The sequence below is a fragment of the Bacillus rossius genome, chromosome 17 (genome assembly GCF_032445375.1).
Source record: "Bacillus rossius redtenbacheri isolate Brsri chromosome 17, Brsri_v3, whole genome shotgun sequence".
Lineage (NCBI taxonomy): Eukaryota > Metazoa > Arthropoda > Insecta > Phasmatodea > Bacillidae > Bacillus > Bacillus rossius.
Genome location: NC_086344.1, coordinates 30,820,972 through 30,891,672, shown reverse-complemented (window position 1 = coordinate 30,891,672; position 70,701 = coordinate 30,820,972). Strand labels below are relative to the sequence as shown.

The window sequence follows — 70,701 nt, the reverse complement described above, 5'->3', positions numbered from 1 at the left end:
GATAGATAGATACTAGTAGGACCCAGGATACATTGTCCTGCCATTATTTATTTACATCTATGTATCTAAAATGAATGGTCAGTATGTAATCTAGAATCTGTAAAGCATTTTATAAAAATATAAGATTACTCATATTGATCAGAGGATATTATTTAATCGGAATAAAAAGATGATATATTAAAACATTTTTATTAATTATTTACGTGAATGAACAATATTTTTGACTATTCCAATCGCCATATCATCGAACCAAACTAAATTGATTCAAACTAATAATAATAATATCTAGTCTAACACAGAAGAATAAACAATAGGTATTTTTTTGAAAATATTCTCAGTGTTCAAATATCTATGTATACCGATTTTCATGACAATTTGTTAAACGGTTTAGAAGTTTATGCGCTGCAATGCCATCTAGCGGCGAGTTACAAGAAAATGGATATCATAAAAACCTTCTCCATGGAAAAAAAAAAAACAACAAAAAAACAACACTTTGATGTGTCAACTTTCATGGCGATCGCTCAAGCGATGTCGGAGTTCATCATCGTCATACATACCAACATTCAATATTATATATATATATATATATATATATATATATATATATATAACCAGCTATAATTTTTATATACATATAACCAGCTATAATTTTTACTAGATTTTTACCTGCACAGGTGTGACATAAATATAAAAAAACACGCTCGCATTCGAATACATAGTTGTGACCAAAATTTCAAAGCAATCGGTGAATAACTTTCTGAGATTTAAGATTTTTAACGAAAAACATTTACATTTTTATTTATATAGGAATGCTTCAGCAATACTGATGTATTGTGTTTGTTGACAGGAACCCATCTCTCAGACAGCAGGTGAATTGGACTCGGACAAACCTATCCAACCACACATACCTGCAAATAGACCTGGAGTCGAGCCTCAGGCACAACTTCCTAGAGGACCGCATGGCATTCTGGGACGGGGTCTATGCCAAGTACCTGAACTGAACTGAACTGAAGAAAATCAGTAGTTATGAAGAACGTTTGTTTGCTGCACAACGTGTACGTATGTGCTAAAGAATAAAAGAGCTAGTTGTGGTAGCCATCGTTGACGAATTAAGATTTTTTATTTCATCGCAAAGAAATTCCCATGCATTCAGCTGCATCTCTATGGAAACTTAAATTGGTACTGTTTCTGTTTTTCTCAGTGTAAGCCAAGGACTTTATTTCTTAATTTTTATTAATTAATTTCATATCCTTTGACCACATTTCTGGAGTATGATACATGTCAAGTACATATACAAATTACAAAAACAAAATGTAATTTTGTTATTAATTTTTTTATTCTAGGTGCATAATAAAAGGTAATTCTGCATTTTATCATATTGTTTATTATAATTTTTTTAATTAAAATTTTTTTAACAATAATATCTAACTACTTGTGCCCTCCCACCCAGCCACCACCAGGACCAAATGGACACTAATCATACAAATATCGGTCTTCTTGAAGCCAAGGATCAACCAATGGTGGATAACTTTTGTACAGACAAATCCAGTTGTTCCTCGGGCAGCAAATACAATGTCCTATCCGACGATGATGAAGACGGTTTATTCATGGATTCTGTCTCTGATCGGGGTGCATATTCCTAGTTGACAGTGCAGTCACCTGGTCTCTGTAGAAGGCCCGGGAAGTACCTGACGGGCTCTACGGGCGTCGCGGTGCTGCTGTTGTCCAGGGGGGGAGGGCCTGGATAGTGGGACACTAGGCTGTTGATGATGGGTCACAGGTACTCTGCCCCCACTTGCCCCACCAGGTATGCGGCTGGAAATCTACCCGGAAACTCCCGACTTGGCTGTGAGGCCGCTCGGCCGTGTGGAGGACGGAATGGTGCGGAATAATCGTAGACGACACAGTTTATATTAAATTGGCTTTAATCCACGGACTTCTCCGGTGGTACGCGTGGGTACGCTGTACTCCCTACACATACACTACGCGGTGACAGAACCGCTATAAAAGCTATGGTAATGCGCTATGTGGCATCTGAGCCATTCTACAATTACACTAACACACACTGATTACAAAACAAAACACGACAGTAACATAACACTGTGAATTTGCCGCGGCAGTCTCACGGGGACGTGATTACTAGTTCGCAGGAGACGGCCAGCGCCAAAAGTTAATTGTCTTAGGAGGGCTCAATGAGCGTGATCCTGAATTCTATTCTACACTTACATGAGGTTGTAGCCAGCAGGCTAATGTGTGGCGATCTTAAAGAAAACGAGTTGGCTGGAGTCGGCCAGTGCCGTAAATTGCATGGTCCACGACATGGTGCAGAATCACCAAGGAAACGGTCGAGATAATCCCGGGTCCGCGAAATACAGTCCGAGTCTACGTGAGCAGCAGTGAATTAGAAAGGTTTGGTTATTAAATCAAGTGCAGAGTGAACGATCGGTGGAACAAAATTGAAGGCTGCTCACGGACACATGTCTTGACCCAGCGCGGAGTGGTTGGAGACTGCCGAACATGGCCTCCTCGCAAGGGAGGGAAACTTTCACCTCCTCTGTGAGTCGGCGCCAAAAACTTGACGACAGTCGTCGTACCCTCCTAGATGCAGAGGTCGTACCTGCCCGCCGACGTGGGCCTAAGGGAGGTATGTTTCCCCCAGTGCAACCTAAGTGCAGTGCTACGAGCAGGGACGCACCCGCGTGAGCCCTGGTACGTCAGCAGACGTCAGGGGTGTTGTAAATAGTTATGTTTTATATACACATTTTAAATAACCATGAGCCTCCACAATTATATATAACTCTCACATCTGGACTAGTGTATGTAAATGTTGTGTAAATACTTTGTTTGTCTGTAACCCTTCTTCCTCCTTAATTGGAAGAGGGGTTGCGTCCCCGACTCACTCTGGGCGCGAAGGGAAAAAATAAATATTAAAACCAGGCATAAAAAAGCTAAACAATATAAATTCCCCACACCACTGCCCAGGGGTCAGGCCAAAAAATTTAAAGGATATAATAGCAGAGTAACCATTAAACAAACAAGAGGCAAGACTTTGGACGTATGTTATTAAAAAATAGAAATTTGCAAAAATAATTTTTACTATACATAACCATACAAGCTTAGTTACAAAAGCTGACGTTAATAATGGCAGCATCTTATCCCCATTTGCGATACTAACAATAACCTTTAAAAAATCGTAAAAATATAAATACTGATAACAACAAGTATAAAAATATATAAGGGCGTGAGGCGTGGCCACTATAAAATATCAAAATTTACTGACTGCCCTAATACCAAAAATCAAACAAGACAATCAATACAAATATATAAAAATATAAAAAAATATTACAATAATAAAACTGAAGTACAAAAAAATTTATTTAAATAAAGTTCTTAAACTCTCAATCAACGGTTTAGTCTTTCTTCAGATGTTCGTTGCTAAAGACTTGCCAAAAAAACAAAGTTAATATCCTAGGCGTGCGCTGGCTTCCTGACCTTCCTCACCAACTCCAGAGTCTAATGCCACGCCGGGCCATAGGTACGAATTCACAAAGGCGTGAACGATGACCAAAAAAAAATTATCTTATTTTTTTTTTTTTTTAAGGGAAATGTAGCAAAAACTCTTCACGTAACATAACTATGTTACCACCGAAGTTTTTATCATATACTTCAAACAAAGTCTTACTTCTTTATTAACTTGCCAATGATTTCATAAAAACGTAGAATGGCCGCACCAACCAACATCAGGCTGCGCATGTAGTCCAATACCGATCACATACTTTTAATAATACTGCACAAGCTGATATATTAGCTAAATGCAACTTTAAGTATGCCAATTCCGAAGACAAACTCTCAAAAACAAATTGCAAAATGTTCGTTTCTTCCAAACTTATACTTTTATTACAACTACAGGCAAACGGGCGACCTTATTAAAAAATCCCACACTGGAACAACGTGTGAAACAAATGGGCCTCTTCACCAAACAGGCTAATAAAAGTTCCGTCCAAATAAAATTTAGTATGGGAAAATACACAGTTCACTAGGTTTGCCAAAAACCAGTGCAGCACCACGAGGGTAAAAATCAAAATCGCGGCCTCTCTTTACCTTGATTTCTTCTGTACCACAGGGCAATCCATTTGCCCTGTCACCCATCGTGGAGCCTCCAACCCAATACTCTTCGTCGCCCGTTGCCGTCCGGCATACCAGTCCGCGCCGTCACATGGCTCTGTCCTCGACGGTCGCTCGGCACAAACTCTCTGCTGATTTTTTCTTCCCGGCAAGCCGAATGTCTGACGTCATCAGCCAACCGCCGGGCGCTCGCCAAGTGGTATTTACGTGAAACACAATCGATGTTCTTAAACTCATAATCGATAGCTACCAAACGGCGTATAACTAATTAACAGAAATAAATATAATTAAAAAAATGTACAGATAAATTAACATTAATTAAAAAAGGCGTAAAAATACGTGAAATAAAAAACCATATAAAACTAGAGACCAGCAACAAAAATAAATTACAAGTAAAAATGTGGCCCTGCCGGCCACAACCTCCGCCTTGAACAAAAAAAAAATTTAAACAGCAAAGAAAATTTTAAAAATAACCACAACTACAAATTATAAAAAAAAAAACATACCAGAGTAAGTTCCAAATAAAATAAAAATAAAAATATTTAGCCATATTCACCCTAAAAGGGTCATCCACATTCATTTTAGGAACTCCGCCTTACAAACATTTTCAAATGACTAACATGGGCCTTTTTTACCTTATTATTTCTTTCAACTTCTTCCAACAAGACAGTAACCGGCCCTAAAATCTTTACAATCTTATACGGTCCATCATACTTATTCTCTAACTTAGAGCTCTGATACCCTACTTTGTCACTCAAAACAAATTGCCTGCATAGCACTTCATCACCAATTTTAAATACATTATCCACTCGCCCCTTATTATAAAACTTACTCATTTTCTTTCTAACCTTTTGCAGATTTTCGGCTGCTTCTTCCCACATTTTTTCCAACAAACGGGGGCTTCGGGTTTCCAAAAGGGCTGGACGCAAACCCCAACAATTTAGTAAAGGATGGGGTACATTTCTTCCCAAAAAAATTTCCGATGGTGTGAATTTAGTACCACTGTGTATGGTCATGTTAAAAGCTAAATTTAATACGTGGATAACACTGTCCCACTTCCGTTGGTTACGTTGATGAAAAATCGTGAGGGCCACTTTGACATTTTTATTCACCCTTTCAACCAAATTAGGGTTGGGATAATAGGGGCTGGTAGTAATATGTTTTATACCCCAATCTAAACACATCACTTCAAAACACTTACTCTTAAAATATGTAGCATTATCTGATACTACTTGCTCCGGGCTACCAAACAAACCCCACACTTTAGTTTCTAAAGCCTTAATAATATTCTCGCTTTTCATATTACGCAAAGGCAAAAAAAAACAAAATTTAGAAAAACCATCTACCGCTATAAGTAAGCAATTATTCCCCCCTAATGATCTAGGTAGGGGCCCAAAAATGTCCAAATAAACCCTTTCCCAAGGTCTAGTCAGAGCTTCAACAGAGTATTTACCTATCTTACTATGTCTAGATTGCTTAGCGCGCTGGCAATCTTCACAGCTTAAAACATGATCTTTTACGTCTTTTTTCAAACCTGGCCAAAAAAATTCTTTAGAGATTTTATCTATAGTTTTTTCGATTCCGCCATGCGCGCCTATATTAGAATCATGGTAATACCGCATTATCATTTTCCTTACCCCCTTAGGAACAAAAACTTTATGTTCTCCATCTTTCATCCAACACAAAAGCCCGTCTTTCATTCCTAAGTCTATAGTAGTATCCTGTCCCAAACGCGTTATTAAATCTTTAGTCTCAGGATCCTCTTTTTGTATTTCGCGCAAATCAATAAATCCTTGAGGGAATTCCCTCAGGATGTTACATTCTTCCTTGTCTTCAGTTCTCATTTCGTCTTTACACTGAAACTCATGTTCATCAAACATGCGCGATAAGGCATCGGCCACTACATTATCCTGTCCTTTCATATGTTTGAGGTCAAAACGAAAACGCGTCAACCGCATGATCCACCGCCCTATTTTCCCTAGTTGCCGCGGGTGGGAAAAAAGCCATGTCAAAGCCTGGTTGTCAGTCCATAATTCAAATTTCTCATGTTCAAGAAAACTCTCAAATCTCTCCAACGCAAATATGCACGCTAATGCTTCCTTCTCATATACACTGTATTTTAACTCGTGCTTATTTAGGGATTTACTAGCATACATAACCGGTTTTAAACCTCCCTCACGTTCTTGCAACAAAACCGCCCCCAGACCTACTCCCGAAGCGTCCACTTGCACAATAAATTTTTGCTCAAAATCCGGAAGTATTAAAATGGGGGGTTGAGCTATGGCTTTCTTTAAATTCCTAAAGGCCTGTTCTTCCTCTTCCCCCCATACAAACTTAACATCTTTCCTTTTCAAATTATTTAAAGGCGCGCATAGGTTAGCGTAATTCGGTATAAAACGGGAAAAATAACCAAGCATTCCTAAAAAGCGCATCACTCCCTTAACATTACGGGGGGCCGGGAAATTAACTATGGGGTTTATCTTATCTTGGTCCATGACCAATTCACCTTCTCGGATTATGTATCCTAAAAATTTTATCTCGCTACGGGCCCAAACTATTTTTTCCGGATTTACGGTAAAGCCGGCTCCCTTTAGTTTCTCAAGTACTTTTCTTATATGTTCTATATGTTCTTCAAAACTATTTGAAAAAACACAAATATCATCCAAGAAACTTATTACAAATTTATACTGATATTCTTGTAATATGTGCCCTAAAATTCGTGACAAACATTGGGCCCCAAAATTCACCCCAAAAGGCACTCTAGTCCATTCAAAGTGCCCCCAAGGAGTGACAAACCCGGTAAATTTCTGACTACTTGCTTCTAATTCACATTGATGAAACGCCGAGTTCAAATCAAGCACCGTAAAAAACTTGGCTTTTCCCAAATATTGCAAAACAATTTCAACTTTAGGCATGGGAAACGGATCTAGTTTTACCCTGTCATTAAGGAGGCGATAGTCAAGGACCAAACGATATTTGCCCTTATTTTTCTTATCTACTAAAAAGGCAGGTGAGGCAAAATTGGATTTAGAAGGGACTATTACCTTATTATCAAGTAAATCATTAATAATTTCTCGAAAGGCTTTCATTTTAGGCGGGGCACATTGATACGGCACACATTTAATAGGGGTTTCATCTACCAGCACGATCTTGTATGGCATTAGCGTACATTTGCCAATTTTAGTAGTGATAACATCCTTATATTCCTCGCTTAATTGCTGTATCTGCAATTTTTCCTTCTCATCCAACCTTTGCTCTAACCCTTCGATACCACCACAAACCACCTTTCTTTTTTTTTTATTCTCCCACAATTTTATCTTAATTTTATCATTAAAATCGAACCTCATTACTTTCTCGCCGCACACTATTATAGCCTTACTATCATTTAAAAAATCCATTCCCAAAACTACTTCATGGATCAAATCGGGCATTACCCAGAATTCACGTGTCCAAGATAAATGTTCCAATTTAAAATGTAAAAATACTTTTACCTTTACCTGAACCTTTTGCCCGTCCGCCATGGCCACATTAATGCCTTGACTACTTACGATCTTAGTTTTCAAAAATTTATGATCGCGCACCAAATTACTCAAAAATTTCTGCTGGATGAAACTACAACTAGCCCCCGTATCAAGTAAAGCTTCTATCTCACGATCATACAACCAAACTTTGACACATAAACCTCTTTTTGCCTGAATGACCGCCAAACTATGCTTATTGTTAAATCGATATTTCTTAACTTCCTTACGGAAATTACATTTCCCGCTATTATGACCATCTTTATTACAAAAACCACAAACTAATTTTTTCTTGCGATTACATTTTTTTATCAAATGGTCCATGCTGCTACACCTAAAACATGTCTTGTGTCTTTCCTGCTCCGGTTTCTTTTTAAAGCAAAATTTTTCTAAATGACCATATTTGCCACAAAAACCACAAACAAATTTATTAACCTCCGAAACCGAGCAATCCTTAGCAAAATGCCCTACCTTATTACACTTAAAACAAGTCTTATCAATTATTTCATTACCCGGCGTTTTAAAACAAACCGGTTTAAAATTGATTTTGCCTTTACACTTATCGAATTCACATTTAGCGTAAAAAATATTATCTACCTGGATAGCCCAAGTGTTGAGTTCCTCCACACTATTAGGTCTGCCAATAAATGCGCATTCGTGTCTGATGGCAGGATTTAGATTTTCCAAAATAATAGCTACAAAACGGTGATCATCTAACTGCAGACCAAATACATTAACGTGATTTCTAATATCCTGTATAAATTCTAAGGTGCTTTCATTTTCCCGTTGAAAACGGAAAATCAATTCCTTAATTAGATCGTCCTTCACCCTCTTAGGGCACAAATATTCCCACAAATTCTCTTTCACTACCGACCATCCAACAGACTTATTTATACCTGACGTAATCACGTCTCTAGCGATCCCGCTACATTTAGTCGAAATACACCTTAACAATTCTTGCTCATTTTGTAAACAACAATTAGTTTTCAAACTATCTACTCCCAAGCAAAACTTTATTAAATCTCTTGGCCCACCGGAACATAAAGATGGCAACCTATCCAGTTCTTTGAAAAGTAATTTACTTTGCATAGCAGTATTCAATGAATTTACTTGGCTGATCTCCGAATTCTCCACATTTTCCTCAACAGGTTTTTTCCTCCCTTCTTTAATGTGGGTACTTAATTTCCTGCGTAAGGTATCAATGTCATCCTCCAGACCACTCTCTACTCCCGCTGCTTGCAAATTAGCGTAAACCTGTTCTTTGGGAAGTTTATAAATCCAAGAAACTGCCATTATTAAAAAAATCAAAAAGGTCAGCAAAATCGCAAAAGTCCAAAGTCTCTGCCGAGCAGAGTGGCGCAGGTTGTAACCCTTCTTCCTCCTTAATTGGAAGAGGGGTTGCGTCCCCGACTCACTCTGGGCGCGAAGGGAAAAAATAAATATTAAAACCAGGCATAAAAAAGCTAAACAATATAAATTCCCCACACCACTGCCCAGGGGTCAGGCCAAAAAATTTAAAGGATATAATAGCAGAGTAACCATTAAACAAACAAGAGGCAAGACTTTGGACGTATGTTATTAAAAAATAGAAATTTGCAAAAATAATTTTTACTATACATAACCATACAAGCTTAGTTACAAAAGCTGACGTTAATAATGGCAGCATCTTATCCCCATTTGCGATACTAACAATAACCTTTAAAAAATCGTAAAAATATAAATACTGATAACAACAAGTATAAAAATATATAAGGGCGTGAGGCGTGGCCACTATAAAATATCAAAATTTACTGACTGCCCTAATACCAAAAATCAAACAAGACAATCAATACAAATATATAAAAATATAAAAAAAATATTACAATAATAAAACTGAAGTACAAAAAAATTTATTTAAATAAAGTTCTTAAACTCTCAATCAACGGTTTAGTCTTTCTTCAGATGTTCGTTGCTAAAGACTTGCCAAAAAAACAAAGTTAATATCCTAGGCGTGCGCTGGCTTCCTGACCTTCCTCACCAACTCCAGAGTCTAATGCCACGCCGGGCCATAGGTACGAATTCACAAAGGCGTGAACGATGACCAAAAAAAAATTATCTTATTTTTTTTTTTTTTTTAAGGGAAATGTAGCAAAAACTCTTCACGTAACATAACTATGTTACCACCGAAGTTTTTATCATATACTTCAAACAAAGTCTTACTTCTTTATTAACTTGCCAATGATTTCATAAAAACGTAGAATGGCCGCACCAACCAACATCAGGCTGCGCATGTAGTCCAATACCGATCACATACTTTTAATAATACTGCACAAGCTGATATATTAGCTAAATGCAACTTTAAGTATGCCAATTCCGAAGACAAACTCTCAAAAACAAATTGCAAAATGTTCGTTTCTTCCAAACTTATACTTTTATTACAACTACAGGCAAACGGGCGACCTTATTCAAAAATCCCACACTGGAACAACGTGTGAAACAAATGGGCCTCTTCACCAAACAGGCTAATAAAAGTTCCGTCCAAATAAAATTTAGTATGGGAAAATACACAGTTCACTAGGTTTGCCAAAAACCAGTGCAGCACCACGAGGGTAAAAATCAAAATCGCGGCCTCTCTTTACCTTGATTTCTTCTGTACCACAGGGCAATCCATTTGCCCTGTCACCCATCGTGGAGCCTCCAACCCAATACTCTTCGTCGCCCGTTGCCGTCCGGCATACCAGTCCGCGCCGTCACATGGCTCTGTCCTCGACGGTCGCTCGGCACAAACTCTCTGCTGATTTTTTCTTCCCGGCAAGCCGAATGTCTGACGTCATCAGCCAACCGCCGGGCGCTCGCCAAGTGGTATTTACGTGAAACACAATCGATGTTCTTAAACTCATAATCGATAGCTACCAAACGGCGTATAACTAATTAACAGAAATAAATATAATTAAAAAAATGTACAGATAAATTAACATTAATTAAAAAAGGCGTAAAAATACGTGAAATAAAAAACCATATAAAACTAGAGACCAGCAACAAAAATAAATTACAAGTAAAAATGTGGCCCTGCCGGCCACATGTCTTTAATCTGTAACTTATTAATGAATTCATTTGTGTTTGCATTTCATCAACTAATGACTTTTTATATCGTTGTAATAATTCTTTAATTCATTCGAGTGTTATGTTAGTCATGTAATCGCAGCGTGGCGCACCGCGAGGCAGGCCTCTCCCACGCCGGCCGATTTCCCCTCCCCTCCTCCACGGCCCGCGGGCCTCGGCTCGCTAGCGGGCGGAGGAGGGCAGTGGCGAACCAGACGCGGAGACGAGCAGACGTGCGCTCCGCTCCGCTCCGCTCGGGAGACGCGTTTCTTAGCTCTGAGTTCGCAGTCAGTGAAAACATCACGGGACTATCTCTGCAGCCGAGCTGCTCTACATCAGTATTCGTTATACCGCTGGACTTTTCTCAGTCTTTACATATCTTTTCGGGACTTAAGTTGCATACGTCATAGGCCGTGTATGTGCCTCTTCGAACCGCTGAACTATCTCGGTCAGCACGTGTATTTACTTGACCTTTTCCGCTTACGTGACGGGTCGCGTACGTGCTGTGCAGCACTACTGAACTTTCGTAACCGGTACGATTCGCTACGGAGTTACCTTCTCCGTCCTTTCGGGTCGCATCTTGAGGCCGAGACTTATTTCCGGGAGTCCGGGTCGCGGCGGGGAGGACGCTCGTTCCGCGACTTGCCGGCCATGCTGCGGCAGGATTTCTTTACGAAATAAAAGGGGCTCGTGAAAACGGACATCATCGCTTTATCCTTGGTACCACCTACCATTCCTCCTAACGACGTAACGTTTCCTCCAGGTCCCGTATTTTTTGGTCCCGGCCACGTTGGCCTGAACTCACTTTCTCACCGACGAGAGCTACATGGGCAAATCAGGACAGTTCACCACAGGAAATTAGGGACCATAGGCCGAGGGACGTCAAACTTATATCAACTTAATTTGCTTTATTATAAGCTAAAAACACGTTCCAGGTGCTCAATTAAAGGGTAGCACCTGGTAATTGGGTGCTTAAGGCTTAACAACTGTTTTATAGTATTTAATTATTTGAATTGTTGCATCAAGTTGCCGTCGTCCGGGGTCTCGGGCTCGAGTCCCGGTGCGGTTCCTAGCGGGAGTGGCTGTTGCAAATGTAATGAGTCCGGGTGGGCGCCAGACTAGCTCTGGTGCTAGTCGGTAGTTGGGTCGTGGGGTCGATTGCCCTGCGTGGCCCACTAGGACCGTCGGCGGTGTTGCGTGGGTTTGAGGAATTCCCTACTCGGCGGTGGTTGGGAATAGCAGGTTTAAAGAAGCGTACGCTGAAGTGAGGTAATAAATGACGTGCGTCATTTATTCAGTCGACAGTGGCTCTGGTGTAACGTTGTTGGTTAAACGCCACGTCGTACAATAGGTGACGTTACAAGATACAAATTACACAATTACACGCAACTGAGTCTGAGAGTTACTGAATTACCGTAGCACAAGTTTACAAAAGGAATGTTACACGAGGTTGCGTTATACAAGTTTACGAATGTTACGTGGAGAGATGCATCGCACAAGTTTACAAAAGAAATGTTACACGAGGTTGCGTTGCACAAGTTTACAAAAGAAAATGTTACACGAGGGTGCATCGCACAAGGTTACAAAGAAATGTTACAAAGTCACTAATTATTCCGTATTATCGTGTCCCTAGGTGTTTCTGAGCCTGGCTGCTCAACGAGGGGTGAGGGTGATTGGAGGCGGCCAATCCCGTAAATCTGCGTACTGAGGCGGTGTTCGCGTCCACGGCAGTGGAGCGCGGACCGCAGCTAAATTCGCTCAAAAGTTCCCTTACGGGGAGTGTCAGCGCCGGAGCGACTGAGATTAACAAAAGTTCTGTCCTCGGGAGTCGGCCCGTACCGAATAATGCACCTACCCCGCGGACCAAGTGTGGTGCAGGGGGGGGGGGGTGATATTTATGCGGCCGGATTAGGTCCTGGACCGAAAAGTTGGACCGGGTACACACGGAGAGATTATTAAAAGGGTTTGAAGAATGACTATATTTACCAGAAGTGAACTCGGTGTGGACAAAGGATGATGTCTCTCCGTGGGACGTGCGTCCGCCCCGGTCCACGAGTCGCGTTGAACTGGCGTCATGTCATGGCGTCCGGCCGAGGCTCGGTGGCCCTCGCGCCAGGGTTGACCTCATTACATTAATTTCTGATCTGATAAGTTAATAAGAGAATTTAATGATGTTAAATTCTTATATTAATTATAAAGGCTGAATCAAGGTCATTCGTCCCTTCTACGAATTGAAAGTTATTATATTTAAGAATTATTATGTTTGAATTTTTACGTCACACCAGCGACTGTTCGTCTCTTGTCAGATTGCTCTGGTGAGGTTAATGACGCAACACAAGGTTTGAATAATTATGTCATAAGGTCTGATTGATTGATTCAGGCAGAAGGCCGCCAGGGGAACACTCACACGCGTATTGCTGTAGTTACACACGTGAGTGCCCGGGCACTCCTATGTCGCACTTTCGTTGACCAACTTCAAATAATTACGTAACACTGTTTAATAATCTATGCTTGTTTTTTAATGAGGTTGGTTATAATGACGGTCTGTTTATTTGGGGGGGGCCGGGTTCTACCTTGGTTGCTGGTGGCTCGCCTGACTCGGGTGGGTCATGGCTAGGGGCGCGTTCCGTTAGCGGGGTTGAATACTGGCGGTTGCAGGTCGGGCTTTAGGGTGGCCTTCGGTCGGACGACGTCAAAGTTTCCGACTGTAAATTTATTAACATATTGTCTCACTGTGAACTGTTTTAGTTGGATTTCTCCTAATCTGACTCGATCATTGTCACGGGCACTTTAATTAAGGCCAGTGGCCGTGGTGACTGGTAATGAGGTTCGTTGTCTACTCTGTGCGTGCGGTGCTCGCACGTAGTAGCTACGACGTACTTGTTTAATGCCTGTGAATTAATAATTGTGTCCTAATGTCTTGTTCCTTAATGGTTTTATGGGGTCGAGCCCCCGGGGTTTTGTGCCCTGAAGTTTATTTGAGTCTAGTGGGTTCACGCCCGAGGCACTCGCCTGACTCATTCCCGCTGGGTTAGGGGTGCGCTTCGAAAACAGGATCTGGTACTAGTGGTGCGGAGCACGGGTTTAGAGGCCATGGTTGGGACGACGTCAACAGGTGCAGACAATTTACATGCTAGACATATTAAGATTAATAGAATGGGAAATTAATGCCACGAATATTTGTTTACAGACAGGTAAAAAAATTATTATTTCCAAAGAAGTTTTTAAATTTATTTATTTAGCCAATTTTTTTTAGTTAAAATGCATCAAGTTCAGTTTATAGTCATGAAACATATGACGCTCGTTTAATAATTGCCTTCTTTAAATTAAATTAAAACTTTTTAGACATAAAATATTACAAGATCGAGCATTCAAAGTGCACACGCCATCGGTGTAGTTGAAGTTTAAACTCACTTGGCGCGCTGCTAACACCGATTCGGTTGTAAACAGGGAAGATTCCTTGCTTTATACTCTCTCTATTCTATGGCATTATATAGGCGTGACTTTTGTCACGTGTGCGTAAATGTTGGTAAATAAAAGATAAATAAAATATATTTTGAGTATTGAATGAATATGGGACAGTCTACCAGTGTTGACGGTAGTTCCCCAGTTCCGAATACTTTGGGGTATTTACAAGAAGTTGTGCGTCACACGCGATTTTTAACAGAAATAGCTGGTCTTAGTTACGAAGAATTTCAGCAAAATTTGAATGATTTAAACAAGTTGTAAGTAAAAGCTTGCCAATTTGAATGTTTACTAATGTGGCTACATACCTGCAAAACAGTTTTTTATATATATTTTTTACGCCACGTGTTAAATACGTATTATTAATGTAGCTTGCGTGCCAACATTTCACAATTTGGTGATTTCACAAGAAAAATTCCGAAAATGGTGTTTTTGATTTCTACTTTTTCCAAAAAAAAAAAAACGGTAAATATTTACTTGGGCGGTATTTCCGAAAAAAAATGTTAAAAATCCGAAAATACCTTTATTATATGCTCTTCAACTTCCTCTTTTCATTAAAAGCGGCGGAGATTAGAAATTCCAAATACTTTAGGAGATATCGAATTTTTAAATTTCAGCACAAAACCAGCGCATTCCTGTGGCGTGCGTGCACCATTGTTTCTTGTTTACGTACGAGTATTTTTTTTTATTGGATAATGATGTCACGTGATTGTTCGTGATAGGCCAGAATTCAAATTAACTAATACGTGATTATTTATTTTTAACATTTTTTTTCGGAAATACCGCCCAAGTAAATATTTACCCTTTCATACTATTGTAGAGCATTTTAAATGTATATAACATAGCCTAAACGGCTGTTCAAAACTGTAAAATACCATTGGCAATTATCGGACGTCGCAGCTTTTTGGAACGAAAAAAATAATCGGAAAACATCGTTTTCACACACTACACACGTCTCTAAATTTACCCTGAAGGGATGGTTTCTTAATTCTTAATAGCTTGTAAGCTTCCATTGTCGCTGGCAGGGAGTGTCTGTGGAAGGTTTAGTAGTCTCCTGGCCGTTTTCATGGGAGTGTTTGTGAGGTTATGTTCCTGTATGTATAATTTATTTACATTATGTAATGATTTAAAATAATTAACTATAATAAACATTCAGCATATTTATTGATTTTAATTAGTAATTTAAATTTATATATCTTATATTACTGGTTAAAATAATTAATTTCATACACTTGTTCTTTATTTCAATACCGAATATTGAATATTTATGTAATTTTTTTTTCATTTTATTGAATTTATACTTTATTAACCATATTTGTAATGTCATTCCAATACGTTTATTATTTAATTTTTATTAATTATTAGCATGCAAAATTAAAGTTAGTGTTTTTGTTACGCCAAGTAAGTAGCTATAACTTCTAACGCCTGTATAGAAGTACACACACTTTTTTTTTTTTTTTTTTTTCAGGGTTTGTTTGAAACAAAGAAAGTGGAGAACTAGGTGTGTAGTGGGGAGGTTGGAAGCGGGATTTTTTTTTTTTTATTTCTTTCAGAAAATTGCAAAAAAGGTGAATCATTTGAAACGAATCTGTCGTGGAAGTTTGCAATTTGTGGAATTTGTAATTTTGTGTGGACACCCTGTTGATTGATTGATTGATTGATTGATTGATTGATTGATCGATCGATCGATCAATCGTTTTTCTGCAGTTAAGCCCAGTGGCAAGCAGACATCCCTATCTCTTTTTTTAACACTCCTGAAGAAATGTTCCATCTCCCCGAGTGTTCTCGTTGTTCGTTCTCGTAACCAGCGAGAGTTTCAACACTCTTTCTGTTCTCCTTCACTCTGTACACCTTTCTGAAGTTCTCCCTCCTGCTTTTAGGTTTCCCTCCCTCTCTCTTTCTCTATGCCATTCCCCAGCGTTAGAGTTGGCGGGAATCTTACTGCAGATCGGCGCGGGTGTTCTCCCGGAGGCGTGGTTGGTTCTTCGTTGCAGGACGCGGCAGTGCGTCAGCGCGGACGGCAAGCAGCTCCTGTTCGCAGTGAAGAAAGGCACGGACGCGAGCGTGCTGTGGAAGGGCACCGTCAGGGTGGCGTGCGTCAAGGTGGACCCCGGGACGAGGGCTGTCGAGTCGTTCCGGCTGCTCAGCCTCAGGGAGTTCCTCCGCGTAAGTCGCACCCCCTGCGGGGTGTCCGCTGGCCCTCGAAGTTGTGGTCGATTTACCCCTGTCACTCGGTGGCGAGTCAGGGTTGTCCACTTTGCTTCGCAAACACGTTTAACTTCTTACCTTATTTTGATATTTTACATTAAAATACAATTGGATACCTATGTTATGTGGAACAATTTCTCCTGGGAAAAAAATGTTCCTCAAAGTTGTATACGCATTTTCAAATTCAAATATTATTTTGGTAATCATACAGCTTTGCATCAGAAACGCAACCAATTCCTTTCTTTATTTTAATATTTTGTTTTAAAATTATTAAACCAGATGCGCTATAAGGAACAATTACCATAATTTTGTACTACTATCAGGGTAAATTCATCATGCTTTAAGAAAAATTCTATAAACTCAACTGGGCCCCACTGGTGCTAGGGCCCCGAAAATTTGCTTCCCCCTCTCTCCCCAACTTTTAATTTTTAGCTTGAAAATAACTAGGGATGGGCCTAATCAAATCCTTAGTACATATTCGAAGGATTCAATAGTCTACGAGAAAAAATATTCTTACAAAAATGTTTATAAAAGTTGTTTTTTTTTCTGCTAATCAATTCCTTATTCAATGGTTTTTATGAACTTGATGGTCTTCTCGTTTATCAGTCCTAGCATGAAATCACGTGGTAGTATACCGTTTATGGTTATTCGTATGTAGCCTTTATCTGGTATTAATTTATTGTTAGTACTTCATTCATTAAATAAATAAAAATTAGAAGTTGCCAAACCATAGAAACAGTTTATTCAGTATTTCGAAGAGAAAAAAAAGAAAAAAAAAACTTAATTTCTTAATTTTATTGATTCAGTGAATGATAAAATAAATTCAAAACTAAGGCCACAATACGAACGGTTACTCCAAAACTGTACACCACATGACAATGCATGGTAGGACTGGCATTTATATTTTGCCTTTTAAGTTCATAAAAAAACTGTTAAGTAAGGACTTGTTTATAAACAATTAAATGTGGTTACATTACAAAGTCATTTAAAATAACAAAGCAAAAACATGAGGCAAATTAAGTAGCTTGGCTTCTGGGTTGTAGCTGCGTCCTTGGCGGATAATTCACCGACGTTTCGGTCGACATTGCAGTCGCCATCATCAGGGAACAGTTACTGTAGGTAGGTAGGTAACTGTTCCCTGATGATGGCGACTCCAGAAGTGATGACAACTCCGGAGGGGGCTAAGGGAGCATCCCAACTTTCTGGTCAGCCGAGCGGGGTAGGGGGGGCCGCAGGTGGTACACATGCTGGGATGGGTAGCCCCAGCCACTTTGTACAGCCGAAAGCTCTAGCGCCCTTTCCCTGTTGCGTGTGCGGCGTGATCCGCATCCACGCCCGTGGGTGGGGGGGGGGGGGGGGGGGGGGGCCGGGGCGGTAGGGCCTTCAGGCTAAGAGCGCTGGGTCACAAAAGAAAAGAGGAGGGAGAGGGGAAACCCCCTTGCACGGCGTAATGACGATGGCGACTGCAATGTCGACCGGAAACGTCGGTGGATTGTCCGCCGAGGACGCGGCCAACACCCGGAAGCCGAGCTGCTCCGGGCGACGGCCCGTGAAAGGCCTGCGGACACGCCCCTCTGAGGCGCGCCGGCCCGCAGGTGTCGAAGACCCTCCGGTCGCAGCTGCTGGCGGCCGCCCAGGGCGCCGAAGACCGGCCACCGGCCTTCTCCGTGTCGGCGCTGCTCCGGGAGATGGAGCTGGGCGAGGACTCCGACCTGGACCGGCTGAGCGAGTGCTGCATCTGCCTGGAGCGCAGGCCGGAGGTGATGCTGCCCTGCGCCCACAGCTACTGCCTGCCGTGCATCGAGCAGTGGTGAGTCTTCCGTGCCGTCTTCCCCCACTCCCCTCTCCCTTTCCCCGCCCCGCAGAGGTCCTGAACCGCTGGTTGCTCAGACGTACAGTTCCAAAACTCGTTGCCGTTTTAATTGTTACAAGAAAGAAAAAAAAGTAAACGAGGCGTCACATCTTCGTGTGGTTCGACCGATACGCATCTTATTATTTCGTTGATAGGAAATTGATGTAATTTCTCAGATTCGGTGTCTTTCTTATGTATATCGACCGAAGCGTTCACCAGACTCCCGAGTATTATTTGCGAGTACGAAATATTGATTGTAATTGGACAAGATTGAATACGCGTTTGGTAGATTGCATTTTGCGTTGCAAAGGACGCGGCTTTGCTCAGTTTTTTTTTTCTGGTTTTTTTTTTCTTTTTTTTTTTTTTTTTTTTTTTTTTTTTTTTTTTAGAAATAATGTTTTTAAATACGAATTACATACTGATGAAATATGAATAATATTTTTCGATCTTACCGACATAATAATAATTAAAAAATGTATTTAAATAAAAAATAAATAGTGCAATTAGTTTAATATTTATTAGAAACAAAATATTACTCGCCAATAGATGTCAAGAAGGGTCATTTATGTTTAAGTTGACTATTGAAAACATGGATAAAACGACATTTTCTAAAAATGAATCCTGACTAGATCGATAAATAAATTCAAAACTAAGGCTACATACGATGCTTGGATGCGTGATAAAGAATAATTATCCAATTTTATAATTACTTCAACTGTCTCTAGTTGTCCAGAGACCTTAATGATGGTGTTGGAATATCACATTTGGTTGGAGAACGAAGTCAGTCAACACCTAAAGGGAATTTTTCCTCACTCTTTCGCTTAACCACGCAATTGAATGAATGTCAGTTTTAAACAAATCACATTCAAAATCTTCAAAAAAACGTCACCATACGTTTTATTTTAATTCCTACACAAATAAGACCTAATGTCCTTAAAATATACATAATTAAATGTGAATTTAGCTGTGAAAGGAAAGAAATGTAATATCTTGAATTTAATTTACGTCAGTAAACCCGGCTGAAACTTTATAAGTATTCTAACGTACAGCTTCTATTCCCTGCTGTGGACTGGATGATTTTGTGGATGGTGGTCATGAAAGTCCCGAAAGTAAGGAAACCGAGGGTTTGTCGCAAAAGTCACGAAAAGATGTCTAAATAAACAGTAAAGCTGCGGAACTTCACAAGCTTTAATTTCCAGCAATATTTTTTTGCTAGCTTGCATTTAGTTTCTCAGCACCTCACTTCAATTTACAGTCGTACGTAAAAATACAAATAGGTGGTGACTGTTCGCTTAAATCATGTGAAATTATCTGTTAATAGGTTCGAAAGTCAGTAGTTCATGCAAAATGTAGAAATATCTGTTAGACTTGTTTTTATTTTCTTATTTTTTTATTTTATTTGTCGTAAAAACAAGACCAGGAGCAAGCCTGCGAAGTCTAGGACCACTGCAGAACAAGATGGCTACCGTGTAAATTTCTTCATGTGAAAGTCTCTGTTATTTCTATTTTTCCGAGTCCATCCCGTGGTCCCACAGACATATACCAGTAGAACCCTGTTATAATGTTTTCCTGCTTATAATGTCATATTTTTAAAGTCCCAATATTTCCCCCATAAGTACAATGTATTTATTTCCTGCATATAACGTTCATAAATAGTGTAATTTCCTGCTTATAATGTTTGCTTTCTAACATTCAATAAATGGGGAAAAAAATGTTTTAAAACCAAATTATTCCAACACTTATGATCAAAAGTTTCCTTTATGTATGTTTATGTTTACAATCACTGCCATTTGCCATACAATACATGAAGTTTGATGAAATACAATTTTATGCAATATACTGAAGATACACAATGTTCATAGTTACGTGTCAGTTGGCACCCTTAGTCAACTCTTCTCTTCCTTGCCATTCCAGTGGGTATTCAGATGCACGTACATAGTCCTACGATATTTAAGTTGCCAACCATTGAGCGAGGGCATAACTAAAAGTGTTTTCTATTGCTTACAAATAATTTTTTTTTTTCATTCATATGTAGGAATCCCAAAATTAAACATTTTCAGGTGGTGAAGGAGTAGACGTTCTCACTCTTAATGTTGTCATCATGAATCGTGAGACAATTTTACAAAAAATGTGGCAGTGTATCTTTAAAGACAAACAAAATTTTACCAGGGAACAAGACGAAGTTGAAAAATTGTTGGCTTGTTTCGGAAAATTCATGTATCTTTGGTTTTAACATTAAAGTTGTTTACATAGCTTGGTGAGTCCATTGGTACAAAGCTCGAACATTGTTAAGTGCTAAATTGAGATTTCCTGCTTATAACATTTTCCTGCCTATAATGTTTTTTTCTTGTGCTCCCTTGAAAAACATTATAACAGGGTTCTACTGTAATAACGTTTTTGTGTCACCAATAAGAATTGTAGGAAAATTTTACTGGAGAGTCTGAAAGAGTCCCAAAAGTGGTTAACCAGGTATTTGAAGACACCCTGAAAGTAGACTAGCTGGGGTTCCTGCAGACAGGGAAGATCTGTAAAACAGTCAAAAACTCTGGGTATTTAAAAGGTGTCGTACAAACTTGGAAAACTCTCTTAAATCAACAAAACCTTGTTTTCAGAATAGCAGCTGTCACCAATTTCACATATTGTGTAGTATATTAGTGTCTTAAACCTGATTTTTATTTTGACCTGTTTTAATCATGAATTGTGAGCTGTTAGTAATTCATAATACTTGAAAATAATGAAACGTTAGGGGTATAAACAATGGTGTATTAATTTAAAACACAATAAACTATCCAAGTTAGATAAATCTAAATATGCTCGTATTTTTCAGACTAGTATTGTTGGTTACGCAAAAAAAAATAACAGTGAAAACTGTGTATTGTAATACATATAGCTGTTGTCTTGCCGGTTGCCTCAGGCGGGGAACTACGTGTCGATTTTCATTTTCATTGATTTATGATGAACGAATCTTGTTTAAACATTACTTTTAAAATATCTTCGAAACATTAAAAAAAAAAAATTAATCCAGTTCTTTTGTTAATTGAATTTGGTATTTGTATCCGAGCACAGGGTCGCCCACCGGGATATATGGTGTGAGTGGTGCCATTGAGAAAAATTTGGAGGTAATTGAAAAAAAAGCACAAACTTAATATTTAAGTGTTGGATTTGTATTAAAACACAGTTTTGATAAAAATGTTTTCATGGGATGTTAGTCCCTGTACCACTTGGTCTGACACTATCAAATTCGAAGACAGAAGACATAAGTAGGGATGGGGGGGTGGGGGGTTGGAATGTGCCATCATCTTTGGTGAGGGGGGTTTGGACACCCCTGTTTGAGAGTGTATGTCTTTACATACGTATTGAAGGAGCAAGGTCTCAGCCTGTGCTTATCTTGCCCAATATCAGGTTTGGAGAAAGCCCTAACCTATGACGAATGGCCCAATAATGGATTAGGAGCAAAATCTACACTTAGCTGTAGGAACAAGGCTTTCCCTTGTGCCGGAAGGTGCTATATCATTTTAGGAGCAAGCCATACTATGTGCAAGGCGAACTCATTTTGGGTGTAGTACAAGCCCTACTCTCTGCAGGGCATACCCATATCGGGTTAGTAGCTAACCCTACCCTGTGCTGTTTAGCTAAAATAATCGAGGTTAGGAGTACGACCTACATTTTTATAGGAGCCCGCTTATCGTTTTAGATGTAAGCGTTGCTGTGAGCAAAGTGACCCAATTTCGGTTTACGAGATCGGGGCTTTCCTGCCGCGGGGTCGGAGGGGCAGAGTGGATCGGCTTACCCTGTCCCTTGTCCCGCCCGCAGGAAGGTGAACAACAGCACGTGCCCGCTCTGCCGGGGGTACCTGGACTCCGACGAGGCGTGGGTCATCTCGGAGGCCCCCGGCGCGCACGAGGTGAGCAGCGAGCTGTCCGAGTCGCTGATGGCCCTCGCCTCCGAGCCCAAGCCGCCCTCGTAGCGGGGCCCCCGTCCGAGTATCCTTCCCCCCTCCCTCCATCCGAGAGCACGTCGCTGCAACGGCTCCCCGGCCCGGCCTGTTCTTGATCACCGTGCCGGACCATCGGACATCGGCACAGTTCCGGCCGTGACTACCAAACAAAACGTCGGCACGACACAGTGACGTTCAAAATGAGTTGCAATAATTAACCTGTAACGCGGCGAGGAAAAAAAATTAAAAAAAATAAAAGCATGAGCTTTTGCTTCCACGTACAAAAATAGATTCGGCCGAAATGAAATCCGTGCCCGATCGGCTCGATTGGGGCTGTGTGCCGATCTGAAGGACTGTCGGCTTGGAGACTGACTGACTGACAGACTGTTGAAAGGCAACAAGGTCGATGAAATTTTTTTTAAAAATTTATTTTGTCTGTCCGCTTCAAGACGAAGAGTGCATCTTACAAAGCAGAACATTTTGAGTTTTTTTTTTCTTCATGTGGAGCAAGATGAAATGTTGCTGGAAGAAAGAGAATTTTTGAAAAAGAAATTTTAAAAATTATAACACTATGCATAGTATAAAGCTGGAATCAACAATGCCACGACCAACACGACAGAACAAATCGGATTAGTAGTCAAACAACGTTCCGGTACGACAGAGTTAATAGTGTAGGGTCACGATATCATGACAACGTCAACACAACAAAATCTAACATGGCAGTCAGAAAATCTTTCCAAGCCAAATGTGACCATAAAATGCAGGACATAATGTGCCAGAAATAGTGTAGGCCTTATAGGAATCATTTATTGCCTCGTGATAGCTGAAGTGCATAAACAATATAACATTTAGTCATCTCTTGCACGAAGTGAGATTAAGTTTATTTGATGTACAAGGAAGCAAGATATAGTTATGTTGATAAGGGATATAAAATAATTCCACTTTTAGCTATGCTAAAAATTAAAAATGGGCATAATGAACAGTTGAAGTCACACTACAGATATGAAAGTGTACCCAACCATATAAAACTTTATTTCGTTTTTCAGCGTAAAGATTTACAAAGTACTAGTTAAATATTTTTTGAAGTTTAGTTATGTAAGGTTTTCGTTTTGCTTTCCATCGTGCGGCACAACACGACGAAATTAAAAATATAATCTACTTCTTGAAGACGATCAGCGCGTTTATTTTGTTGTGCTGACGTCATTGTGACCTTTGTTTTTTCATTGGCTACTGAGCGTGAGGGACCTGTCGTGGCATTGTGTCTCCATCTTTAGCATTATTAAGTGTATACAGGGGCGCAACAACTAAATTTACAAAGGGGGGGCTATATACCTTTTTATAAAGAAACATAGATCCCCCCTATTGAAGTGGGGGGTCCGGGGGTCCTCCCCCGGGAAAATTTGTATTTCAAGGTGGAAAATGGTGCTATTTTAGCAGTTTTATTATCTAAAAATTGATTACACAGCACTTCCTTTGCCCCCGTTTGCCTCCACTTCAAAGTTTCAGAGGGGGGGCAAAATACCCTTGCCCCCCCCCCCCCCCCTGTTGTTGCACCCCTGAGTGTATACCTTAATAATTGATAAAAATTTGTATGAAATACTGAAAAATTATAAATTAGGATATTTCAATTATTGTATGTTATACTGTGAATGGACTTAATATTAATTTGAATAAAATAGTAATAAAGAATACTTTTGACAAAGTTTATTACCATTATAGAAAATTTACATGAGCTGAATTTGTAATTTTGCAAAAGGAGGGGAATAATCAAGTTTCTAAGTTTCAGTACTTATATGTTTAGGAAAATAAGCTACCTACCTACCTGATTTTTGGATAGCTAGAAGAGATAAATAGTAAAGCTTAATGTGTGAATAGGACATTCATGACACTACTTATATACTACTTGCCATTTCCAGCATAGTTGATAAAAAAGATAGCTGTGTACTTAAATGTAAAAATATGTTGCATGTTACAGTACAGTTAGAGGTGTAGAAGTTTAAGTCCTGTTGTGTCTCCTAAGTGGTCGGGAAGGGAGTTGTAATCTCTTTGTAGACGTCAAGATTCCTTGCAAAAAACAACATTAAAACCGGTGGTTCTTGGTAGTGTTAACAGGTTCCCTAGACCATCACAAAAACCACCTGAAATAAGTTGATCCACAAGAATGATGAAACCACAACAAACACACAGAAAAACACGCCAAAATCAGCCAATCACAAATGTTGAATGCACGGACAGCACAGAGAATTCCGTGGAAGGAATTAGCAGGGAAAAACATCATGGTACAGACTAACACTGACAACAACGAGACAGTTGTAACAAGAACAGAAGATACAGACAAACCTTGGACTAGACATCGACAAATAGATAATCTGTACAACACAATAATGACGGCACAGATGAGCATGCCCGTATTTCTACCCTCTGATCTGAAAAATGCCAACTTTAACACCTGCACTGCGTTTTTGATTTTTACGGACACGTATTTATCCGCATCGGTATGCTGTCAGTTATAAACTATTTTGAATGACCTGCGGGACTCTTCTTCTTAAAATACTTTAGCTGATAACGTAGGTTTTAGTAATGGTTCCAAATTACTGTGTTAAATACCAAAATTATGTACTAAATAGATTGGAAAAAAATTTTGCTTTATTTGATAGTGCAACTGTTATTAGTGACTGATTTTTACTTTACGACATTGGAAAATTTTACAACTGCATACCTATCTACTTGATGATTTATATTTATTGTTCCCAGGAGTTAGACAGGCACATTTCAAATTATATTGTAAAAGTGTTGTATTCGTTGAAAATTGTGCTAACTTTGTGAATAAACAGAGTTCATAAAAAAATAAATAACCAATAACACTGACATGTTAAATGAAATTGGTCTAAAAATAAAATCATTATATCTTGTCTCTACTAATTACTGTTAATAATCTTGGTACTTATTATTTAATATCAAGCTATTTCTTTTTAACTCAATGGAATGTTATAGTGGGATCTGTAAGTAATCTTAAGACAATGCGTAAACTACCTAGTTTTAAAAATTTATTATAATTAATACAAGTATACAGTGATTTTTGTTGGTGATTCTTGAACTAAATTGTGTGTGAAAATAAAATTATTTTTGTGTGTGTAGTGGCTTGTTAACAGAAACTTATATGTTTTCTTCTGATCCCATTAATCAAATCAGTGCGTACAATATTGTTCAGTACCTATTTATGTGGTATGTCATGTGTAATGTTTTTTTCCATTGTGTTGCAATTTTATAATTTTTGTCAGCAAGTTATTTGTATGTATTCTTATTGTATGAATTACCTAAATAATTGTTGACATTAAACTGTTAATGTTGAAATGTGCTGTTCAGTATGAAAAGTTTTGATAATTCATCTTACAATCCTCTCTGTCTGTATTTTAAAAAAAAATAATGGATAGAGCATACAGAGTAATTGTACAATGTAGGAAGTGTTGGCTTGTCTTGTATGAATATGCATGGTCAGTGATATTAAATTGATATTTATTTTTTAATACTTTTTTTGGGGAAATTTTCCTATGAACTAAATGCATTCTGTTTGGCTTTCCATAAGCAACGAAGCAACCACTTTTCTCCTAGCGAATATTCTTAATGCAGAAACATTTTTCAAGCAGATTTCCTTCCATTCACGCTGAAAACTAGAAAAGTACAGGTGTGATGTTACTGCTCATAACGCGTATTTGATTTTACCCCAGCACTTGGAAAAAGGACTCAAGAACGGGTACAAGATTACACTGTGAATTGCGATAAAATTGAAATAACACCAAAAAGCAAGTTAATTCAAATTTTTTTAAAAATTAATCTTTTGATGTTTGAAATTCAAGCAAAAAATTGTACCAAAGTGTATGGATAAAAAAAAAAATTTGTTTTATTGTTCCAAATGTATCTGTTTTAGACCAACTTATAAATTATTTTATCACAAAAATGTGACATATCAATTTCACCATTATTTTGGTGGAGTAAACAAATACAAAACTGCTTTTATTAAAATAAAACTATAAAATCTTGTCTATACTCAAGAAAAGTGCAAAACTTTGGGGAAATTTTTTTAAATGTTAAGATTTTACAAGTGTTGAGTTTCTAATTCTAGGCATTGATAAAGGATAGAATGATGGAAATACTGTTAGAATTACCATAATTAATTAATTATTGAAACAATCAATTAATATGTGTTTAACATATCACCAACATAGAGGTCATTATAGATAATGAGTGGCGTTTCTGACCACTCGTATTCCGCGACGCCTGGTATTCATAGAAATCCCAAAGCGCACTGCTATTTTTTTTTGTCCTCTACTGTTCTCACACCTCTCTTCATTATTTTTACCTTTTAACATCATGCTACAATTATTACTTCATTCCATATACTAAGATTTTTTTTGACACTTGTAACAAATTTAGCACAAATTTTATGTTTGGATTTACATTGTAAGTTTTTTTTTAGTTGGGTCCCAGTTTTCTCGATTCCAAATTTTCAATTATAGTCACAAAGAGGACCTCAAATCTTCCCCTCGAATGTGAATCTTTGTCTCAAGGGTGAAAAATAATAATAATAATAATAATATACACACTGTGAAACATTAAATTGGTCTTGAAGTATTAAAACTTAAAATTTTAAGAAAAAAAAATCCTGGTTCAATATGTACAGTTACATATTAAAAATACAGTATCTTGGAGAATGGTAGTATGATAATTACAAAAAAAAACCATAGGCTTTATAAACTTTGGAGTCATTAGTGTTGAATTTTTTAATATGCTTCATTGCCTCCAATATTTTTCTTCATATATTGTTTCTTCATATATTGTTTCTTCGAATCTGAAATCTTTCATACACTAGTGTTTCGATGTTATTTGAGGATTGAAAGATTTTGCCAGGACATCCCTAATAAAAAGCTGAATACATTTACAATAGTTAAATAGTTAGTTTGCCAAAAATAGTTTTTTTTTAAAGTAGCATAATACAAAGTATGAGATAAACTGGATGAATTAAAATAAGTAATGCAAAGGACTGTTGGATTTAAAATTCAAATTAATACTTCTTATTTAGATTGACTAGTTTTTTTCCACTTTTTGGGAAATAATGCATGCATTTTGTGATGCTATTATTAATTGTTTTCATAATGTATTTATTTAAACATGGTTCCATGTCAGCCTACAATACATGAGAATTTTTTTTTTTTGCAATGTGTCGTGTGTTTTTGATTTAATTATGAATATCATGAGAAAAAAAAAATAGTGAGAATGGGGGAAATTTTGATTAGAGAATAAGGCAGGAAAGTTTGATTTTATTTGATATCATTTTCACGAAGGTCAGCGTTCATTTTTATTGGCGTAGAGGTTTTGCACGGTCACTTCTGCATCCAGCGCTTGCAGACTTCCACATGCTCCTCCAACGAGTGTCGCGTTTCCATCACAGGCTTCGTCTTCTCCATGGCTTCCCTCCACGCCAGCTGCAGAAACAAGAAGAAAAAAAATTGGTTGTCTGCAGGGGCGCAACAGCAGGGGGGGGGGGGGGGGGGCAAGGGTATTTTGCCCCCCCCCCCTCTGAAACCTTCAAGTGGGGGCAAACGAGGGCAAAGAAAGCGCTGTGTAATCAATTTTTAGTTAATAAAACTGCTTAAATAGCACCATTTTCCACCTTGAAATACACATTTTCCCGGGGGAGGACCCCCGGACCTCCCCCCCCCCCTCGTTTAAATAGGGGGGGATTGATGATTCTGTATAAAAAGGTATATTGCCCCCCCCCCCCCCCCCCCCGCCTTTTGGATATTTAGTTGTTGCGCCCCTGGTTGTCTGTAAAGTCGGTTTACAGACGATAGTTTAACGTGACGTCATAACAAAACATTGATGAAATTATTGCATACTTTCATGAATACAATTGAATAATTTCTATTGAATTATCACTATTCTGTATGGATACAAAGAAGGAGTGAAATGAAATCTACAATTTAATTGATAAATTTACTTTTATTTGCACTCATTAATTCAAATTATGTTTATTACTTTAACGAAAATATTATTTTGACAGTAACTTTTATACATGTTTGCTATTTAACTTCTTCCAATCTGTGTTATTCTGTTAAGGACAGGACGATGATAGGAAAAGTAGGAAACAAATGGGAGTGTTTCAAGTTTAATGTGCCTCGAAAAAGTCAAATCGATGGTTGTTCCAATCGAGTGGAAGAGAGATAAATGCGGCGCAAGCGTACAATGAGGGTAACGGGAAACAGCGTAATGGGACAATGTGCGTAAAGGGACACTTTTTCGTGCGTGCAGCCGGCGTTCATCGATTTATCAGACGTCACGTCAAAAACCACTTTTTAGAGACTAAAACCACCCCTAAGTGAAGATGAGGGTGCCTACAGGTCATGAAAGTCACAAAATAGTAACAAAAAAAAGCGAGAGATTCTTTCAGTACCCGCTAGTGATGTGTGAACATCTAACCTCAGTAACGAGAAAATTCACGTGTTCTTATGTCGCAAATACACTTGTAATACGAAACTCGTACACAACATTTAACATAGAATTCTTTGAAATAAAGCCTGTAATACCTATGATTTATTAGCTGGGAAAATTTGTGAAAGCATTACCAAAACTGCACTATCTTTTATGTATATTTCAAACTAAATGTTGCAGTCCAATAGATACATTAAAACATAATCAACCTGAAATATTTCAACACTTGAGTATACGTATTTATTTTTTTGTTTTTGCTTAAAAGACATAAATCAGTCTGTAAATCCTTCCATACAGACAGACAGTATTGAGCTGATTCGACATTTAAGATATAACAGTAAAAATTTCACTACATTTTTTTTTTTTTCAACATGGCATTGAAATTATGTATAACAATTTCTTGTGTCTGTACTGTATGACAAACACTACACTGTCTGTTCATTTCAAAGTAAAATAAGGACTGTGAAATTTGTAAAGTGTATTTTTTTAATTTGTCATTTCAAACATGTTTTCAGTATTAACAACACAACATTTTACTTACATATAGAGCCAGTGGCGTAGCCAGGATTTGTGTATGGGGGGTGTTAAGAAGCATGCCGCTCCCCCCCCCCATGTTTTACAGCGGGGGGTCCAGGGGTCCTCCCCCGGGAAAATTTGGATTTTAAGGTGTAAAATAGTGTTATTTTAGCAGTTTTCGGTACTTAAATTTAAATATTGTAATGGTAAAATTTTTTATTAATTTTAATATGAAATTTGTTTGAGTGATGAATAAGAAATTAATTAATGATTTGGTGCTAAGGGGGGGAGGGTGGGTTTGAACCCCTAACCCCCCCCCCCCCTGGCTACGCCCCTGTATAGAGCTAAGCTCCCTACAAAAAAAAAATTGTTTCCATAAATTATTTTAGATTCAAAATTATCTTTGTATTATTATTATTATTATTAGCCAAGATGTCTTTCAGCCTGTGCTAAAGGTTATCCAACCATGACACTCGTACATACCATATTCTTCGGCGGAGTCCTGTCGGAAGGCGGAGGGCGGTCTATGCCGTGCAGCATGGCTGGAACACGGAATCGCTCGAACCAGGGCCAGATCATGTAGTCTACCGTCCCTGGGGTCTCTCCTGGAAGCAAACAAACAAGCAGACACGACGATCAATTTTCCATTAAGCTTGGTCTTGTTAACTTTTTCATACGTACGGAACGTTTCCAAAAAAAATAAAAAATCATCCGCGTCCGAAAAGGCTAAAACTCTCACATGATGGATCCTAATAAATTTCAAAATTAATTTTAAAAAAAATATTGGTTGTCTGTAAAGTCGGTTTACGGACGATAGTTTAACGTGACAACGTCATAACAAAACATTGATGAAATGATTGCATACTTTTATGAATAAAATTGAATCATTTTTATTATAATAATAAAAGAATAAATACTTGAAATTATACTAGCAATCAGATTTTTAGAATGCAAGAATAATTAACCTTTATTGCCGGAATTGTTGTTGTAATAAGCGATGAAAACCGAATTAACTTTTCACTTCACTTTATAAACAGTCGACGAAACAGTTCACGTGTAGATGACTTGTAATTAATTTTAAAAACTGGCGTTTAGCTATAAAGTTTAAATATAATTATGAACAAGTTTTCATATACTTAAATAAAGTGTAATCAAATATCTATCATCACCATAATTTTTTAGTCAGTTGTAACATAGGTAACCTATTATTACTGCACTCGACGACAGCGTAACGGAACAAATTTAACGGGACACATTTTCGTGCGTGCACCCGGCGTTCATCGATTTATTAGACGTTGCCACGTCAAAATACACATAGAAATTCATGATAGTCAAACCCGTGGGGTTTCTTTGTTGGCTTCTTCACATGTTTGGCACAGTTCAAAACATACAGGATTCAGTCTGTACGTGCTCTTCGCGGATTTATTCCATGTGTAGGGATGAGATACGACATATTTCTTTCACGCTTTGCGTTTGGTGACGAGGACACGTTTCATCTCAGTGGAAATGTTGAACTGTTTTAAAGTACGAATGTGAGAATCACGGCATCCACATGCACATGCCAAAGTTGCGCAAAAAAGGGGATATCCAAAACTTAATGTGCTTAGTACTGTTACCCAAGAAAAATTGTACAATCCGTAAAAAAAAAAAAATATATATATATATATTTTTTACAGGAATCTTAACATCAGAAAATGTTGCAGGAATGCATTTACAAGCGGATTCCAGGACATGTAGGTACATTTTCGAACAGGAAGGAGCACCATCATACTAGAACATTCATTTCTGACAATTTCTTGAAGATGAGCTTTAACTGAAATGAATCGGCCGTAAGGATTAGACCCATGTGGATTTGTGCATTGAATTTTTTTTTTTTTTTTTTGGCGTGACAACGTTTAATAAATCGATGAACGCCGGCTGCACGCATGAAAAAATGTCCCGTTAACGCACATTGTCCCGTTACGCTCATTGTACGCTTGCGCTGCATCTATCTCTCTTCCACTCGATTGGAACAACCATCGATTTGACTTTTTCGAGGCACATTAAACTTGAAACAGTCCCATTCGTTTCCTACGTTTCCTATCATCGTCCTATCCTTAACAGAATAACACAGATTGGAAGAATTTAAATAGCAAACATGTATAAAAGTTATAGTTAAAATAATCTCTTTGTTAAAGTAATAAACATATTTGAATTAATGAGTGCAAATAAAAGTAAATTTATCAATTAAATTGTAGATTTCACTTCACTCCTTCTTTGTATCCATACAAAATAGTGATAATTCTATAAAAATGATTCAATTTTATTCATAAAAGTATGCAATCATTTCATCAATGTTTTGTTATGACGTTGTCACGTTAAACTATCGTCCGTAAACCGACTTTACAGACAACCAATTTTTGTTTTTGCTCATTTGGGCCTTTTGAAATTGGATTATAGTTTTATACATCTGTAAACTGAATCTAATGCAGTTTTTAAAATAGGTACACCTTTTTATTTTCCCTTAAAGCATTATTAACCACTCATTTCCAAATGTTTGGTTTTCACCATTTGGCAAAGTGGAAGTCAAAGCTTAATGCAAAGTTAAAACCAACTTCATGTCGAGAGTATATGCTTTATCCCAATGCAAGTACCTTTTTTAAGAATTTTTTTATGGAAAAGATAAAGCCCAAGGTGAAAGATATTCTTAAAGAAATAAAGAATGAATCTAGTGTTTATCAATAGCAACTTGGAGAAGTTACTCAAAAACGTACTTTTAAGTCCCTTATGATACTTGAAACAACCACGGTATAACCAAATAATATGTTTTTTTCTATTGTGCAAAAAAAATATTAACTTGCCTCCAAGAAATGTGGTTCCTCTTTTCTGAAGTTCCTCATCAAATGCTTGAAAGAACTCGCGGCCTTTTTCTGATGGCTTGTGGTCTTTGTTCTGGAGAGCAGTGAAAAAATTCTCCATCACCTGTCAAGTATAAAAATACAACATTTGAGACCAACATTGTAGGAAGCAGAACTTTTCTTAGTAAACTCTTGAAGTAAATAATAATTTATTTCTATCTATTTAATGAGGGTGGTAAAAATTAACTTTTAAAAAATACATTAATATAACATATTTAATTATCAAGAAATCATAAATCCCGCATGCCAACACACTTAAGACATCCAAAATGTTTTGAAAATTGATTTTTTTCTCTTTCCTCATAAAAACTAATTTTGGAAATGTTAAAAATAATTTCAAACAACATGCAACACAATGGTTGCCAACAATTTTAATTTGAATGCAAGCTGATTGTATTGCCCATAAAACATTTTGGCTTGCTGTAAGCGTACACAGTGAAGAAACCTTCCGTGCAAGCTTGCCATGTTAAAATTGTTTTAAGTCTAATATAGATGATTATGACATAATCTTGCATTCAAAAACTTGTAATAAGATTGTGTTATGCTTCTCAAGTTAACGAGATAACATTTATTCAAGCTTGATAAAATATAATTAGGATTAGGCCTTATAATGGCCAGCTTGATTCGATGTTGCAAAAAGCTTGGTAGCAAGCTGATAGTTACTATTTGGTGACAAGCTCGTCACAGCAAATTTGCAGCAATCTATAAGATTGTAAACTAGGTAAAACACCTCACTGCAGCTCTACAAGCAAATGGTTACTCACGCCGCGAAATCCAGCAGAGCTTAAAAAAAACAACTTATCTTTAACCTTTTAAATATTACTGTTGATTGGAGCCAAATGTTACTAACTGGGGTCAACAGGATAATGACCCCAATATCCCAATTCCCTGTCCAGCCGATCCTGGCCGTGAAATGTTCGTTGCAAGGGTGTGATGTTTCCCAAACAGCTCCAGTGGTTCAGATCAGGGGCGCAACAACAAGGGGGGGGACAAGGGTATTTTATCCCCCCCCCCCCTCTGAAACCTTGAAGTGGGGGGCAAACGGGGGCAAAGAAAGTTTTGTGTAATCAATTTTTAGGTAATAAAACTGCTTAAATAGCACCATTTTCCACCATGAAATACAAATTTTCCCGGGGGATCGATGATTCTTTATGAAAAGGTATATTGCTCCCCCCCCCCCCCTTTTGGAAATTTAGTTGTTGCGCCCCTGGTTCAGATATGTACATTTTAGACATTCAACATTAACTTTCTTAAACAACATAATGTCCCCGCAAACATTACTGAAACATTCGTGAAAATTTTTGGTTGCGCTCTGATGGAGGGTCGCCTACCAGTTCGAACTTCTTGAGCAGCTCGAAGTTGCTGTCCCGCAACGCCGGGTCGGAACCCTGGCCGGGGTACTTCTCCTGCAGGAACTTGAAGACGTCCCCCTTGGTGAGCGTCCTGCCGTCGTCCGTGCACAGCGCCGGCTCCTTGTGGTCCGGCTGCACGGAGTCCCACCACGCCGGCTTGTCCCACGAGCTCGCCGAGTACACGTCGTGAGGCACGTCCCGCGCGATCAGGATCATCCGTATGCGCTGGCAGTACGGGTTGTACTCCGAGCCGAACAGCTGCACCTTGCCCGGGGTGACCGGGGGCTTGGGCGAGCCTGCGAACAGCGTCCCGCCGTTTTGAGGGCCCAAGTAGAGATGGGTTGCAGAGTATCAATCTTCTACTTTGTAACTGATACACGCCTGTATCAAGTACTGCAAACGAGTACACTATTCAAGTATCAAGTGCTTTAGTATCAGTTTAGAATTCGCCTGGAACAACACCACAGCCAATGTGCGCAGAACCCGATCGCAGATGACGGTCACTTTGGGCGGAGCTTGTGAAAGGGGAGGGAGCGGCACGACGAATAAGGGATGAAGAAGGGAAATAATGTAGGGGTGGAAGCGCAGGGGAGGGCGTTTAAGGAGAGGCGCAGAGCGAAATTGTTACGAGTCGTTTTGTTTTTGTCCCATATCAAAGTACGCTCAGTGCGCAGTGCGTTTTTCTTGCGAAGACTGAAGACTCAGATTACGAAAGGCGTGGAAAGAGAACACCGATACTTTTTTTCGACTACGAAGAATGTAGAATGAGAAAAATGATACCTTTTTACCAAGAACGTGGAAAGAGAAAACTGATACCTTTTTACACTGGTGATGACGGCACGGAGGATGTGTAACCTGTAACGAGAATTCTGAATACATTGTTGCTTCCTGGGACCGCTACTGCTGTTGCTGATACATAAGTATCAGGTACTTGTAACCAGTACATTACTGTATCAGTAACTGGTTGGAACTGATACCGAAAATTGCTGTAACAACCCACCTCTAGGCCCAAGTGTCCAACCCCCTTCTGCATGGTTGATTCTTTCTGCCCCCGCCCGACTCTTCTTACCTGGACTTTTTTTCCCCCTCTCTTGACCATAGTAGTTTTCTTTGCTTGCTTTAATACAATACCCGGGCCCAGGGTTTTCCCCTGTGTCTGTGCAGGTTTTACCTGGGTCACATTGGTTAGCTTTTAAGGCCAGGCAACCTAAGCCATGGTTGAAACATTGCCATGGCTGGCCAATAAACCCCAAATAAGCACACGATGCACTCGCCCTTGTTATGCATGGTTAAAAACCCCGCATGGTAGAGTGTACAGACACACTTAGGTCCTCCCCTAACCTGGACACTCCCCTTACACGCTTAGATTAAATTAGTCTAGGAAAAAAAAACTTTTGGAAAATAAAACACTGTGTCGGCTCCACATGTGTGCTAGCAGTGGCGTAGCTAAGGTGACCGGCACCCCTGGCCAGGCTTGAAAATAGCCCCCCCCCCCCTCATGGATTAAAAGAGAGGGGGGAGGGAGGGTTCAGTAACCGCGAAACCGTCGTGGCGCCCACACCCCCTCCCCCCTTTCGCCATTACTGGCCAATATCGTCATGGCCAAATTTGAAGAGATTGCAATCAATTCCTCCCCCCCCCCCCCAAACCTACATTCTGGTACAGGTATGTCGATGACACATTCGTAGTCTAGAGCCATGGAGTGGAGAGACTACATAATTTCCTAGACCACCTCAACAGCCTCCACTGTGTGCTAGAACCGAAGCCTGACACTCGAATAACAAAAAAAAAAAAAAAAAAACTGTATTTTGAAAAATTGAATGAAGGTATGCCCGGGAAGTACACAGTTGGTACAAAAAATTGCCGAAATCAAAACAGCACAGAGTCTTCTTACACAGTTCCCTAATCCTCTTTCTCTCTGGCTTTGTTTTGGTGCAACCCACCCCTGCACGTTGCAATTTCCGTTTTGCTCCGATGAGTCTTCGCCTCGACTTTTCAACATTTCAAAGTTTAGGGGGGAAAAAAGCAATGATGTAGTGTTTACCTGGCCCAACCCGAAAACAGATAAGAGCAGGTAGGAGTGGATCCTAGAAGGAGAAGACTTTGAATTATTATTTTTTTGCCCCTTACGGCCTCTTGACTTCCGATCTCAACTTAACACTGCAAAAAAATTGTGTCTTCTGATAAAATTGTAAACAAAGTTGTGTCCAGCCCAAAAATAGAAAGGTGAGGAGGTGGCCATTGTTGGGCATCGGACAGAAGAAAGGTCGTTTTTCGGAATACAACCTCTTTCATGGAGGATCCTCCATGGTTCCATAAAGTAATAAATAGTAGCAAAAGCAAACACATCAGTTTTTAAAAATATTTCCCCTCGAATAAATAAATTGTAGATTCTTTTTTTAAAAAAAGAAGAAGAAATATGGCAGCGTCAATCGCTAGCCGTTACGAAAACTGAGGAGCAGACAAACACAAGAAGCGTCACGAGAATTCCCGTAGCATCACTGCTGCGTCATTTCTACCTCTCCCCTGCCGTCTCCCCTTCCGGCCGTCACAACTAGCATAGGCCTACAGCATGCTCCGCTACGTACCTGTCTTCCCATTCGACCGCTAGCGCATGCGTTGGAGTGGCGTCGCCGCTGACGCACTCTCCTCTACCGGTTCCCCCACCAAGTACCTGACTATTCCCCTCGTGCGATCGGAATTTTCGTAACGCTCAAAAAATTGTTGTCCCGTCAGTAAAGAAGTTTCACTTCAAAAAACTTTCAAAGATTTCAATGACGCGATTTAACAAAGTTTGATAGTTAGAAATTTTTTTAACAGGCTAACCAGAGTATAATTCATCAGGAAAGAATGTTCAGATTTATTAAACAAAATTTGCAAAAATCTGATGAAAATTTAGGTTACAGGTTGGCTTAAAAAAAGTTGTATCAAAGATTTTGAATTTCAAATTTTCCTGGGTGAAGCCACTGAACGTTTTCTTTTCTCTGGGGGAGGGGGCGGATGTTCCTTTTCCCCAATCCCAAGTCCCCGGTATAGCCCTTCTCAAAAATATTACGGACCACAAAAGCAAAATGGGCAAGGTCTAGGACCACCAATGGCCAAAAAAAAAGAAAAGAGTCTCATACATCCGTACCTGCAGTAAGCTTAATCACGCCCATTGTACGTCTCTGTGAGATTTGAGTGTTGCTTACACGACTTTGCACCAGCGCCACCGCCGCAGAACTTATATGCTTTACGTTATCACGGAGTCAAGGCCTTCTTATTGGTCTTAAAAGAAGCGCTTAGAGCTGATACACTGTTCATGCAAGGCAAAGGTCTTCCAGCGCCTACGTACATGTCTAGCTCTACAAACAAACCCATAGACCTGTGATAAAAAAAAGGGCAAGTTGCCGAGATGAAGAATCTTTCGCCCCGTCACGTGAACTAGCATGATTGGAGGTATTGTGCATTGTGCATGGTTAAGTCCGTTAAAGCTGTTAATCTCCTGCACGTGGTGCCTTTTATTCTTTCCACCTACCAGTGTTAACAGAGATACACGCGTGATCCCTTTGTTAAGTCAGTAAATGCAAGGGTTGTGGTTTCATTCCCAACGACTCGGCATGACTCAAAAAAAAAATAAAAAAAAAGATCTTTTAATAGGTATGTCCAAGTGGATAGGTCTCCACTGCACAGATGTGTATACATGTGGATTAAAATTAATCTGATAAATTCCTTAAATTTCAGCATGTATGATCATCTCGCACATACAAATGTATCTGGTGAATCGATTAAAAGACACATATGTGGTACCTATAACAACGATTTCAAATTGATCTTACCGCAAAACAAAGAGTGTCTTGTAATTACACAAAATAATGTTGTGACCTCGTGTTCATGAAGTGGAAAGATATTACACATTTTTTTTTTTTTTGTAAATTCTCTCATATATGTTTGTTTGAAGCTATCCAAATTTTTAAAGAATGAATATCAGCTAGGGATGTGTCATGCATCCGAAAATCCGAAATGCGATCCATGTTTAGGGATTGAAGTATCACGGTTGTGCACATAGGCTGAAGGTAATGGGATTTTCAAGATTTCAGGGTGATCGGAAACAATTGGGGGCCTAAATTTAATGGGTGGCAGGGGAATGCCAAGACAATCAATTTTTTTTTAGGAACATACGTCCGGAAACGAAACTCTGAAAAGTTATGGGCGCCAAAATTAGAGCTCAAATTTGAATTTCCCGCGCTATATGCGCCAATCCCGTGGCAGAGAAATTTTCTTGTTTCCCCCCCCCCCTTTTTTTTTTGCTTTTATTTAGTCCGTTTCAGTCTGCTAATCAAACGATTAAATAGTCGACGTAGCTGCTCCGGCAGCGAATTCTAGCGGCGGGTGTGTAAACTACGTGTGGTTCGCGTCCGGAAATGTAGGTAGTTGAAAACACAATTTGCTTATGTTTATCACGCTCGGTGTTATTTTAAAGAATTCTGCGTTAAATTTCGTGTCCGAGTTTAGAATTACAAGTGCATTTGCAACATGAAAACACATCAATTTGCTCTTTTCCGAGTTTAGAAGTTACATATCTCTGCCGAGTACTAAAATGACTCGTTCACTTTTTCTTTTTTTTCCATCAATTTGCCATGTTTGTGAGGTTTGTGTGTTCTGATGGTGGTCGCTTTTCCGTCTGCCTGCAGTAAAAATCAAGACTTAACGAATGGTGTGTTGTAATGTTGTTTTATGTTTTGCAGGTGTCCCACACATCTTTCCAATCATTACATTGCTATAAATGTTTAGTTTAAGTCCCTCTATCAATTTTTGCACTTCGGCGAAATAGTTTCCCAGAAACCTGTATAGAAAAACAGTATACAAAGCTTCTTTTTTTAAAAATATCATTGAATAAAAATTCTTATATGTTATATTTTTTTATGTTTGATTTATTTAATATGGTTTTCAAAAATTTCACCCGGTAAAAAAAAATATTGTTATTCGAAAATGCAAACATGTGTACAGAAAAGTGTGACACAGATTGATACGCGATAGCCACTAACACAAGTCCTGGAAATTCATTTTTGCGAGTGGTTTGCTATCACGTTATTAATCTGCATACGTAACTTCCCGGCACCCTCCTGGATCGATGAGCACAATGCGTCTCCCAACAGTCGCAACAGACATATCACCAGTTGACAGCCGTGAGACGCTTGACATGAACATATGAACAGGCATTTCGCCGCTGCTGTGCAAACATACACCCTGAGGAGAGACTTCATTGATTGTCCAGCAACTACGAAGTTCTTGCTGGAGGATTTCACCAGCGTACCTACGAAACCCGTACGGGTTGTCAGGCAAACATTTCAGCAAGCGTTCTCTGGCTTCAGACTTGTGTTGTTTTGGGAAGCCTTGATTTCACAGAAGAGAGAGCCAAACGTCCGATCGTGCATCTTCGGTTTTTTTTTTTTGTTCATTGTAAAAAAATATGGCGGTGTTGATAAAAAGATACTAATGGTCAATTAGGTTAGGTTAGCTACATTATAAATACTTAAAAACATTGTGGACGGTTTGATTTGGTTAGGATAGCTACATTAAATATACGGGGGAAAAAAAAAAGCATGAACTTCGGGGAACTTCGGGTGTTGGCTCTCTCGTATGTGAAAAGAAGGCTTCCCGTGTTGTTTTTCAGTGCCAGCTGCCGAACGCAACTCGACTGCGATGTTAATTGTCGTCTCAGTGCTGGCCTTAGCCAAGGTGGCATCCAGTTCTAAATGCGACTTTAAAAATGTAATAACATCCATAGGACACTCCTTCGATCTTCGGGAAATAGCATTGGTTTACAACGAGGATCCCGTTAGTAAGTTGCTTTTTTAAACCGGAATTTATCTTTTTTTTTTAAAAAAAATCGGTCAGGGTTCGAACCGAGCACTGTAATCGATTGAATTATTAATTATTTTAACATGTGATATTTTTTATTAATTTTCACGCATTTCTAGCTAAAAAAAAAAAAAAATAGTGTTTCAAATTGACGACCGTAACGAAAAATGCGACAGTGGCATCAAAATGTCTGTAACTGAGTAATAATCCAAGATGGCGGTCAATGTCAAGGTCAAAGGTCAAGAACAAGGTCGAAGGTCAAGTTTGCAAAGTTTCAAATCAATTGGATGAACGTATAGAAGACGAACATACAAACATTCAATTTTATATATAAGAAGGAAGAAGTTAATAATGTTCGCAGGTTTTTCACGGCCATCGTCTGAAGTAGCTTGGCTTCTGGGTTGTAGCCGTGTCCTTGGCGAATAATTCGCCGACGTTTCGGTCGGCATTGAACAGTCGCCATCATCAGGGAGCAGTTACCTACTGAGGAAGAAGACAAGAAGAAGATTAATCATTGTTAGAACATTGTCTTCTATCTCTATCTCTCTGAAATTATAACCGTTACGATACACTTAAGGCCCGTCTACAATAGAAATGTCCTAAACTGTGTCCGAAGGACACTCGTCGCTGATTGGTCCACGTGACACTCGTCGCTGATTGGTCCACGTGACCCTCTGACGTCATGCGTCAAGTGGGCGAAGGTCCGAACCTACCTGGTCCGAAGACATTCGTCAATTTGAACTTTTTGTCCCAACCTGTGTATTTTGGACACAGAAAAAGAACAGAACACTCACGATATTTAAATTTCCTGTTCCCGTTTGAAATGTGATGAGTTCATTTTTTAGCATTTACATTTGCCATTTTGCCTTACTGAATAAATATATAATATTGAACTCCCACAACTTTCATAAGTTCAATCTCAAACTAAAAAGCATCAAACAATAAAAACAAAAAACATTTGGTTTGGCACATTTACTGCGCTCTGGTGACAACTTTAGAAATCAATACATTCGGACATCGGACATCGCAATTGTGGACAGGGCAGTTTTCGGTCACTCACATTCGGATAAGGACACGGACCACGCACAGGTTTCGGACGATTGTAGACGGGCTCTTACGACTCGAGGTTTGAATTGCCAAAGAAGTTTCACTTGTATCGCGTGAACCTACCGAGATTTCCCTGTGCGCATGTGACTGTGTTTGTCGCAGTGAACGGCGAGCCCTGCCAGACAGCGATGGTGCACCAGTTCGCGAAGACTGACAAGGTCTCGGTGATCTACCTGGACATCAACAGAGGAGCGGACCTGGTCGAATTCCACCTCAGGAGTTCTTCAATGATCACCGCCTTGCTGGCGCTGTCGGAAAACCAGGCGAGGGAAGTGCTGAGTAGGGTGAGCGTCACTTATTACCTATTTGACTGTACAATGTCGGAAATCGAAATTCAAATGCCTCAATTAATTTATTGAAGTGCAGGGGCGCAACAACAGGGGGGGGGGGGGGGGCAAGGGTATTTTGCCCCCGCCCCCCCCCCCCCCTATTCTGAAACCTTGAAGAGGGGGCAAACGGGGGCAAAGAAAGTGCTGTGTAATCAATTTTTAGATAATAAAACTCCTTAAATAACACCATTTTCCACCTTGAAATACAAATTTTCCCGGGGGAGGACCCCCGGACCCCCCACTTCAATAGGGGGGATCGATGATTCTTTATAAAAAGGTATATTGCCCCCCTTTGGAAATTTAGTTGTTGCACCCCTGTTGAAGTGAAAACTTCTATGGGAATGGTTTGGATAGGGAGTAAATTCATGTAAGTCGTCATCGACATGGTCACGTGACGATAACACTATATTTGTTCCTATTAGTATAACTTATTGCGCTTTTAAATCTTAAGTAAACGATTACTGTGCAGTAAAAAGTGAGTATAAAATATATTAACATTATCATATAATATATAGTTTTAATAACGAAGAAAACGGAGTCTTTGTAGCAATATAACCTAAAAATTAAGAACATTTTTTTTAATACCTACAATTACTATGCAATGCGTATTTTATAGTAATTAAGGAGTTATTTTACTAACGTGATAAAACAAATTTGTTGTTTGATAATATTTTTTCGTAAAAATTGTGAAAAAGGTTTTCACTTCTGTCGGCAGTCGTCATGACTGCCTTGAATTTTTTTTTGTGTAACATCTTAGCTCTCGGTAAACGCCATTTTGGCAGGAGGGAGTAATTTCGTGCGTGGAACGGAAGTCGCAGGGAACGGAAGCGTGTAACAACGGTGCTCCCATCTGTGGCAGATCGTGCGAACCGAAGTTCACAAATCCAAAAGGAAACTTAACAGTATTAACGGCTTGAGCAAATTAAACAAGAATTGCAGTATTTTAATGTCATTCCTTGTCGTATATCTGGAGCCAACGTCTTTGTTTCGCTTTTATCGGAGCAGTTTCATTATAAAGTTTAAAATTTCTCCCTGCAAATCGAATGATTCGATAATAGACGTAGCTGCTCTGGCAACGAATTCTAGCGGCGGGTGCGAAAACTACGAGTGATTCGCTTCAACAATTGTAGTTTAAAACACAATTTGCGTATATTTATCATGGTTGGCATTATTTTAAAGAATTATATGTTCAATGTCGTGTCAAAATTTTGCATTGTAAATGTATTTGCAACATGAAAACACACGACTTTGCTCGCTACCGAGGTTAGTTGTTACACTTCTATGGCGAGTACTGAAAGGTTCGCATTTTTTTTAAATGTCATTAGTTTAATATTGTATTAAAATAATATGGAATCGTCCAGTAAATTATCTGCAATCACATTGTTATTTGAGAACAATTTAGTAGTAGGGGCAGGTCTTAGATAAGAGTTCTAGAATTCGAGTAACCAAAATTAAGAAATTAATTGCGCATGTAAGACCACTGATCGGTATTTAACCTCACTTCCATTTACACGAATTCCAAATAACTTATATCCCTCGCATTGTTTAGAACAGAATTCAAAAATGTTATCATACTTAAACATGGAAATTAAAAATTGGTTGTCTGTAAAGTCGGTTTACGGACGATAGTTTAACGTGACAAAGTCATAACAAAACATTGATGAAATGATTGCATACTTTTATGAATAAAATTGAATCATTTTTATTGAATTATCTCTATTTTGTATGGATACAAAGAAGGAGTAAAATGAAATCTACAATTTAATTGATAAATTTACTTTTATTTGCACTCATTAATTCAAATATGTTTATTACTTTAACAAAGAGATTATTTTAACTATAACTTTTATACATGTTTACTATTTAACTTCTTCCAATCTGTGTTATTCTGTTAAGGATAGGACGATGATAGGAAAAGTAGGAAACGAATGGTAGTGTTTCAAGGATGATGTCAAGTAAAATGGCTTACCCAACACCAAAATTCAGTCAAAAATAATATATTTGCGCCACGGACTCTACAGCAATGCTAGGAGGAACGGGTTAGCAAAGAGCAATGAAAATGTTACATTGAAATGCATGAAAACAGAATTACGCCACGGACTCGGTCGCAATGCTAGGAGGTTCAGGTTAGCAAAGAGCAATATAAAATGTGCGTAACGGGACGCAGCGAAACGGGACAATGTGCGTAACGGGACAATTTTTTTGTGCGTGCAGCCGACGTTCATCGATTTATTAGACGTTGTCGCGTCGAAAAAATATATAAGTATATGTGCTAGTCTTTCAGTAGGTACCTACTCGCCAGGGTCAACTTTTAACCTCGGTAACAAGTTAATTCATTTGTTCTCGTGTGCTTATCATTCGATACTCGGACACGTAGAGAATTCTTTAAAATAATGCCGAGCGTGATAAATATACGCAAATTTGTGTTTTAGACTGTGTACATTTCCAGACGCGAATCACACGTCGTTTCCGAAACCCGCCGCTAGAATTCGCTGCCAGAGCAGCTACGTCTGCTATGAAATCATTCGATTTGCAGAGCGAAACTTTGAACCATATAATGAAACGGCTCCAATAAAAGCGAGAGAAAAAAATTTGGAAAAATTTGTTAAACCCCGGCTTTGGGCCTGATTTTCTTGTTAAAAATTCATAAAACAGTTATATGCTTTAACGTTTCCTTTTTTTTTTTTTTTTTTTTTTTTTTTTGTGAAATTCGGTTCGCGCCATCCGTCACAGATGGCAGCGCCGTGGTCACACATTTCGCCGTACACCGAGAGCTTAGATGTTCTCACATCAATGAGCAACATTACAGAATTTTTTTTTTTTTCATGAAACATTTTTTTTTTCGCTGTATGGTATTGAAAAAAAAATGGAGGGTTGTCTGTAAAGTCGGTTTATGGACGATAATTTTACGTGATAACGTCATAAGAAAACACTGATGAATAAATTGCACACTTTTTTTTTTTTTTAATTTTCAAATATTATTTACAGGTTTTTGCAAAATTTAATTTAAATAATTTGTTTAAATATAATCACGAACAATCTATACTGATATTATAAAGCTGAAGAGTTTGTTTGTTTGTTTGTTTGAACGCGCTAAACTCAAGAACCACTGGTCCGATTTGAAAAATTATTTCAGTGTTGAATAGTACATTTATCGAGGAAGGCTATAGGCTACATTATATTATCAATAACATTAGGGATCCTTACTAAAAGTCCAATTTAGAATCAAATGCGTTGGAGAGGGTTAGATACAACATGCAGTACACGTACGATGTGTGTGTTGACAATGCCGCAGGCGCCAGAAGTTTATTCCTATTGCCTATTAACATTGTTGCCACGCACTAGATGCCTTTTCATTCTTAATTTTCCCATACAAGTAAAAAACACCCGTGTGATATTAACAACGAAGGAATCAGTACCCTCATAAGAGTTCAATTAGTATTTAAATACTTTTTATCACTTTAAATCGCAAACCTAAACTATTTTTTTTCCTCTCTCTGTTCTTAATTTGTTTTTTCATTGCCCTTATTTTCAAGTATATATATTTTACAGACTTGAAACTTCACAGTAATGTTCCTTATGTTATGCAGGATGACATTTTCCGAAATTTAGATCCCATGGGTGGTTAAAACCAGGCAACAGTGGGTACTTTGTCTGCACGAGATAAGGATTTTGCATTGTTCATGCCTTCTGCGTCTCCATGGCAACGGGCATCGCGCGGCAGTGGCGTACCCACAAGGAGGGGCATGTATAATGAGCGGCGCAAGAGTGATCTGCCTGTAGACTGCCGTAGCGAAGTACGGGTACATCAGTTGTACGTTGCGTGCACGAGTCGGGAAACCATCGGTGCTATTCATTTTCTCTCCGGTACATTATACAGCATTGTAATAAATTTTCACTGAATTTTTTTTATTTACCATTACTGTAAATGGGAGATGTGGCTTAATTTTTTTTTTTTTTTTTTTTTTTTTTCCATTAGTATAGCCGTGCGAAGCCGGGTCGGGCAGCTAGTTAGTTATAAAGCCCGCCTTAACCTGTTTGGTATTATAGAAGATTTTTCTCGCACGGTGGTTGGCCGGTTCTTGCACGCTCGGCTCAGGCGGGAACGTGACAAATTTTTTTTTCGTGCGTGCAGCCGGCGTTCGTCGATTTATAAAACGTTATCACGTCAAATTCACATATATTTTTTTTGAAATGTGGTGTTTTTTTCGGATGATCCGGATGCGCGCTAAACCTCAACTCGCGAGTTATCTGTTGCGTGGACGTCAGGTGATTGACAAACGTTCCCATCAAGCGCGGCTCCAGAGGAAGGGCGCAGGGGGGGGGGGGCGGATAGCCCCTTCCGAGCCCAAATTTTACTTCTTATTTCTTTGTAGGGAATATTAATGTTTAACTTAAATACTTTCGTTAATGTGCTAAACTGTTCTTTCGATCATAATTTTGTACGTTAAAATACTAAATTTCAGTATTTGAGACGATATATTTTGTGGACATCCCACGGGCAGAACCCCCCCCCCCCCCCCCCGCACATAATATTCTGTGGGCCCCGTTGCTAGAAGTCATGATGCCCCCCCCCCCCTTCCCTTTTTTCTAACAGAGATAAAAAAAATGTTTTTTCCTTTATGTACATTGTTTTAGTTATATATATTTTTAACCTTTTCACAATTATTTTTAAAACACATTAAAACTAGTTTTTAGTCAGTGTTTCGATTGTCAGCGTAAATTGATTTTGAATAATGGCAACTAAATGAGTGTAAGTGTTCTGCACTGTCAACCATGGTGTCACGGTCAATTGGTTGGAGGATTTTTTTACTCACAACAGTTGTAGATTCAGACACGTTCTGTACGCACACAGCATGTTCCGAATAATATTACTCCGGTGTGATATTTCATCGGTAACTAAATTTAGGCCTTAACTGTTTTAATTGTTTTCTAAGATTTATTTAAAATTGTCTAGTTTTTTTTTGTTTTAAATTTTTTTTTTTTCCTTTCCTTCGCGGGCCCCCTAGACCCATGGGCCCCGTTGCCGTGGAAACGGTAGCACCGGCCATGTGGGGGCCCTGACCACGGGCGATGTCATGATAATTAACTGCATGTTATCTTTAAAAGATTTGTGCAATGGGAGTGCATGACTTGATGTAAGTTTTTGGACATACGCCATTACTAAGAACTTTTTCTGTTGAAAACCCACCATAACCAATCCGCTTTAACTACATGGTGCACAGCCAATGGAGAAACAGCTCGTCTGCCATTGGCTGAGCAAGATGTAGCCCTTTCTCTGATAAATACCCTCATTTTCCAGCCCCTTCTCACTTCGCACCAGGCAGTGGTGCAGAGAGGACAGCCTCTCTAAGGCATAGCTTCACTGTTCAGATCAGTGTTTGACAGCCACCACTGCTTTTAGGTTTTAGGCGACCGGCGGGTCGGATAGCCCGCGAACCGCGACAGGGACAGGATGGCGAGCACGAGCACAACACCCGACATGATGGAGACACAACACACAAACACCAAACGCGAGCGATCTGACGACGACACCGAGTTCCAGCAGGTTGGGGGAAAAAAGGCCCTGCGGAACAAGCAACCACGTGACCGAAGCCACTCACTTGGCAGGCGACGGGAGACGGTGTTAGGGAACAATGAGGATGCGCATGCAGCTAGGCGCGACGCAGAACAAACACAAACAGCAGGGACATCTGAAATCCCGCTGCAGAACAGTTTCGGCGTGCTGGCAAATCTGCCTGCCGACACGCAACCACAGTCAAGGACACAACCACTGACCACAACTGCGGCCGGCAATCGGTACAGGGGAGTACCGATCATGGTCAGGGAAGTTGCGAAGCTCAAGGAGATCGCAACTTTCCTGAACGCGCACCGCATCGCGTTCAAAAACACAATAACACGCAGGAGAGAGCTGCGACTGACATTCGAGAACAGAGAGGGCTACTCTCAAGCCCTCTCATACCTGAAATCAAACGGAATACACCATCACACGTTTGCGCATCCCGAAGAGCGCAACACAAAAGTTGTAATTAAGGGATTGTACCCGGAGGTCGTCGAGGCCGACATCGCCGCGGAACTGACGGAGAAGGGCTTCGTAGTTCATGACATACGCAATTTCGAAGTCACCCGAACAGACGCCACAGGGCAGTCACAACGTTTCCGGTCAGGGACATTCTGCGCGACCGTCGCGGCCTCTGACAAAAACATCCAAACAGTACGAACACTCCACTACACCTCGGTTACGATACAAAAGTACCAGGCCCGCCCACAAGACATCGCCCAGTGCAAGCGCTGTGGTGAATTCGATCACACTCACACTCGCTGCAGTAAGCCACCACGATGTGTCAGGTGTGGGGAAAACCACTCCCGAAAGGACTGCCCAAAGTCTGATGACACAGAAAAATTTTGTTTCAATTGCAAAGTGCGGGGACACACTGCTGCCTGGAAGCAGTGTCCAGTGTTCCTAAAAATGGTCGCGAGTAGGACACAGCGACAGGCCGCGCAGACACAGGCGCAGTCTAAACAACAACCGCCTGCCACGAACAGCCAGGTGGAGTTCCCCCCCCCACCCGCCCCACTCACGCACAGCCGCGCGCCCAGGTGGTCAACAAGCCACAGACACAGCCGCAAACAACAACCACCGAGCTGACACGATCGGAGCGTAAATATTCGCAGGCCGTGAAGGAACCGCGCACCACTCACACTCCAGCGCAGAACAGAATAGAGGGAAACACCGTCGGTGAGCTGTTCGAACTGGCAGAGATTCTGAAACTATGCAATTTCTCACAGCTCATTGACTCACTCTCTCCACACTACGCCGCCATCCGAGCTGAAACAGATGTATCAAAGCGACAGATGATTTTACTATCCGCAATCCTGAATCTCGCTACACCTTAAAATGGCACAGAACCCGGGGAAGCTTTTACAGGTCCTAATTTTCAATGCACACGGCCTCCAAAATAAAATCTATGAACTGGAACAGTTACTTTTTGTATACGGGATCGATGTCGCTTTCATCTCTGAAACTTTTCTAAAACCACACATGCGAGCGTACGTATGCGGTTACACAATATACAGAACAGACCACCCCGCACTCCACGGCGGCGGCACAGCCATACTAATTAAACACGGAATTCACCACCACCCGATAACAATAAATGGACTACAACACATTGAGGCCACCAGCATAAACGTCCGTAATAATAATTCGCATGTTTGCATGTCTGCGGTATACAAGACGCCACAAGACCCACTCACACCACAGGACCTCAATAAATTAATGGAAGTCGAAGATCAATTTTTTATAGCAGGAGACTTAAACAGCAAACACACTGACTGGGGCTGCACCCAAACAAACGCCAACGGGAACATTCTACACGGCCACGCGGTAGCAGGAAACTACATCATTCTTGCGCCTGACTCCCCGACATGCTATCCAGTAAATGGTGGCACTCCAGAAATTTTAGACATAGCCCTAACCAACATTCCAAACGCTCAGATAAATACAGAAACCTTAGATTAACTAAACTCCGATCATTTACCGGTGCTAACACAAATAACTTTTAATGCTACATCTAACATACAACTCTTTAATAATAAACTAAAGATTACAGATTGGGACGGGTTTAAGGAAGAACTTATAGACACCCTAAATCAGCCCCCCGAACTAAATTCACCTGAGGAAATAAATCCACACGTAAAACTTTTCACGGACACAGTAAAAAATGCCATTAAAAAACACTCTCGCTTTGAAACAAAAAGGCAGTTCACTCGAACACACTACCCCGATCTGGATTATTACATTTCTCTTAGGCGGCAAGCCAGAAACAGAGCACAAAGACTCCGCACACCAGAAGCCAGAAACGAATACAACAGGCTGAATAATCTCGTACAGTGCAAATTAAAACAGGAAAAAATAAATCAATTCGGAAACTTAATAAACGAAGTAGCCACAAAACCGCAGGAAATGTGGAAACTATCTCGCAGGCTCCGCGGCAACAAAAAATTTATTTCAACCCCAGCTATTATAACAGCCACCGGGGCTAAATACATCGCAGAAGACAAGGCCAACGCAGTCGCAGACCTACTGGAGAAACAATTCTCCCCGAACACAGACGTAAATGACAGAAACTTCACTTTAACAACAACACAGGCGGTAAATAACTTTTTACAAACAGGCACGCAGTCTGTTCCTGAACCCATAACGTTAAGGGAACTTTTAAAGCTAATTAAAGCCAGTCCGAACAACAAATCAGGCGGCACGGACGCAATAAACTACGAAACACTTAAAAAACTCCCTCTCGAGGCACTCGAATATTTACTGGCGATATTCAACGCAATACTAACACACAAAACTTACCCCGATTCCTGGAAACTTGCAAAAATAATCACAATTCCTAAACCAGGGAAAAACCCAGCCATCCCAGAAAACAGGCGACCTATAAGTCTTCTAAACAGTATGAGTAAAATTTTTGAAAAAGCCTTACTCTCGCGCCTTCAAACACACGCAGAGGAACACGACGTGATTCCAGACATTCAGTTTGGTTTCAGGAAAGGTCACTCAACAATCCACCCCTTAATTAAAATCGTTGAAGATGCTACCGACGGATTTAATAACCCATCTAAAGCCTACACAGTAATGACAATGCTCGACGCAGAAAAAGCATTCGACAAAGTCTGGATTCCGGGTCTTATTCAAAAATTAATAAACTTCAATTTTCCAGACACATATATATACCTGGTGGCCCACTATCTATGGCGTCGTAACTTTTATGTTGCTCTGGACGGGGCTAAATCGACTACTCGCGAACTTACAGCTGGAGTGCCACAAGGCTCCCCACTCTCTCCTTTCTTCTATAATATTTACACAGCCGACATACCGCATGCAAACGCCTACGTACAGATGTATGCGGATGATACAGCCATAATTAAACAATCTGGTAACCTAAGATATGCCATGGTATGCGTCCAAAGGCAGCTAACTGCACTTGAGCAATACTACACTCGGTGGCGAATTAAATCAACCACGCTTGTAATTTCAAAACGTAGAGGCAGACCAGACAGGGAACTAGAAATTTTTCACCAACCTATTCCTAATGTTTCACAGGCAAAATATCTAGGACTCACGCTAGACAGGACATTGCTATGGAGCAAACACATTACTCGAGCAACAAACATTGCAACAGGATCCTTAAGAAGCCTGTACCCAATGTTAAAAGCACCTAATTTACCACGCAGGAAAAAACTCCAACTTTACACTCAAATTGTACGCCCGCAGTTGCTATATGGTTGCGAGGTCTGGGGCTATGCTGCAAATCACCATATAAATCGGCTACAAGTTAAACAGAATAATTTCCTAAGGGCCATTTTAGACTGTAACAGATTTACGAGTAACGAAACTATTCACAACGCACTTAAAATTCCGTACATCCGCGAAATAATATCAAAGAATAATAATAAAATGTACCTAGATTTACCACAGCACGAAAACGCACTGATAAATTCAATAGCGATTTACGACCCGTCCGAGCAACGAAAACATAAAAAACCTCGATTAAATTAAAACAATAATTATTACAAAACGAAAGCGACATGGATTCAGTTTTTAAAAAAAGTCTTCAATAAATTTTAAATTACATAAAATAGCTCTCCGAACACCTCGTGCGGGGGCCTTCGGGGCCCCGGCCAATCACAGGCCTAGAAGCTCTCTGATTGGTCGGGGCGCTGGGGGCCCCCAAACAAAACTGTTTTTTCTCCCGACACCAAGGCAGTCGCATTCCAGCTCCGGGCGTGTTCACACCGCGCGGAGCCTACAGTTTAAAGTTTAAAGTTTACACGGCCTATACAATTCAAAATGGTCCGAAGCACGCAGGTGTAGGTTTTGGCTCCTGGGAGGTTCACTGCCTGTGTGTTAGGGCTGACTCCCTATGCCTGAAGGGCCTGGCAGGCTTCACCTCCAGTGCCGGCCGCGTTTCGGAAAGGCATGGGATTTTGAATTGTGAAACAATTATAATTTCTATATATAATAACAACAATAAAAATAAATAAATACAAGCTACAAAATAACTTCAGCATCATTAACTCCACTTCTTTCGAATCAAAATGGTCCAAAGCACGCAGGTATGTGCGGCCCCCTCGGGTTCACTGCCTGTGATGTTAGGGCTGACTCCTTATGTCTGAAGGGCGCGATCCGCCTGGTAGGTTTCACCTCCAATGCCGGCCGCGTTTCGGAAAGGCAGGGGATTTTGAATCATAACAATAAAATACACTTCTAGCTCACCACTTAATAATAGCAAATTAAATTTCTTACATTCTCTGCATTTTTCTCTCTCCTAGCTAATTCAAAATGGTCCGAAGCACGCAGGTGTAGGTTTTGGCTCCCGGGAGATTCACTGCCTGTGTTGTTAGGGCTGACTCCCTATGCCTGAAGGGCGAGACCCGCCTGGCAGGCTTCACCTCCAGTGCCGGCCGCGTTTCGGAAAGGCATGGGATTTTGAATTAAAAAAGCTAGTTCCGTAAATCCATCATCACCTAATTAATTTTCCCTTCCCCGGGGTACGTAACATTTTACAGCCACACCACTACAACACGCGCGACAATCCACACACATGTCGTAGCACCTTGTCAAGGCAGAATCATGCAGGTGAACTGGCAGAGGGAGCTGCCCCAGCCCTCGCTGAGGATCCGGGCCGAGAGGCATGCATGCCTGTCAGGGCAGGGCTCTGGGGGCTTGTACAGTAGCTTTAAGTCTAGATTTAAAAATAAAAAAAATTAAAATAAAAAAAATTATAAAATAATAAAATAAAATAAAAAATATATATAAAAATTAAAAACAAAAAAAAATTAAAAAAATAAATTAAAAAAAATACTGGACGAGGGCATCTCTCTGCTCGAACAATAATAGAATAGGACGACCTTCATTTATTAATTTCACTTTCTATTTTTCAGGTTTAGAAGACAACAGCCAGGGGGCTAGCTACAGCAATACTGGTTTAGCCTAACTTTGACCGAACTATATTGGAACGCAATAGTTCGGTCCTTAAGGCGGCCAGGTGTTTACTAATCTATGTAATTTCTTTTACCGTATCACCAACACGACCACACGATGATATGCCTGTGTGAAGTGACGGCCTGAACTACCTTGTTACATGCAATAATGGGCTAACTACCCTAGCATGTTTCTGTGTTCCCAGGGGTTCGTAGGAGCGGCTTGCACAGCTTTACACAACACGCCACACCCGAATTTAACTAGGTCACTTGAAATTACAGCACACCGACAAGCCTCTATTGCACACCAACACGACACTACATCACGCCAGTTAGCCGATCTAGCTGGTGGGGAGCTTCTCTCCCCCGCCGAATTAGGTACACGTAATTTTTTCTAGCATTACACAACCTAACAGCGCACACACAGGCCCGTGTGCCAAACTTATCCCTCAAGACACGCGCCCCGCCCGTTGATCCAAGTGATTCTACAAAAGTGTGGGGTGCACCTGATTTACAATGCACTAAGCGAGTTATAGAAACTTCGGTTTCTGGTCTCGCACACACTAACTGCCCCGGATGGCAATATGATGGATCGGCGGCAGCCCCTTCTCAGTCGCACCTGTGTTTCCGTACCATGTGCGTCTCTGCCTGAGGACGGGAGCAGATAGCAGTTCCCGAAACGTCGCTTGTTTCTGTTTTGGTAAAACTATTGTGTTTGTTTGTCTTTTCGTTTTGTCGTGTTTTTGTCTCGTTTCAACTGTTGTGCTGAATTATTTTGGGTTCAATATTTTTGTGTTGTCATCATTTGTGGGTTTTTTTTTTTTTTTTTTTTTCGTTCTCTTAGTACATTTTTCTTTGTTTTTCTTTGTTTGTTGACCATATTCCTGTTTCGGGATATTTTGTGGTGTTCATATCCTGGTTGACAACAGCAATTGTTTGCTTAATTTTGTGTGTTTTTGTCTTTTTTTTTTTGGGTATTTTTATTTATTTATTTTATTTATTAGTTTTTCTTCAACAGAAAAAGTTCTTAGCAATGGCGTATGCCCAAAAACTTACATCAAGTCAATTAACTGCATCCTCCTGTGTGTGAAGAGCCCTGGCCGAGAGGTCTTCCTGGAGCCGCCGTCGGTTCCAGTGTTTTTGTTGTTCTGGTTCGTCCGGGACCGCACCAGGTCCTGGACTCAGGCCGCAGACGGTGGATCCAGCTGCTGGTGATGTCGGCGGACCCTGGAGGGTTCCTGGGAGGACTGCACGTGCCGATGGACAGCCAGCTGGTGTTCCTGCAGCTGCGAGGTCGGGACCTGGAGGTCAGAGAGGCGTACCGCGTGCGCCGGTCCGGACAGCTGATAGTCCGTGAGCTGGGGCTGGCGTCGGCCGAAGACCCGCGCTCCGGCTTCTGGGAGCGCCGATCCGACCTGGAGGGCATCACGCTCAAGGCCGTCGCGAACAACGTACGTCGCGCGCTTCTCTCTATCTTTTATTTCGACGTGACAGCGTCCAATAGATCGATGAACGCCGGCTGCACGCACGTAAAAAGGATGACTCATTGTCCTGTTACGCTCATTGTACGCTTGCGCCGCATCTATCTATCTCTCTCTCTTCCCCGCTCGATTGGAACAACCGTCGATTCGACTTTTTTTCGAGGCACGTTAAAACTTGAAACACCCCCGTTCGTTTTCCTACTATTCCTATCATCGTCCTACCCTCGACAGAATAACACAGATTGGAAGAAGTTAAACAGCAAACATGTGTAAAAAGTTATGGTTAAAATAATATCTTCGTTAAGGTAATAAACACATTTGAATTAATGAGTGCAAATAAAAGTAAATTTATCAATTAAATTGTAGATTTCATTTCACTCATTTGTATTAATAAAATAGTGATAATTCAATAAAAATGATTCAATTTTATTCTTAAAAGTATGCAATCATTTCATCAAAGTTTTGTTATGACGTCACGTTAACTATCGTCCGTAAATCGACTTTACAGACAACCAATTTTTTTTCCCCCGTAACGCTGTGTTCCGTTACGCTGTCGGCGAGTGCAGTAATAATAGGTTATGTTATAATTGACTAAAAAAAATTATGGTGTTTAATATAATTGATGATAGATATTTGATTGCAGTTTATTTATATGAAAACTTGTTCATAATTATATTTAAACTTTATAGCTAAACGACAGTTTTTAAAAAAAAAATTAATTACAAGTCATCCACACGAGCACTGTTTCGTCGACTGTTTATAAAGTGAAGTGAAAAGTTAATGTGGTTTCCGTTGCTTATTACAACAACAATTTCGGCTATAAAGGTTAATTATTCTTTCATTTTAAAAATCTGATTACTAGTATCTATATTTTCAAGTATTTATTCTTTTATTATTAAAATAAAAGTGATTAATTTTATTCATAAAGTATGCAATCATTTCATCATTGTTTTGTTATGACGTTGTCACATTAAACTATCGTCCGTAAACCGACTTTACAGACAACCCTTTTTTTAAAAAAAATTTTAATTTTTTTTTTTTTTTTTTTTTAGATATCGCATGCAAGGAGCTTTCAGGTTTCTGCCTTTCATGTAGTGTTTGCTAAACTAAAAAAATGGGGGGGGGGGGGGGGTTGTCTGTAAAGTCGGTTTACGGACGAGGAATATTTTACGTGATAACGTCATAAGAAGAAATATATGAGATTATATCGCTAATGAAATTCTTAAAATGCAAGAATTAATCAACTTTTTTTTGCCGCAATTTTTGTTGTAATAAACAATTGGAAACCACATTAACTTTTCACTTCAATTTATAAACAGTTGACAAAACAGTTCACGTGTAGGTTGTGTGCTGCCGCTGTCTCTCTTCTACTCGGACGCATCGGCCGATGGAGTGGAAGAGAGATAGATGCGTCACAAGCCGATCGTGCCTCTCTATCGTTTGTTCCGCGCTCTCGCTTGCACGCTCGGCTCAGGCGGAACGTGACAATGATTCATGCTTTTTTCGTGCTTGCAGCCGGCGTTCATCGATTTATAAGACGTTATCACTTCAAAGAAATTGTACGTGGAGTTCACGTGCTACAGAAGTGAAACTTCTTGCTTATTTGGTATAGATAGAGATACATTATTTGCATTATTTTATCGAACAAAAGATAATAATTGAGAGTATTAAGAATGCGGGTGCGATCTCAAATTAAAAAAAAAAAAACTATGTAGACAAACACTAGCAGCGTTACGAGAATTCTGTGGCATCACTGCTTGCGTCATTTCTACCTCTCCCCTGCCGTCTCCTCTTCCGGCCGCTACAACTAGCAGACAGCATGCTCCGCTACGTACCTGTCTTCCCATTCGACCGCTAGCGCATGCGTTGGAGTGGCGTCGCCGCTGACGCACTCTCCTCCTCTACCGGTTCCCCCACCACGTACCTGACTATTCCCCTCGCGCGATCGGAATTTTTGTAACGCTCGAATTTTGCAGTCCCCTCAGCAAAGAGGTTTCACTAAAAAAAAAAAAATGAAAGAAAGGAAATAAGGTTATCTGAAGGATATACTAAAAATTAATTATTCATGACGGTAGCATTATAAATAATTGTACATCAAAATTGTGTCATATTATTATTTTTGCTGTCGTAAAATCTTTTCAATTTAAGATTATTTTTTTTTAGTTTTTACAAAATAGCTCGAGGTTATATTTCGCATGCCTTCTCAATGGCAGGTCAATCACATTGCAATAAGGACACGGACCACCCTCAGGCTAGGGCTGTTGTAGAAGGGGCTTAACTGTCCTTTTCTATCGAGTCCGCGGCGTAGCTGGCTTTCCTGGGCCCTTAGACCTTCTCTTCCCCACGCCCCCAGCTCGAAGGGAAGCCTTCTTCTCACAGACGAGAGAGCCAAAACCCGAAGTTCCCCGAAGTTCATGTTTTTTTTTTTCCGTATCTTTAATGTAGCTATCCTAACCAAATCAACCGTCCACAATGTTCCAACGTATTTATAATGTAGCTAACCTAACCTAATTGACCATTAGTGTGTATCCTTTTATCAACACCGCCATATTTATTTACAATGAACCAAAAAAAAAAACCGAAGATGCACGATCGGGCGTTTGGCTCTATCGTCTGTGAAAAGAAGGCTTCCCCAGCTCGAAGGCAGATAAGTCCTCGCAAAAAAGGAACGTATACAGCTTCCCTCGGTGTGCTGATCCGAATTTTGTTTTGAATTATCTTTCGGACACTAAATAAATTAAACGTAATGATAACCTCAAGGAACTGAATTAAAAATATTTATATACATTTTTTTATTAATGTTATCAATGTTATCAGCAGGTTTAAGATGTAAACTTTGAAAGTAGGAGTTAAATTTGGGGTAAAATTTAATTCCTGCCGGCCTAAAGATCAACCAGATATTCCTGCTCATTATTATTGTTACTATTGATAATGTGGGGAGAAAGGGTTCGTAATGGATAGCCGAATTAACTTTTATTGCAGTTTTATTGATTACTAATATATACTTTAAAAATAAATAGGCTAATTGTACTTTAAAATGTCCAATCAAAAATCACTGGCAATTAAAAATGTTTACTCGTAAGTCACTCAATGTCTGGCAAGTCCCGCAGTTCGCACTCCTCGCTGGAGCTGGGCTCGACAGTGGTTCGCCCCTCACCTCGCGCCTGTCCACACACACAGTCTCGCGCCACTCAGTCGCACTCTCACGGTCCCGTCACTCCACATCGCGCCACTCTCGAGGGAGGTCTCTCACCCTCTTCGCCGATGTCGCACTTCCCTTCGCTCGGAATCCGCACGGCACCCCTCGCGGCATGCTCCGGCCCTTACCGTTGCGAGACACTGCCGCCCAAAAACTTCCGCAGAGGCCGGCGTCGCTGCTTAAGTAGTCTGTGGCGCCCTTCTCGAACCGACGAGAGCAGCTGTGACGAGTCGCGTCATCCCGGGCCGATCCGACGCCCGAACAGTCGAGAAGGTCGTCGCCAGTTCACGCCACTCCGCGCGGCGGCCCGCGGAATTCCCAAGGCCGTACAGCGATAGATAACGGCGCCGTGGCAATACGATTTGCGGGAAGCGTAGGGGGGATGGGGGTAGCGGCGACCCTTGTAATCCGGCCAGGCATGCGTGGTATGTCTTACGTCAGTGGAGGCCACATGACACGGAGCATGACACCAGTGGCCTTGCAGGGCTGCAGGGCCGCCAACCAGCTCCGAAATTGGCACATGTCGCGGTCCGGTTTGCATTCGTAAAATCGTTTAATTTATTATTTATATTTTAAACAGATCTGATCTACCTTCACACACAGCTGGTACTATGCGTGTCTAAATTTTGTGCGCCTGTGTGTTCCGTCTCTGGGATGGTTATGGTTTATTCACCAGTTACGCCTTCCAGACATTTAGACTCTATACTAACCTTTAAAGATAACCACCGAGTGTGCCAAGATAGCAAATGAAGACATTTACCAAGACTATAGGATAGTGTTTGTTTATAGAATTATTACAGTTGCAGTCATACCCAACTACGAATTTTTAACTAAATGAAAATGACCTTCACAGGAGAGCCTGTTAGTCTCTGGAAACTTTTGGCATTCAGTTTTTAATTCCATACACTGTAATTAAAAGAAGCCAATTTTTTTTATATTTAACGATAGAAAATTGTTAATTGCCCCCCCCCCCCCCTCCCCGTTTAGTTTTTTTACCCAGCCCTCTTAGCCTTAGCCCTACCGGCCTGGGCCCTCCATGGGCTAGGATACAGAATACGCCATATACGTGAATCGGGAAAGGTGTTAGGGCTCTGGCTATGACCAGAGGCTGATGCTAGCTACCCATCCCAGCGTAGTCACCACACCTCGTATTCTTGACTGAATGAAAACACTCAGCAAGATTTTAAATATTTACAGATCAGCTGGATGCATGTAAGTATTGTTACGAGCATACTGGAGGCAGGGTCGCGACGCAGGCTGGGCCTCCTAGCGGTCTGTTGTACCCAGGTGGGGCGCGATTCCACGCGACGCCATCGACGCGGCGGATTTCTTTTCGTATTAGCGGGTGCCCTCGCTACCCCCATCTCCGCCCCCCCCCCTTGCAAAAACACCCCCCCCCCTTTTTTTTCACCTACCCCGAACGCTTTGTAATCGATCGCTCAGCCCACCTGGAGGTTTCTACGGGCCACCGGAGGCCGCCGCGTGGAGTGGCGTAACTAGGACGCCGTTGTTCTGAGTCTTTCGGCTGCGAGAACTTTCCAGAAGGAGGTTCTGAGGTTTATAAATACGGCGACGCCAGCCTCCGAGGCAGAGTGTTAGGGGAAGAGAGGGCGGATGACCCCCCCGTGGCGAGCGATATGACGACGGGCCTCGTGCGTGGTGACCGGTGCATCGGGGACTGAGCTGTGTGCGACGGACGAGCGAGTGGTGCGAGGCATCGTGTCGGGACAGAGGTGCTAGTTAAAGAGACGAGCGGCAGGAAGAGCCACTGTCGAGCCGAGCTACAGTGGGGAGAGTGAACTGCGGAGTAAACGAAAGAATGATTAATTTGCGGGCAGATGTTTTATGTGTTGTAATTTAATTAATAGTGCAAATACTAATAATGAATTGAACTGTATTTTATTAATCGGGCTATTCTTTCCGAAACTGTTTTTTTTTTTACACTTAACAGTTTATCCAACGTTTATACCGGCACTTTACACACTTAAAACACACTTTAATGTACATATATTATATATAAAATAATAATCTTGGAATTTTAATTAAATATTATGCTTAACAGCTTATTCAACTTGTATACCTGCACTTTACACACTTAAAACACAATTTAATGTACATATATCTTATATATAAAATAATAATCTTGTAATTTTAATCCTACATCAATTTTTGTCCAAAACGTTTTTACATTTACTTGCAAAATTTTGTATGGATGTGCAATTTTGTAGAATTCAGCAGAATTTCCTTTGTTTCAGGTTTCGTTGTACATTAACTTTGAAGCTCAGCATCCCCAAAAAATGGAGAGCTTTGATTATGACTTATGGAAACTACTTGAGAAGACGCTTAACTTTAAGTAGGTATTAATATTAACCGTTTTGTTACAGTGTGTTGCAATTCAGTATCGTATGAGAAGGGCCTTGTATGATTCGTGGCGTTGATTGGGTCATTGCCTGAGGTGGAGTTTTACACTTAAATACTCTATGACGTGTCCTTCGCCGATGTAGCTTCGGTTAACAGATTTAATATAAATGTTGCATTCCGTGAGATAAAATAGTAGCGAAAAATAATAATATTATTATTGTTTCGCAGCTAACACAACCTGTTTTCATCATGAAGCAAGCACATTTTCGTAGGTCATTTCTCATGTGTGAATTCTTTGCTCTCTATATATACGGCATCTGGTAGGAATAATTTCCGAATGGAATGGAAGTCGCATGGAACGGAAATGTGTGACCACGGTGCTGCCATCTGTGGCGGATGTTCCGGACCAAAGTTCACAAAGCCAAAGGTGAAACTTCATGGTATTAACGGTTTAGTGGGTTTAACAAAAATGTGCAGTCTCCTGAAGCCCGTCCTCTCAGCCAGTGAAGAGTCCCCTAAATCCATCCCAAAATTCAAAATTTCCCACTAAATTTCGTGCCCGTAACTTCACAGGGATCTGTTTCCGGATGAATGTTCCTTAACAAAAGTTTTAATTTTATTTTATTTGCCACCATCCATTAAACATCCCCCGCGATTTGCAAACATATTATTAATATATCATTAATATATGGAATCAGAACTACCACATATTAAATTTATATGAAAAAAATGGGATAAAATAATATTTAGCAACAATAGGTTTGACTTTAAACCGTTGTGTTGTATTCTGTGTGTTTAAGTTAATGGATCGCACAAAATTGAGTGGGTGTTAACAAAAACTTTAAATTTAAACAGAAATTGATTTTCGCTGAACGTGTACTGGCTATTTCACTAACATAATAAAAAAAATTGTTTAGCAATGTAATGAGAATGAGTTGTGACATTCTAAACATAGACTTAAGTATCTTAATGAAACTTTGAGGGTGTTTGCAACAAAATATTTAACAATTAAGGTCCTACATTTTTCCCTTTTTTTTTTTTTGTGCAATTTCGATTTTGAACGTGACAAGGCATAAATAATGTCTATCCGAGATCTTATCACTCGAAGTAGCCTGGTATTCATTAACAGGTGACAGTCTCTAGCTGCTGAAAGAAAAAAAAATATTTTTTTTTTACAAAAAATATAGAGCTTTGTCGTAAGTACCTAATCCTCCTTTAGAGAAGTCGCATGAAAGTCTACTTGTTGATCATGTTATCAAATAACTTTGAACGGATTTGGTACCGTTCGACTAAGGGAGCTATGATTTCTTAATAATTTTATTATACTCTGTCCACCGCTTTGAGCTAATGGTATGTGTTATCAAAAAAAAAAACTTCCCAAAAAATGTTTGGTTTTACTCTTAGGAAATGAAAGAACTATAAGAACATTTTTTTAATACTAAGAGATTTATAGTTTTTTTGTTGTTTTTCTGGGGGAAAAAACTTCCCTATGTATGATTTTCATGAACGACCTCGAACGAAATTTTCAATCCATCTCTATTTTAAATGTCAATTTGGAATATGTTTGAACAATATTATGGCAGTTATCATAACCATAAAAATGTATTTTATTATATTTCGTAGATCTGTATCTCGGAGTCATGAGTTACTATGTCACAAAAATTGTTTGTTTTTTTTTTCTTTCAAAAGAGCAGTTTAAAGAAATTTAAATAGTGCCTCACTTCTTTGCTCAACAATTTCCTATCCAAAAATACGTTAACTTTTTTTTAAATGTCGTAGAACTTAATGTTGTATGCCACTAGTAATAACGTCAAACGGTTCAAGTTTAAGGTTATAAGTAGGGACCAGAAAAATTCGCGGGTTCAATGACTTGTAGGATGAACTCCATAGTTCTACGTACACTCGGTCAAATGTCACCCACTCATTGGCTGCTGTCTTGTGAGATGTCCCAACGTAGCATCCTGTGATTCGATAAAGCTTTGGTTGGGTGTTTCTCATTGGCCCAGAGTCATCCAGGTGAGTTGTTAGCCAATAGCAGAGGCAGCACTGAGGTATAACTATTTGTATTTTAGCCTATCGCGAAATGAATTCGTGAATTTTTCCTGTCTCTAGTTATAAGTGCATTTTGACCAAAAGTGGACTTAGTGTATCATGCCTCCGAGATACAGATGTATAAACTTTTAAGTTAAAGAGGTTTTGGGATCTCGAGGTCATTACGTGGAAAACCAGGTGGAAATTTTCGGGAAGTGTGGCGTCGTGGCAGCGACTGTATTAGGTAGACTTTCTCCAGAATTCACGTGAGGGAGGATTTGAGAAGTGGCGTCGTGGCAGCGACTGTAATAGGTAGACTTTCTCCAGAATTCACGTGAGGGAGGATTTGAGAAGTGGCGTCGTGGCAGCGACTGTAATAGGTAGACTTTCTCCAGAATTCACGTGAGGGAGGATTTGAGAAGTGGCGTCGTGGCAGCGACTGTAATAGGTAGACTTTCTCCAGAATTCACGTGAGGGAGGATTTGAGAAGTGGCGTCGTGGCAGCGACTGTAATAGGTAGACTTTCTCCAGAATTCACGTGAGGGAGGATTTGAGAAGTGGCGTCGTGGCAGCGACTGTAATAGGTAGACTTTCTCCAGAATTCACGTGAGGGAAGATTTGAGAAGTGGCGTCGTGGCAGCGACTGTAATAGGTAGACTTTCTCCAGAATTCACGTGAGGGAGGATTTGAGAAGTGGCGTCGTGGCAGCGACTGTAATAGGTAGACTTTCTCCAGAATTCACGTGAGGGAGGATTTGAGAAGTGGCGTCGTGGCAGCGACTGTAATAGGTAGACTTTCTCCAGAATTCACGTGAGGGAGGATTTGAGAAGTGGCGTCGTGGCAGCGACTGTAATAGGTAGACTTTCTCCAGAATTCACGTGAGGGAGGATTTGAGAAGTGGCGTCGTGGCAGCGACTGTAATAGGTAGACTTTCTCCAGAATTCACGTGAGGGAGGATTTGAGAAGTGGCGTCGTGGCAGCGACTGTAATAGGTAGACTTTCTCCAGAATTCACGTGAGGGAGGATTTGAGAAGTGGCGTCGTGGCAACGACTGTAATAGGTAGACTTTCTCCAGAATTCACGTGAGGGAGGATTTGAGAAGTGACGTCGTGGCAGCGACTGTAATAGGTAGACTTTCTCCAGAATTCACGTGAGGGAGGATTTGAGAAGTGGCGTCGTGGCAGCGACTGTAATAGGTAGACTTTCTCCAGAATTCACGTGAGGGAGGATTTGAGAAGTGGCGTCGTGGCAACGACTGTAATAGGTAGACTTTCTCCAGAATTCACGTGAGGGAGGATTTGAGAAGTGACGTCGTGGCAGCGACTGTAATAGGTAGACTTTCTCCAGAATTCACGTGAGGGAGGATTTGAGAAGTGGCGTCGTGGCAGCGACTGTAATAGGTAGACTTTCTCCAGAATTCACGTGAGGGAGGATTTGAGAAGTGGCGTCGTGGCAACGACTGTAATAGGTAGACTTTCTCCAGAATTCACGTGAGGGAGGATTTGAGAAGTGACGTCGTGGCAGCGACTGTAATAGGTAGACTTTCTCCAGAATTCACGTGAGGGGGGATTTAAAAAACTGAAGTTGGGTGTCCACAGAACAGAGATCAGCGCTATGATGGACGGAGGCGCGGGCATGATGGCGGACAACGGTTCGTGGACAGGAGTCATCGGGGTGCTGCAGAGGAGCGAGGCCGACGTGGCGATAGCCGACATCACCGTGACCACGGGCAGGTCGGCGGTGGCCGACTTCACTTACGTCTACTGGAAGAACAGGTGAGATACCGATTTTGGACAACCAGCCAGTTGGGTTTTTGGGATCCAGAGTATCCCGTTAAATTGAAGTGGCTTGGCTTCTGGGGGGTTGTAGCCGCGTCCTTGGCGAATAACTGGGTTGTAGCCGCGTCCTTGGCGAATAACTGGGTTGCAGCCGCGTCCTTGGCGAATCATTCACCGACGTTTCGGTGGACATTGCAGTCGCCATCATCAGGAAGCAGTCATCAGGGAGCAAGTTACCTACTAGTTACCTACTAGTAGGTAACTGCTCCCTGATGATGGCGAATGCAATGTTGGGTTTTGGGATTCAGGGTATCCCGTTAATTTGAAGTAGCTTGGCTTCTGGGGGGTTGTAGCCGCGTCCTTGGTGAATAACTGGGTTGTAGCCGCGTCCTTGGAGAATAATTCACCGACGTTTCGGTCGAAATTGCAGTCGCCATCATCAGGGAGCAGTCATCAGGAATCAGTTACCTACTAGTTACCTACTAGTAGGTAACTGCTCCCTGATGATGGCGAATGCAATGACGGCCGAAACGTCGGTGAATTATTCGCTCAGAAGCCAAGCTCAAACAAGGTTAACCAAGCTCAGCCAAGCCTCAAAAGGCCATGATCGTTAAAGTATAGTGGTCGTATAACGAGGATCGTAGATTCACTCCCAGCACCTCAGCATGACTTTAAATTTAAGAGCACTGAGTCACATAAAATTCCACACAAAAAGAAAGGCCAAGCCGAATAATGAAAAATAAAATCACACTAACGTCCAATTAATAAATGCTGTCAATAATGTTGTAAAATACATTACTAGCAGGGACCGGAAAAATTCTGGGGTTCAATGACTTCTATGATGAACTTAATAGTTCTACGTACACTCGGTCAAATGTCACCCTCTCATTGGCTGCTGTCTTGTGAAGGTGTCCCAATGTAGTGGCCTGTGATTCGACACAGCTTCGGTTGAGTGTTTCTCACTGGCCCGGAGTCGTCCAGGTGAGTTGTGAGCCAATAGCAGAGGCAGCACTGAGGTGTAACTATATGAATTTTAGGCTGTCGCGAAAAGAATCCGCTAATTTTTCCGGTCTCTAATTATTAGATAATGTACTTTATCGATTTCTGAACCTCAGAATAACATTTACTCCGTCCTCCGAGCTCACTGATCGCACTCCATGCCCCTCAAATGTTTCATGTGCCTTTTATTTGCAGTCTGAACGCGTACGTAAAGTGGCCGACCATGTCGTACGTGTCGGACATGCGAAGTTTCGCCGCCGTAATGTTGGCAACCGTCTTCGGGGCAACTCTGGCGCACTTCGCGGCAACGTGGTTGCTGTCCGAGCGGGGCGCGACCAAGTTCCCAGCGCTCTTCGAGGTCTTCTCCGCATTTTGCCAACAAGGTTAACGTTCCATCAAGGGGAAAAATACACACTTTATTTGTTTCTTTAGGCAACAAGTGTCTTTGATGTGAATACCCCTTTCCCCATTTGAAAAAAAAAATATCCGTCATAAAATCTGTAAGGGGTCCTTGTTTAAAGTGTTAGTGGATGTCATGCCTACATAACGATGGCAGTTAGTTACGCCTAGTCGTCGAAATAGGTAATTAAAGAGAACTTAATGAAACAAAATATTTTAATAATTAACTATGGCTCTTTATTGCTCATAAACATCCCTTTAGTATTCCCAAATATATATTTATTTTAAAAAAATGCATTCTCACCCAAGTATGAAAACGAATTCACCATGTCTGTCATCGTCACCATCACCACCACTACCCAGAAGCACCACCAGCACCACCCCTACCAACACCACCAGGACCACCACCATAACCACCATAACCACAAGCACCACCACCATATCAACCAGTACAACCAGAAGGCCTTACAGCTGAGTGTGCATTACTTTGAACCTGAACCACGCCCCAGCAAATCACCAGCCATCATTAACATAGCGTCCCCGATGGCTATAACAGCCAGGGTGCTTCTCTGTCGGGACACAACATCTGCTGCCTGCTGGCCAAGTGGCGACTTGACACCCAGAGATGGGTCTCGCTCTACCCGTGAACTAAGTGCCCGGGCAATCCCAGAACGCTAGTTGGCACGCCAGCAAATCATCAGCCATCATTAAAATCAACCAAATGAATGTGGCAAGCCATCAAACACTATATACTTCCGGTATTCCATTAAATAATATAATATGGTTTAATGAAGGCAAATTAAAAAAAATTAACAATATAAAAAAATATTTTAGCTTAAAAAAACTGCTGAAAGCAATATGGCGTCTTTCAGTTCCTATTTCTCTCTGTTAAAGTCGATATATAATCGTCAAGGCATGTTTCCGAATGTGCCGACAGGTGTGACGGAAGCGCTGTGGCCCAGCCATTGTTCGGGATGCGCCGTGTTCGTGGTGACGCAGCTGGCGGGGTTCCTGGTGTGCAGCATCTACTCGGCCACGCTCATGTCTCGTCTGGCGGTGCAGACACGCACGCACAGCTACGAGGAGCTCGTGCAACTGGTCAACTCGTCCTCCTACTCTGTGGGCTACCTCCAAGGAGATTTCAGCATTGAGATCACCAAGGTATTGTCTGATGTTCTCGAACCTCTACTGTAAGATGGGGTGCTATCACAAATTAGAAACACACAATATAGAATCTTCTAAGTTATGCCTGTTCTAAGTTGCATGTTTCTAAGTTATGACAGTTCTAAGTTGTGTGGTTCTGCATTGCGTGTTTCTAAGTTGTGACAGTTCTAAATTGTGTGTTTCTAAGTTGTGATAGTTCTAAGTTATGACTTTCTACGTTACGACGTTTCTAAGTTGTGTGGTTCTGCGTTGCGTGTTTCTAAGTTATGACAGTTCTAAGTCGCGTGTTTCTAAGTTGTGATCGTTCTAAGTTATGACTTTATTTACTTTATAAGTGTCGACGTTTCGAAGTTGTGTGTTTCTAAGTTACGTGTTTCTAAGTTATGACCGTTATAACTTGTGACAGTTCTAAGTTACACAGATTTTTTCGAGGTTTCTAAGTTATAACTGTTCTAAGTTGTGTGTTTCTAAGTTATGTGTGGTTCCCCTGTAAGATCTCCCCCAGATGATAACGGTCTCTAGGTTCTTTTACAGTTAATGCAACTGACCGATTGTACTTCGTGTTTATCGACTTATTTATGAACTCTGGCTTTTTCAAAATTTTCCTGGAAATTTTAGTGAAGATATTTTCTTTTTATAAACCTGTTCTGTACTGTATCATGTAAATAGTTTAAGCATGAAAAAACTGGGATAGTTGGGGAGTGCCATTTTCAATTATAACCATGTAACCAGTGAAGATAATAAATAATGTACTTACTTCTTTTCAATTAATATTTTGATACATTCCAGACAGTAACAATCCATATTAACAAACATAACTGAAGTCGAGTTTAAGATCACGTTAATAATAAGAATATAGTTTCAGTGTCTTATTATGAAATCCAAAACCCACTGACTCACTGACTGATGACTGTGTATGTAAATACAAAAGGCTTAAGATAGCTAACACAGGCCATGCAACGGTGCCGAGAGAGTATATTTCGTGCGCCATTCGTGTCTAAAGAGCAGTTACAGACAACAGCAGTGTTTCAATAGGATAGTAGCTGAAGCCACACTAGCCGTTTGTCCCAGCGAGGAGAATATCCACCAAGAGGCACAACAAGGAAAACGCGATGCCCAGAAAAAAGGGCCCATTCTTAGTTTTTAGTTTTTTAGTTACACGTGCTGGCTGGCAGCCTGGCGGGAAACGACGAAAGTAGCCCCCAAATAACCAGTACTGCCCAAAAACAAATGCGGACAGCAATATCCAAGTTCCCGCCCATTGCTTAGTATAGTTTGTTTCTACTCTGCCCAACTCTTCTTCCAGAACCATCCTTCTGTTTCCTGTAACCAAACCGCTTGATATTAATGCATGAAATTTTTGCATCCCGCATGTCAGTGCCCAGGGTTTTACCTGTGTCAATGCAGGTTTTACCTGGGCCCAACTTATCTAGTTTTAGTCTAGAATTGTCAGTGAGGGGAGTTAAGTCATGGCGCCAATTGCTGCCATGGCTGGCCAATCCCCCTCCTAGCACATGATGCATGCTACCTCTCCTGCATGGCTTAAACCCTGCGTGATTAGAGTGTATGGGCTTCGGCCTGAGATGCACTTAGAGTCTCTCCCTAATTCAGACCCCTCCCAAATACACTTAGTTATTAGTTAGGTTAGGAAAATAAAAATTAAAAAAAAATTGCAGTGTGCGACGTGTTTCATGGTGATTCTCTCCGGTTCCTGTTTCAGTGTCTTCTCTTTCCTTAGCCACTTCTTATTCAGCCTGGTGATTTCGCCCATCTCGAACATCTTCAGCAACCTGTAGCGAAATCATGTGTGCATCAGACGGTGTTTTGATAAACATCTTTTAACGTAGGGGGGGGGGGGGGGTGGATTTTTTTTGTTCTCCAGCCACTTTTGGAGAAGTGGAACGTGAGGGACTACAAACTGGACCACGACTACTGGCGAGCCATGGAACGAGTCTGCAGGGGCGACCTCATCTTCATAGCGGAGGAAATGTCGTTCTCCAAGTCGTACAGGGAACACATGTCGGACCTCTGCACCGCGGAACTGGTCTCCGTGAACGTCGGCAGCAGTCCCGTCTCCTACGCCTTCAGGAAGAACTTGGCCTACGTCGGGGCTTTCAACCGCCAGTAAGTGTGAACGAAAATTATAATACGGCGATGATGATGACGACTGTCCGTCTGTTATGTTGCGGGTTACGATACGAGGGTGCAGTCTCACTGACGCGTCACTTCCGCGACGTAGAACACGGCAGACACTATTCAAACAACTGAACACGGTACATTGAACATCACACGTTGATATGTGTGTGTGTGTGTGTGTGAGCTATATTCTTTCAAATAGGAAAGACAAATATTGAAGTTACTTTGAATAAAAATTAACAATTGGTGATTACATGAATAAATAACCATGTTTGGGATCTATATCTACATTACAGCGGCGGACGAACACATCAACACTTCCCGACAGCCCGTGTGGGTGGATGTCGTCCCATCGACATATATATATATATATATATATATATATATATATATATATATATATATATATATTTACACACACACACACACACACGAATGAACTACGCAGGTCCGTCGTCATCTTTTAGAGGTTTTTTGAGACTTTTGCGCAGGCGCAGAATCTGGAATGGAACGCTATTCAATTCCATGCCTTAAATTACTCCTACCAAATTCCATATACAGAGAGCTAAGATGTTTTACACATCAATAACCTCAATAATGTGCAGCAAAGTTGAATACATAAACGCGTGGCGAACAAGCCAAGATCAGCTGATTTCAAAAATATTAAATGCCTGGGCAGCAAAAGGGAATTCCATGCTGTCCATTCGTTTAATGTATTTGACACCAGCTAATTTTGGCCTCCTGGTGTTTATGAATTCGCATCTCATGTCCACTCTCAAGGGATTTTTTCTATGACAAACAATGCAAATCAGCAATATTGTAGTTCCATGAAATGAATATAAATCAATCTTCCCAATTGCAAGAATAATTTTAAAAAAATAAACAGTGCTGTGTGGTTTTACAGACTGCTCGCAGCTGTATGGTTTCTGCGATTGACCTTAGCCGTTTGATAGCGTTTTTAATTCACTCAAGAGTTTATCGTTGCCGTCGGTTTTCATTTCAGTGAAATGTTTCCTTCTTTTCTTATAGCAGGTTACGTTTTACATTTAGCATTCCCGTGAAAACTAAATTGACGTTCGAATGTCAGGCAAAATCACTATTTCGACAAAATTCACTGATCCGACATGGCCGTGATCAGATTAAAGACTTTTCACTGTATGTGTAGCAATGAAACTCAGACGAGATGTAAGTTACTTCACTTTATCACCTAAGAACTTTCCCTCAAAGTGAATTCATCAATTTTTTCCTATAGAATCAGGTATACAACTTATATATATTTGTTCTGAAACTCGATTTCAAATTAAGTCAACTTGTGTGTCTTTTTTCACTAATTGGTTGAATGCAAATGCAGTAAAACCGACAGCTTCACGAGATAAATAATTTCTATAATTGTATCGTTTCATTGCTTATGCTTAATTCTGTGCTATAAGACCTTGCCAAACCAGCAGTAACGCTATGTTGCAGCCTGGGAACTGTCATGCCTGCAGGTTGCTGAAGATGTTCGAGATGGGCGAAATCAACAGGCTGAAGAAGAAGTGGCACAGGAAAGAGAAAACGCTGCAACCGGAGCCGGAGAGAATCACCATGAAACACGTCGCACACTGCATCGCGAGCCTTTTTCTGGGCATCGCGTTTTCCTTGTTGTGCCTTTTGGCGGAGTTGCTCCTCGCTGGAACAAACGGCTAGGGTGGCTTCAGCTACTATCCTATCGAGACACTCCTGTTGTCCTCTCTCACATCACCGAGGGACCACTGTCCACTCTCACATCACCGAGGGACTACTGTCCTCTCTCACATCACCGAGGGACTACTGTCCTCTCTCACATCACCGAGGGACTACTGTCCACTCTCACATCACTGAGGGACTACTGTGAACTTTCACATCACCGAGAGACCACTGTCCACTCTCACATCACCGAGAGACCACTGTCCACTCTCACATCACCGAGGGACTACTGTCCACTCACACATCACCGAGGGACCACTGTCCACTCTCACATCACCGAGGAACCACTGTCCACTCTCACATCACCGAGGGACTACTGTCCACTCTCACATCACCGAGGGACCACTGTCCACTTTCACATCACCGCGGGACTACTGTCCACTCTCACATCACCGAAGGACCACTGTCCACTCTCACATCACCGAGAGACCACTGTCCACTCTCACATCACCGAGGGACTACTGTCCACTCTCACATCTCCGAGGGACCACTGTCCACTCTCACATCACCGAGGGACCACTGTCCACTCTCACATCACCGAGGGACCACTGTCCACTCTCAAATCACCGAGGGACCACTGTCCAGTCTCACATCACCGAGGGACCACTGTCCACTCTCACATCACCGAGGGACTACTGTCCTCTCTCACATCACCGAGGGACTACTGTCCACTCTCACATCACTGAGGGACTACTGTGAACTTTCACATCACCGAGAGACCACTGTCCACTCTCACATCACCGAGAGACCACTGTCCACTCTCACATCACCGAGAGACCACTGTCCACTCTCACATCACCGATGGACTACTGTCCACTCTCACATCACCGAGGGACCACTGTCCACTCTCACATCACCGAGGGACCACTGTCCACTCTCACATCACCGAGAGACCACTGTCCACTCTCACATCACCGAGAGACCACTGTCCACTCTCACATCACCGAGAGACCACTGTCCACTATCACATCACCGAGGGACCACTGTCCACTTTCACACCACCGAGGGACTACTGTCCACTCTCACATCACCGAGAGACCACTGTCCACTCTCACATCACCGAGGGACTACTGTCCTCTCTCACATCACCGAGGGACCACTGTCCACTCTCACATCACCGAGGGACTACTGTCCACTATCACATCACCGAGGGACTACTGTCCTCTCTCACATCACCGAGGGACTACTGTCCACTCTCACATCACCGAGGGACTACTGTCCACTCTCACATCACCGAGGGACTATTGTCCACTCTCACATCACCGAGGGACTACTGTCCACTATCACATCACCGAGGGACTACTGTCCTCTCTCACATCACCGAGGGACTACTGTCCACTCTCACATCACCGAGGGACTACTGTGAACTTTCACATCACCGAGAGACCACTGTCCACTCTCACATCACCGAGAGACCACTGTCCACTCTCACATCACCGAGAGACCACTGTCCACTCTCACATCACCGAGAGACCACTGTCCACTCTCACATCACCGAGGGACCACTGTCCACTATCACATCACCGAGGGACCACTGTCCTCTCTCACATCACCGAGGGACCACTGTCCACTCTCACATCACCGAGGGACCACTGTCCACTCTCACATCACCGAGGGACTACTGTCCACTCTCACATCACCGAGAGACCACTGTCCACTCTCACATCACCAAGGGACCACTGTCCACTATCACATCACCGAGGGACCACTGTCCTCTTTCAC

General features: G+C 40.8%; 3 protein-coding genes across 3 annotated transcripts; 2 read left to right on the top strand and 1 right to left on the bottom strand.

The window, feature by feature from the left end:
* Window positions 1-11,759: 11,759 nt before the first annotated feature.
* Window positions 11,760-25,713, top strand: LOC134540775 (RING finger protein 141-like). The gene is made up of 4 exons (XM_063383693.1): window positions 11,760-14,449; window positions 16,184-16,355; window positions 17,993-18,207; window positions 22,063-25,713. The coding sequence occupies exons 1-4, from the start codon at window positions 14,292-14,294 to the stop codon at window positions 22,214-22,216; spliced, it is 699 nt and encodes a 232-aa protein (XP_063239763.1). The 5' UTR covers window positions 11,760-14,291; the 3' UTR covers window positions 22,217-25,713.
* Window positions 25,714-27,484: 1,771 nt separating this feature from the next.
* On the bottom strand, window positions 27,485-36,684 carry LOC134540776 (pyrimidodiazepine synthase-like). The gene is made up of 5 exons (XM_063383694.1): window positions 36,574-36,684; window positions 33,420-33,736; window positions 32,032-32,152; window positions 29,675-29,796; window positions 27,485-27,669 (listed from the first exon to the last, which is right to left on the bottom strand). The coding sequence occupies exons 1-5, from the start codon at window positions 36,596-36,598 to the stop codon at window positions 27,568-27,570; spliced, it is 687 nt and encodes a 228-aa protein (XP_063239764.1). The 5' UTR covers window positions 36,599-36,684; the 3' UTR covers window positions 27,485-27,567.
* A 1,878-nt stretch (window positions 36,685-38,562) lies between these two features.
* LOC134540967 (probable glutamate receptor) lies at window positions 38,563-70,076 on the top strand. The gene is made up of 10 exons (XM_063384059.1): window positions 38,563-38,608; window positions 40,494-40,675; window positions 47,396-47,459; window positions 52,799-53,157; window positions 58,642-58,739; window positions 62,377-62,553; window positions 63,751-63,938; window positions 64,892-65,115; window positions 67,001-67,242; window positions 68,742-70,076. The coding sequence occupies exons 1-10, from the start codon at window positions 38,563-38,565 to the stop codon at window positions 68,938-68,940; spliced, it is 1,779 nt and encodes a 592-aa protein (XP_063240129.1). The 3' UTR covers window positions 68,941-70,076.
* The last annotated feature ends 625 nt before the right edge of the window (window positions 70,077-70,701 follow it).

Excerpts from the sequence above, each read along its gene's own strand:
- LOC134540775 (XM_063383693.1), top strand. The coding sequence starts at position 14,292 with ATGAATATGGGACAGTCTACCAGTGTTGACGGTAGTTCCCCAGTTCCG. Across the intron at positions 14,450-16,183 it reads TTGAATGATTTAAACAAGTT|GACGCGGCAGTGCGTCAGCG; the intron begins GTAAGTAAAAGC and ends TCTTCGTTGCAG. Across the intron at positions 18,208-22,062 it reads CTGCCGTGCATCGAGCAGTG|GAAGGTGAACAACAGCACGT; the intron begins GTGAGTCTTCCG and ends TCCCGCCCGCAG.
- LOC134540776 (XM_063383694.1), bottom strand. The coding sequence starts at position 36,598 with ATGGGCGTGATTAAGCTTACTGCAG. Across the intron at positions 32,153-33,419 it reads TGCTCAAGAAGTTCGAACTG|GTGATGGAGAATTTTTTCAC; the intron begins GTAGGCGACCCT and ends TATACTTGACAG. Across the intron at positions 27,670-29,674 it reads GGACTCCGCCGAAGAATATG|CTGGCGTGGAGGGAAGCCAT; the intron begins GTATGTACGAGT and ends TTGTTTCTGCAG.
- LOC134540967 (XM_063384059.1), top strand. The coding sequence starts at position 38,563 with ATGCGTCTCCCAACAGTCGCAACAGACATATCACCAGTTGACAGCC. Across the intron at positions 47,460-52,798 it reads AATAGAGGGAAACACCGTCG|AGCCCTGGCCGAGAGGTCTT; the intron begins GTGAGCTGTTCG and ends CTGTGTGTGAAG. Across the intron at positions 63,939-64,891 it reads CTCCGCATTTTGCCAACAAG|GTGTGACGGAAGCGCTGTGG; the intron begins GTTAACGTTCCA and ends ATGTGCCGACAG.